General features: G+C 37.5%; 1 protein-coding gene and 2 long non-coding RNA genes across 6 annotated transcripts; 2 read left to right on the forward strand and 1 right to left on the reverse strand.

The window, feature by feature from the left end:
• The first annotated feature begins 17,353 nt into the window (after positions 1–17,353).
• Positions 17,354–29,653, forward strand: LOC131157971 (protein IRON-RELATED TRANSCRIPTION FACTOR 3-like). 3 transcript variants are annotated; one of them, XM_058112457.1, is made up of 5 exons: positions 17,354–17,560; positions 18,575–18,638; positions 27,474–27,592; positions 27,727–27,854; positions 28,892–29,653. In XM_058112457.1, exons 1-5 carry the CDS (start codon positions 17,464–17,466, stop codon positions 29,261–29,263), a joined length of 780 nt encoding a protein of 259 aa, XP_057968440.1. In that variant the 5' UTR covers positions 17,354–17,463; the 3' UTR covers positions 29,264–29,653. The 3 variants fall into 3 exon arrangements, with proteins under 3 accessions (XP_057968440.1, XP_057968449.1, XP_057968459.1); XM_058112466.1 differs by having other exon boundaries at positions 17,535–17,721; positions 18,513–18,638; XM_058112476.1 differs by having other exon boundaries at positions 17,545–17,716; positions 18,513–18,638.
• A 2,817-nt stretch (positions 29,654–32,470) lies between these two features.
• Positions 32,471–33,364, forward strand: LOC131158856 (uncharacterized). Its single transcript, XR_009137526.1, has 2 exons — positions 32,471–32,581; positions 32,734–33,364. It is a non-coding gene; the product is annotated as an uncharacterized LOC131158856 (long non-coding RNA).
• A 1,659-nt stretch (positions 33,365–35,023) lies between these two features.
• Positions 35,024–37,470, reverse strand: LOC131161998 (uncharacterized). 2 transcript variants are annotated; one of them, XR_009138665.1, is made up of 3 exons: positions 37,419–37,470; positions 35,382–35,444; positions 35,024–35,289 (listed from the first exon to the last, which is right to left on the reverse strand). It is a non-coding gene; the product is annotated as an uncharacterized LOC131161998 (long non-coding RNA). The 2 variants fall into 2 exon arrangements; XR_009138667.1 differs by lacking the exon at positions 37,419–37,470 and adding an exon at positions 35,538–35,625.
• Positions 37,471–72,089: the final 34,619 nt, after the last annotated feature.

Below are 72,089 nucleotides of genomic sequence, written 5' to 3' on the forward strand. Positions count from 1 at the left end.
TATAACTGTACAGTCACACACTAATGTAATATCTTCCTCCTTATTGAGAAGTGTCTCACCCCAATCTTACAACCTTTGTTTGAGGAGTTACAGGAAATCGGTCCTAGTCTTCTAGAAAGACTTTGGAGCATAGAGTCTGGTTAGCTGACATAAGTTTTGTATAAGTTCTAGGTTGTTTAGCCAGGATGGGTTTTTTTTTTTGGAATGTAACTCAATTTATGTTTTATGTATGGATGAATGCATGTAAGGAACAATTAGATACTCTGATATGTCTATTAGAATTCATATGAATGTTTATGTTTTCCGCAATAAATGTGAGTATAGATCATTTTGAAATACTTATATGTCCCTATTTAGGGTGGTTAGTTATGTATGTTTCAGGATTTGTACATGATATGTATGTATAGTTGCACTCTGGGACCGTATTAAGGGTTAGGACGTTATAGTTTGGTATCAGAGCCCATAGCCAGCCGGAAGTGTGATGTGAATTGCACTACCTGGTTATGGATATGCTCAGAGCTTTGGTTGCTAGGTTCTGTAGATTAGACTATACCAGAGTTTAGGATGTGAATATGATTTTCGAGCTTAACTTAGTATACCTAGGCACAGAAATCCATGGACAGACTTCGGTGTTTTTTTGGATCATTCGAAGGGTTCATAAAATCACGGCAATCTATTGGCGGTTTTGTTTCTGAGTGGAAGGGCGGAACTCGAGTTAGAATGAGAATGCGAGTCATTAGAGTACGTCGATACTAGGAATGTTATTATGGGAAATGCGTTTATAGTATTGCAGTATTAGTTGATTAAGCTTCTAATTGATTTCCTTAATTGCTTTTTCAAGATGGAATCTAAGGATATTACCACCAATGTTGGAGGCAGTAGTAGTGAAGGAGTTGGCCATGAGGTTGGCAGCGACTCCACAAGTGTTCTGCGGGACTTCGCTCAGAAGCTTATGGCTGAGGTTGTCCAAACGAATAAGTGTCAGGATCGTCCTCTTGTTGAGTTGGGATGCTCCATTGACCAGTTCACACGACTGAAACCTCCTGTCTTCGTGGGGAGTGCGGATCCGATACGGGATGAGAATTGGATCGGGGAGATTGAGAAGATTTTAGACGTCCTGAACTGCACTAAGAAGCAGAAGGTAGCCTTTGCGACGTTCAAGCTAATGGGTGAAGCAGATAAGTGGTGGAAGTTAGTTAAGATGCTTGAAGAGCATTGACCTACTCCTATAGTTCTGACATGGGCTCGGTTCAAAGATTTATTCTTTGAACAGTATTTTCTAGCCACGATTAGAAATGCCAAGATGGAGGAAATCATGAGTCTGGAACAGGGGCAACTATCAATTCAGCAGTATGCTGCCAGATTCCATGAGCTATCCCATTTTGCTCCATTCATGATTCCAGACGAGGCAAAGAAGGCTTGGAAGTTTCAGAGGGGCCTAAAGAAGGAGGTCAGGAAGCATACTCCGATCTGGAAAATGTAGGACTTTGCTACTTTGGTGGATAAAGCCATCGTAGCAAAGGAGAGTCTGCAGGAGGACCTTGAGGTTCAGGTTCCGAAGAAGAGACCTGCGCCTTCCAGTTCTTATGGAGCGGCAAAGCAGGGCAACTGAAAGAAGAACAGTGGTGGTGTTTACCAGAGTACCGCAACTACTCCAGCTTGTTCCAAGTGTGGGAGACCTCACTCGGAGAAGCGTTTGTTGGGTTCTAGAGCTTGTTTTCTTTGTGGTAGGATGGGACATCAAAAGAAAGATTGTCGCATCTCGATGAACAATAGAGCTCCACAATAGTCATATGGAGGAGGTGTTCAGGCACAATGGGGTGGTCAACCGGGGGGTTCAGCCCAGGCTAGGGTGTACTTCGTAACTCCTAGTGACGTAGAGAATGCAGGAGATGTTGTCACAAGTACCATTTACATGCTTTCCAATAAAGCTGTTATACTATTCGACTCAGGGGCAACGCATTCCTTTATCTCCTGAGGATTTGACTGTGTGGCGTTGAGACTTAACAATTAGATTATGAACTGGTGGTGGCTACGCCTTTAGGGTCGGCAGTCGTATGTAGTAGGGTAATCTGTGACTTTCCAATAGAAATTTAGGAGAGAGTACTACCAGTTAGTCTTATTGTGTTCGATATGCATGGCTTCGATATCATTCTGGGTATGGACTGGTTGTCTGCCAGTTATGCCAGTATCGATTGCCATAGGAGAGAAGTGGTGTTTAGACCTCAAGGGAAGCAGGAATTCAGATTCTTAGGGTCATGTGTTCGCTTGCACCACGGATCCTCTAAGCTTTGCAGGTTAGGAGATTACTTTTGGAGGGATTCCAAGGGTATTTGGAATTTGTGAAAGACACGCCGGCAGGGGAACGTGAACTAGAGGAGATTCCTATTGTGTGCGAGTTCTTATATGTGTTCTTAGAGGACTTGTCGGGATTACCTTCAGATCGTGAGGTGGAGTCTGGTATAGAGTTGGTTCTTGGTACGATGCCAATATCGAAAGCTGCATATTGTATGACTCCAGCAGAATTGAGGGAGTTGAAGGAACAGCTATAGGAGCTTCTTGAAAAGGGGTACATTCGACCGAGTGTTTTGCCCTGGGGAGCACCGGTGCTGTTTATAAAGAAGAAAGACGGGTCGATGAGGATGTGCATCGACTACAGAGAACTCAATAAGGTGATGATAAAGAACAAATACCCGTTACCCATGATCGATGATCTGTTCAACCAGCTTCAGGGCATGCAGATCTTTTCTAAGATCGATTTATGATGTGGGTATCACCAGCTAAAGGTGAAAACGGAGAATGTTCTGAAAACATCTTTCTGAACTCGGTATGGCCATTACGAATTCATGGTTATGCCATTAGGTTTGACAAATGCACCTGCAACATTTATGGATTTGATGAGCCGAGTTTTCCATGAATACTTAGATCAGTTCGTCGTGGTATTCATCGAAGACATCCTAGTATATTCTAGGAGTGCTGCAGAGCATGAAGTTCATCTGAGACTGGTATTGCAAGTGCTTAGGGAGAAGAGGTTATACGCTAAACTAAAGAAGTGCGAGTTCTGGCTAGAATAGATTGCATTGCTAGGGCACGTAGTGTCCAAAGAAGGAGTATCAGTGGATTTAAGTAAGATAGAGGCAGTAGTGGACTGGACGAGACCGAAGAATGTTTAGGAGGTCAGAAGTTTTATAAGTCTTGCGGGTTACTACTGTCATTTTGTAGAAGGGTTCTCTAGTTTAGCAGGTCCATTGACGCAACTCACGAGAAAGAACATGAGGTACGCTTGGACTGATGAGTGCGAGCTGAGTTTCCAGGAGTTGAAACGACGACTGGTTACTACTCCAGTTCTGACCATTCCATCTGGGGATGGTGGATTTGTTATCTACAGTGATGCCTTTAAGAAGGGTCTTGGCTGTGTTCTAATGCAGCAGGGTAAGGTGGTTGCTTATGCTTCTCGTCAACTCAAAGAGTACGAGAAGAACTACCCGACATATGATATGGAATTGGCAGTTGTAGTGTTTGCATTGAAAATCTGGAGGCACTACATGTATGGTAAAAGGTGCGAGATTTTTACTGATCACAAAATTCTTAAGTACATTTTCACCCAGAAAGAGCAGAACATGAGACAGCTTAGGTGGTTTGAGTTGATAAAGGACTATGATTGTACCATTAGCTATCGTTCAGGAAAAGTAAATGTGGTAGCTGATGCTTTGAGTCGGAAGTCAGTTGATGCGTTAGTATCAGCAGTGGGAGTTCAACATCAAATCTGTATGGACCTGGAAAGGTTGGTCTTGGAGGTAGTGGAAGGAAATCATCAGACTGTTCTTGCTAGTTTGGTGGTCCAGCCGATCTTACAGGAGAAGATTTGAACAACTCAGAAGGAAGATCCAGAGCTAGTTGAGGTTGTGGAAGGAGTCCATAGTGGGTTAAATCCGGATTTCAGTATCTCTGGTGATGGGATTTTGAGATTCCATAACAAGGTATGTGTACTAGACGATGTTAGGATTAAACGGGTCATTCTAGAGGAGGCACACCGTTCACTCTACACCGTACATCCTGTCAGTATGAAGATGTACTGGAATCTGAGGGAATCTTTCTGGTGGTCGAACATGAAAAGAGAGATCTTGCCCGATTCGTAGAGCAGTGCCTAACATGTCAATATGTCAAGTAGAGCACTAGAGATCAGTAGGACCACTTCAGCCACTTGACATCCCCAAGTGGAAGTGGGAGCACAGCTCGATGGATTTTGTGAAGGGGTTACTTGCAGCGGTGCACGTACAGAATGTCATATGGGTTGTAGTTGATCGGCTGACAAAGACTACACATTTTATTCCAATCAGAGTCAACTATTCTCTAAATCGGCTGGCAGAGTTGTATGTGCAGGAGATTGTATGACTTCATTGTATCCTTATTTTTGTTGTTTCAGATTAAGATCCACATTTTACGTCTCGTTTCTAGAAGAGTCTACAGGATGCCTTGGGATCACAACTGACATTCAGTACATATTTTCACCACAGATAGATAGACAGTCTGAGAGGAATATTCAAACACTAGAAGATATGCTGCGGGCATGTGTATTGGATTTCGATGACAGTTGGATACGGTATCTACTACTTGTCGAGTTCACGTATAACAACAGTTACCAGACTAGCATAGAGATGGCACCTTACGAGGCATTGTATGGTCGTCGGTGTCAATCTCCGTTGTACTGGGATCAGGTAGGTGAGCGGCAGATATTGGGTCTGGAACTGATTCAGCAGGCCTCTGCAAAGGTCGAGTTGATCATGGAGAGAATTAAAGCAACTTAGAGTCGGCAGAATAGTTATGCTGATACTCATCGATGAGAGCTGGAGTTTGAGGTAGGAAGTATGGTATTACTGAAGATCGCTCCGATGAAAGGGGTGACGAGGTTCAGGAAGAAGGGGAAGCTAAGTCCTGGATATATTGGGCCTTTCGAGATCCTGGAAAGGATAGGTTCGGTTGCTTATCGAGTGGCTTGACCCCTAGCACTATTCAGAGTTCATGATGTGTTCCACGTGTCAGTGCTGAGGAAGTATGTGTTAGATCCATCACACGTGTTGAATTACGAACCTCTAAAGATCAGTGATGCGTTATCATATAAGGAGGTCCCGATGCAGGTATTAGATCGGAAAGTTCAGCAGTTACGGACTAAGGAAATACCGCTAGTGAAGGTTTTGTGGCGAAACCATGCAATGGAGAAGTTTCATGGGAACTAGAGTTAGAAATACGCCAAAAGTACTCGCAGTTATTTTATGGTACGTAAGTATGTATAGTAGTATAAGTGGTTCAGATGAAATAGTATCGTCTTCGGGAGAGTTTTGTATGTGTATGTAATCTTTTGAAACACCATGTTGTAACCACGGTATTCCTCCACCATAAGTGAGGGTAGGTAATAAATTCGGGTCGGAGTTGCTTTATGGGTAGCTGCCGACTTTTCTGTAGGTCTCCAACGTAAGGTAGAGTATGCTTGGTATCGATTGGTGAATTTCGGGGACGAAATTCTTATAAGGAGGAGGGATTGTAGGGACCCGAATCCAGAAAAATAAATAAAGAAAAGAGGAAGCAAAGTAAAAAGGATAAAATAGAAAAGCTCGTCGACGAGGCTCTTTTTTTCGTTGAAGAAGTCTTTTCTGTTGCTCGGTGACGAGACGCATAGGCTCATCGACGAGAAGATACTGAGCGATTTTCAGAGATTCTAAAATCTCAGGCTTGTTGACGAGGTCACCTTCTCGGCCACGAGCGACCTTCTTCGGCTTGTCAATGAGAACTCCGACTCGTCGACAAGTCTGGCCAGGTCAACCTTATTTATAAAATCATTTAGTTTCTTAATGAGGAAGAAACTCAATTCTCTCTCTCTCTCTCTCTCTCTAAGATTTCGTGTTGTCTGTTGTCAGAATCAACAATCCGACATCACTACGTAGATTAGGAGGAGAATCTCTACAGTTATAGCGGATCAGATTTTCGATCTAAAGATTTTCGAGTTTTTCTCTAAAATCGAGGTAAGGATTTGATTTCATTTTTGGTTCGGTAGATATGAAGTAGTTAAGATTTTAGTGAAGTATTGTTCTTCAATTTTTAGGTTTCGAGGATCATGTGTCGTTGTTTTGGATCGATTCGCTCGTGTTTCAGTTTTCGAGATAAAGATAAAGGGATTTGTTTACATCAGTATTTTTAGAAAACGAAACCATAGGATATATGGCTTATGTTTATATGTGCTTGTTGATTGCTTATTTGCAAAGTTTTACCATGTATAAATGCCGATTCTTACAATTTTTACGATTTTACGGTTTTGCCAAAAATGGGGTTTTTGGCATATGATCTCCAACTTTCTCAAACTACTTTATTTGTACTAAAACTAAAGTAGGAGATGCTTGAAACTCTTAATAGTAGTAGAAATGATATTTTACCAACCAGGTTATATGAAATGTGTATTTGATCAAATAAGTGTGACGTATGATATGAATTGAATTTATACTGATTCGAGATGTATGTATATGAACTATGGGGACTAAGGTTCCAAGTGGTTATTAGAAAATTTAGAAAACATGTGCCGATTAGATATTGTGCCAAGTATGAGAAAAGGGTAAAATCGAGAGGTTACAAGCCGGTTTTTACCACAGTATGAATGAAAGTATGCATGAATGTGATTGTGAAAATACTGGAATTGCACAGGTTATTATGTTTTAATGTAAAATATATATATATGATATTGGGACTACAACTTGTCTCAATAGTATATGAAGCCTTAAAAAACTTATATTATGCAGGCTTGGTACTGTTGCCAAAACAGAAGTACAGTGCAAGCACACGCAGTTATTTTTCAATGTGGGTACCTAGTAGTAGAATTGGTAAGAAGGGCCATTGGTAAAAAGGGATCAGGGTGGTGATGGCCAAGTCGAACTGCAGTATGTTATGATGTCTGACAATGCCTGTACGAACAGGGCTCGATCAATGCTTTCTTTTTGCACAACCCTTGCCATGGGGAGTTACTGGTATAGTTATGATAGTTTCAAGTTGGATGGTGTTCTAAATATGCATATACATAATTTAAAAGCTTTAATGGGCAAAGTCATCGGTCTGAGTACCGGGCGGAGGGATTGTACAGTGTATGGGCCTGTACCCTACCCTAACCTCAGGAACTCTCACTTGTAATGATGTTGGGTTATACATTATCGGGAATTTATATATGTACTATATATATTATAGTATTGAGAATGTGCAATCTATGTAACCGTTTTCAAACAAGAATATAACTGTACAGTCACACACTGATGTAATATCTTCCTCCTTACTGAAAAGTGTCTCACCCCAATTTTACAACCTTTGTTTCAAGAGTCACAGGAAATCGGTCCTAATCTTCTAGAAAGACTTTAGAGCATAGAGTCTGGTTAGTTGACGTAAGTTTTGTATAAGTTATGGGTTGTTTAACCATGATGGGCTTCTTTTTGGGAATATAATACAATTTATGTTTTATGTACGGATGAACGTATGTAAGGAACAATTAGATACTGTGGTATGTCTATTAGAATCCATATGAATGTTTAAGTTTTCCGCAATATATGTGAGTACAGATCATTATGAAATACCTGTATGTCATTGTTTAGGGCGAGTAGTTATGTATGTTTTAGGATTTATACAGGATATGTATGTATAGTTGAACTCTGGTGCCGTATTAAGGGTCGGGGCGCTACACACACACACACACACACATATATATATATACTTACAAATAAGTATTATCTTATTATTATAATATTATTTATCTATTTTATTATTTTTCTATTTAATTAATTAATATTTTAATTTTAATTTTAATATATATTTTATTTTTTTATTTTTGTAAGATTATTCAACTAATCTTGTATATATATTTTTGGAGTCATTACATCTTAAGCCTTGTATATGTGTGTATGTGTGTGTATCCTTTCACCATATACTTTGTAGGAGTTTTTTTCTATTTTAATTTTATTATTTTATAAAATATTAAATAATGCTTTGTTTTGAAAAAGATTTCTCATTTTAAGGCTTACGATAGTCTTCCAGATGACCTGCGAGATTTAATCAAATCTTGTGGACCAACGAGATTTAAATGGTGGAAATTTTGTGCTGGTGGCAGTCAAATCTCGCAGGATGCAGTGAGGTTTGCATGGGACTTCCTCATGCTTTCTTCAGCCTCTGTTCTTCCCTCTGCCTCCATAAGCTCAAAAAATCCTCTAACCCCAACAGCATGTCCCCGTCGGAGTCTGCCGACCTCACCGCCGCCTCCGCCTTCTCCTCTGGCAGGTCGCCGCCCCACGCAGTGCCGCAGCTTTGCTGCCGATATCTTCCCGTCGTCGTTGCCGTTGGTGTAGCGGAACACGCTTTGCTTGAATTTGATTTGAGGCCAACAGATTACTTTGGGAATATTTGTGGAAACTTTTGGAGAAGTTTAAGAAGTTCAACAGAAGAAGAGCACGATATGGTAGCTATTAACCCAAGATAAAAACAAATTAAAGAAGATCAAAAGCTAACAAAACATTTGCATTAGAAACTCACCCTTCAGCTGATAGGAGAAGCAACCAAGGGAACTTGAGAAATGAAACATAATATAAGATTAACTAAAGAACCATATAAGAAAGAACATCCGAAAGAAAAACAAAGCAGAATAACTATAAACCCATAAGAAATTCCCCCTGAAAGCTGATAACCCCATTAAGCCAAAAAATAAAAAAAAGTTTCCTTTAAAGTTGGGAAAATTTCCAATGCTCTGTTATTTACTTCGCCCATCTCTTTGGAGAGCTCCTGCAAGAAGAACCCAGAAGAAGCCAAGTCTAAGATAGATAAGAGTTTCACTAGCCGAGCTAGAGGCGTATAAGGGAGAGTCTTGGAGGATCCAATGGCAGACATGTATCGGTAACTTTTGTTTAAAATAGTTTTTCTTTTTTTAAAAAAATCTACATTTCAGGAAAATTAGAAAGTCCAACTCCCGCTCACGTTGTCGCGGTCGAGCCATTACGTCGGAATCATGGATTCCATGGCGAAGCGGCACTTGGAGACGGACTCAAATCCTTCACCTTCTGGAACGTTGAAGCCATTGATCACCGGTGGAATCAGCACGGGACATCGTTGGGTGATTTGGGTCCCCATATTTTGTGCTGCCGCTAATGCTACTTCTTCTTCTTCTTCTTCTGGAATCTGTTCTCCGTCCTCTGCGTGCGGCTGTGCTTGTGTAGGGGAATCGTTCATTTGCCTTGTTCCGGATGGGGTTTTTTATTTTAACGAGGCGAAGATTCACGGTGGAGATGAATTTGCTACAGTGGCGACGGGGATTCGACGAGGACTTACGGTGGCGAGGGCTCACGACAGCGGCGACAACCGACGACAGAAAACACGTCGCCAGGGAAGTGTCGCATGCAAATCTAATTTTTCAAAAAAATTTCCCAAAATCTCAGGGAGCCAAATTTATTAAATCCCCAAGTTACAAGATTGGTTTAAATCTTACAGCCTTAACGAAAGCCTTAAAATGAAATTTTTTTTCCAATTAAAGTATTATTTGATATTTCATTAAATAATAAAATTAAAATGGAAAAACACTCTACTTTGTAGGGTGTAAAGAAAACTGTAAACCAACGTAAAATTTCTCTTAAACAACATAGCTCTACATAATTTTCTTCAAAATTTATACAAAAAAAAAAAAAGAACACCTCGTCAATAATTTTAATGGTAGCGAGTGTAAGGTTATGAAACTTAATCTAATTAGTATGAAACAAACTTCCTTTTATCCACATGTTTTTCAAAATTTTGTTGAAAATAATGCAGTAATTTCTGACCTTGTGCATCCGTTACCTACACAGAACAAAAAAAATTAGTAATTAAGAGTTTTTATTTATTTATTTATTTGGTTTTACGTTTTGAACAACATAGATGACTATTTTATATATAAATATAATTAGAAAGGCGATTCTCCTTTCTTGGTTTGATTTAAAATATGTCTAAAATGTCCTTATAACTGTCTAAAGAAAAAATTATAAAAAATCTCTATAACTATCTATGTATATCTTAAAAATATTCATACAACTATCCATAAATATTCAAAAAATTACCCCTAATCACTCATAACTTTTACAAAATAATATTTTTTAAAATATATTTATTTATTATTTTTCAAACAATAATTTAAATTATTCTTACATAAATTTTATAATTTAAATTTAAATTTTTTTATTAACTAAACTCATATAATATTATTATTTACTAATTAACCATGATCTTGTTATTAATGTATATTCATAACAAATGAATATACTATAATCATATTAACTTATGTTACAAATTGTATTAATAACTAAATTAAAGTTTTTAGTTTATTTGATGTTAATTTAAATTAATGTTTTAAAAGGCGAAAGCGTAAGGCGAGACATTTTACCCTCCATGAGGCGAGGTGAAAGCCTCAAGGCATTGAAGCATAAGCCTTTTGGGACTTTATTTTTTAAAATAATTAATAGATAAAATAAATTTATACATTGTATAAAAATGAGAAAAAAATTAGAATAATAGATAAAAAAAAATAAAAACATAATTCTTAAGTATCATATTGGCCAATTTTAGCTAACAAACTCAAAAGATGCCTGTTAAAAGATAAGCATGAGCCATAACATCACAAAATGGACACCATTTTAATGCTTTAAAATTTAAACTCTTAGATAAACATAACAAAAAGAAGAGAAAATGCAAAATTAAAGCATCACAACGTCTCATCATCCAAGATTTTAAGAATCTAAATCTAAATTAACAAAGTTCGAAGGGAACTATCAAGGTCTTCATCAAATTCCTCATCTTCATCAAACTCATCTATCGTAGGAGTTCTTTCACTTATAAATTCCACCTCCCCCACTTCAACATCATTGTCTTCCTCAATTGTGACCAATTTTGGCCTTTTGCCTTTGTCTTGAGTGCCTAGATATTCAATAAAATTATAGGTTAGGACTTATGAGAAATGGAGAATTATTAAATGATAATTTATTAGATTCAAAAATGATTATTGATATGTATGTACTGAAGTTCTCACAATAATCACTAGTCTTCCTTTTACTATGAATTATCAAATGCGAGCTACTACAAGCTTGTGTTGCTTGAGCATTATCTCCTTAAAAAAATAAAAATAAAAAAGCTACCATCAGCAAAGCTCTAATAGAATCAATTTCGAAGAGATTTTCATCATCAAACAAAAAAGTATCTTTTGGGAGGACGTGTTCTTCCTTCTCAGTGATCCACTCATCATCTAAAACAACTTCCTCCACTAATATTGGATCATAATTTTTTCTTCTTATTAGAACTCTCTCCCTCAGTTTGGTGTTGTACGTACTTCACATAAACTAGAGCATTCAATCTCTTGTGTACTAATCTATTCCTTTTTTTCGTATGAATCTATAATTGAGTTTAAGTCATTTAGATTTTTAGATATTAAAAGATATTTTCATATTTGAGTGAAATGAGAATAACATGGCATTTATATGAACTAAGAACCTGCTCAAATGTGCTCCAATTCTTCTCACATCCACTAGCACTGCAAGTCACACTAAGAATACAAATAGCAAAGTTTGTTAATTCTGAGGTTTTTGCCCCAAAAAGCTTCCACTAATCAGCTACAAAAGAAGAAACACATACTTCTAAGTTATAAAAAGAAACAAGTATAGAATACTTTTACTAATTAACTAATTTTTATTGAATTATCTTTACCCAGGCTTCTCAAAATGATAGAGTCAATAGCCACTCAAGTCCCAAATTCCCCACGTGCATTATCAAACAAATCCAATTGGATGTCAGCAGCTAACCTCTCATCATATCTTAACATTCTATCCCTGCATTTAGGTAATCCTTTCTTCACTTCTTCACAATTAGAGAAGTTCTCCTTATAATTGAGGATTTAGATAATATCTTGCAACATGCAAAGGGTGATGAAGCTGTGAAGTCCATCAATCATCTATTTTTCTCCAAATGGGTTTGTACTTCTTGGCATTTTTAGAAAAAAATTGTAACAATTTTTTCCTTCGTTGAATCCACCAACTTATAAATAAACCCCATGGTTGGCCTTTCCTCAGAATTAACTTCCTTTAGAACACACACAAGAGGGACAACACACTTGATAACATAAGCTATGCGAGGAAAAAAATGTTGGTCAAATAAAACAATAGAGCGCATTCTTATACCTTCATGGATTTTTGCATATGCAGAAGTGCACCATATCTACGAAGAGAACATAGATTGAATGCTTTGCTTTTGTTTGTAAAGGCTTTGAAGTGTCAAAAATGTAGTTGCAAAGCGCGTCACGACGAGGCGAATGAGTTTTTTGTTGTTGGTGAAATGTTTTCTCATCATTGAAAGTACACAGCAATGATTATAAATAAATTTTACAACTTGCTTAGCCTTTAGGATTGTGGTGCATGGATCTTCAATTTTGCAATATCCTCAAACATGAGATCCAAACAATATGCAGCACATGGATTCCAATACATCTTCTCCCTCTTTTCCACAAGCTTCTTTCCACCATTTATCATTTTCTTCACATTATCAATTATCATCTGCATAACATTCTCCTCACCAACTTCCTCAACCACCTCATCCATATACTTAAACATTAAATCACCATTTTTTATATAATCAAAAGCATCAATGGATTTTAAAAGCCATGCACTAGCAGGACTATTAATATGGAAATTAATCAAGGCCCTTAAACACCCATTAGTCCATGCATCAACCATGATAGAACATCCATATTCCTTCCAAGCTTTTTTGTGCTCTTTCAACATGCCATCTTTGTCTTTCACTTCGTCTTTAAGAATCCTTGTCCTCATATCTTGCATAGAAAGAGGCTTGAAACTTGGCCCGTAATTAGCAATACCATCCACCATAACATGCCAATATACGTCACCCATCAAACTAAATGGCAGAGCATTATTGAACACACAACAACCAACTTTCCTACACACTTCATTTCTCTCTTCTTCTCCCACTTTGAGTTTAGAGCGACTTGTTCGACTAGTGAAGATGAGAACTTATCCATTAGACCTCTAGCCCTAGGATTAAGACCACCCCACTATTTTGTTGTTGAAGATCTCCAACTGATGGAATAAGAAGCACTCTTAATCCCTCCTCCTGGGCCCACTCCAATCTCTTCAAGAAGATTATTTATTTTACACTTCTCTTCTTGGAATTTTTCAAGAGTGATCTTATACTCATCTCTCACATTTTGAGGAGCTTTTGGGCAAAGTTTGGTTCATTCCTTGTACCAGCCAAATAATGTTTAAATCTTGTCATAGTCCCACTGTAAGTTTGATCACAAAATTTGCTTCTAAAATATTTTTCTCCATCAACTTCTTTCATGTATTTCCAAACAAAATATTTGTTCTGCCCCTTTGATTCACCTTTAAACATGTTTTTGTTTGTTGAGCAGGAACAATTAGCAGTTGCAGTAAGATACTAAATTTTTTTTTTTTCAAAATTGAGAGCTCTTTATAGGAAATGGGGAAGAGAGCAGCAAAGAAACAACAACTCTTCAATATTTCATTGTGGACAATTTAAGAAAAAGTAAAAAAAATAAAATAAACAGCAAGAAAAATTGGGAGATAACTAATGAAAATTGAAAAGTGAAAAATTGAAACAAGCTCAAATAGTAGTAATTGAAAATTGAAATGTGAAAATTGTAAATTGAAAATTGGAATAGCAGCTCTTAAATCAACAAGTGCAACTCACCTTGACTTTTAGAGTTCAATTGAGACTTTAGAATGAGATAGATTTGAGACACTAACAAAGAATCTCTTGAGACGCATGAGACTGGAGAGAGAGAGAGAGAGAGAGAGAGAGAGAGAGAGAGAGAGAGAGAGAGAGAGAGAGTCGAATCAGTTGGAGAAGAGACCTCAAAGCAAAAAGCGACACTCTGTGATTTCAAATGAGAGATTTCTATCACACCCAAGGTATTATACACCGAAGGAGTTGTGTGGAAACACCCCAACAAAATGGGAGAGTAGAGAGAAAACATCAACATATCATGAATGTGGCTCATGCCTTAAGATTTCAATCAAATCTACTCCTTAAATTTTGGATTGATTGTGTTCCAACAACAGTTTACCTCATTAATAGAACCCCACCCACCTCCTTCATAATAAACCAGAAGCAGCACAACTTCTGGTTCTCCCATGGAGCTTGTGTCCAAGGGGATAGTCGTGGAGTTTGTAACATTTCTCAACATTGTGGCTAGTCACGTGACAATGTGTACACATAGGAGGTTCATCATTACCAATCTTAAAACAATTATCAAGAGAATGCCCTGGAATTTTACAATGCAAGCAATATGGTCGAGTACTGTTTTTCTAGTTAGTAAAATTGGTGAACTTGGCAAGATTTTTGGTGGGATTGTGGGTTGGACTAGCCATCATAGCCATAAGATCCGAAGGGCCAAGGGTGGAGATCATTTGATGTTGACATTCTTGTTGTTGAACCATAGAGAAAACTTGGTTAAGGGGTGGTAAAGGATCAAAGAGCATAATATGGTCTCTTATGTTTGAGTAAGAGTCTAACAATCCCATGAGGAATTGAATGACACAATCTCGATCGTAACAATCATGAAGAACCTTCAATTTGCCATAGTCACAATCGAGAAGAGGATCATACAGAGCAAGCTCATCCTACAATCCTTTGAGATGAGCAAAGTAAATAGCTACAAAATCTCGATTCTGTGATGAACTAGCTAAGTCACGTTTAAGTTGAAAATTATGAGGACCATTTTGTTGAGTGAAACAATCCTGAAGTTCCATCCACAAAATTATGGAATCATCAACTAAATCAAGGCTTGATTTCACAGAAGTACTTACAGAGTTATGTAGCCAAGAGACAACTAAATCATTGCACCTCTCCCAAGCTTCAAGTAAGGGATCTAAGAGATCAGTAGGCTTAAGAAGTGCGCCATTGATGAATCCGAGTTTGTTCTTCGCACAAAGAGCTCGGCTAATAGCACGTGGCCAGCTAACCTATTTATCAACAGTTAAGAGTTTAGAGAACAATGCAGCAGCAGGGTTATCACCATTCTCAATTTGGAATGGATTAAAAGGGACGGAGAAATTTAGATATCGGTCAGAAGCAGCTGTGTCCTGCTCTGATAGAATTTTGGAGGAAGATAGAAAAATGTATTCTTTGTACTGTGTATTGAGCAAAATACAAGCCTATGTTTATATATCAAAAAAAAAAAAAAAGCTAAAAAATATTGTAACTACCTATTTTATATGGAAAGACATTATTACCCTTTACAAATAACTAACAGAATCAAAGGAAAGAATTTTGAAAATAGAAATGGTTAGATTTTATTCTTCAGCATCTTGTGCTGTGTTGTGTTGGTTATTCTCTCCTGTGCTGCTCTGGAGTTGCAGCAATGTGCTATGCTGCTTCTAGTTTATTCTCCGCTATGCTGCTTCTAGTTTATTCTCCAATATGTGAGATAGACACACTAGAGGAGGTTGCCAAAGAGAGAGATGAGGTCACAAGAAGCTGTAGGGGGTCGTGGATAGAGATGAGAGGCTATAGGGGGTTGGCGAAAAGAGATGAGAGGCTGTAGGGGCTTGTCGGAGAGAGACGAGAGGTCGGAAGAGAGAGAAATAGGTCAGAAGGGGTCGTCAAAGAGAAATCAGAGTTTGGATGGAGTCGTTGAAGACAGATGAAAACTTGGAAGAGAGAAGACCTCTGCGCAAGAACTTCAGTCATCGAGGGGGCGGGGGTTCAATGCTTGTCAAGCCCTAACAGATCTTCTTATTTGTTTTCTATTTTCAAATATTATAAATATTATTATGTCTACTCTCAAAAGGCGTACGCATTTCCATTTTAGGCGTATAAATCGTGCCTTTTGGCCTAAGGTACGCCTCAGCCCCTAAGGCGAACGCATTTTAATTAGGAGTCTCACCCTTTAACTTACGCCTTAGGGCGTTTTATGCCCAACGCTCTTCAAGGCATGCCTTAGGAATGACTTTTAAAACGCTAATTTAAATTTATAGATGTCTCTTTTTATTCATTCCAGAATTTAATTATATTTTATTAATAACTAATATGTTATAATGCATAATAAAATAATGCATGATTAATTTTTAATTAATTAATAATTATGGTAACTGTTATTTTTAATTAATATTTAAATACTTTTATTAAATAAAAATAATATAATATTGTTGTTTGATTAACAATAATCTTGTTCTTAATTTATATATGCAACATACAATTATCATATTAAAATTAGTATTTTTAACTTTTAATATTAATTTAAATTAATTAATCATTCATCTTCTTCATTTCAGAATTGGTATATGTTTCATTGATAATTAATATATTATAATACATAATACAATAATATATGATTATCTTCTAATGTATTTTTAAATTATAAAATAGTCACTAAATTTTCTTATATTTACAAAATTGACTTGCCTATGAATAGTGTCACTTATAAGTGACCAAAAAGTTATCTTAATTACTTCTCAAAATTCACTTAAACCGTTTTAAAAAAAAAATGATTATAGAAAAGCACTTTTTTCAATGTGTGTTTATTGTAGTAAAAATCAAACGTTATCGATTTTTTTCAATTTTTACCAAATTATGCACTCCCCTAACTATAAGCACTTTTCCCAAATGGGGGCTAAGGCCCAAACTCAAGCTTGCTAAAGATACAATAAAATGACACCTGGTCTAATGCAAAGAATGATTTACTATTTTAGTGAAGACAATTCTTCTATATGAGAGAAATTTGTTGAAACTATGGGCCTCCATGTTTGATAATTTGTCAAGAACATATGAAGACCACATGTCTTGTAAGAACCATTGCATAGAACTATGCAAAAATCACTTCGCCAACGGAAGGTCACTTGCTCTTGGCAATGTTAATGACTACCATTGAATACTAAAAATTTTAATGCTTCACAAACCCTTTTAAGACTATCTATTTTAAAATTTTCTTATAATCATATCCCATCTAGGTTTTAAAATCTTTAAAGTTGTTAAACATTACCATTCGTCTCCACAACTTATAAGAAATATTGTAACACTATGTTTAAACAAATTTTTTTATTTGAATTTGTATTGAATTGGATAAAATATAATATAAAATTATTTTAAAAACTATTCCACCTCATCTAAATTCTAAGTATAATTCAAAATGTAAAATTCATAGTCGGCGGGATAGTTTCATCTTAATTTTATCCTAGGCAATGCCCATCTATGCGCTACGTCAGATCGTTAGAGGGTCACGTGTGAGGAATGCCACGTCGGCTGTGGTTGCAATGTGAAATTACGGGTTGTTTTGGAGGTTATTACCATCATTTCATCTGTAGAAAAAATAGCATTGCCACGAGCCCAGCACGACACGAGGGTCCATTGGACTGGCTTTCGCTCGCGAAGGCGGGTGCCGAGCACACGCTCGGACGTGCCATGGAAGCACAGACACCATTTTTGTATCCTCGGACCTCGACTATGTATTTACATGCTCCGTTTGGCTCTCCGCTTCGTTCTCCAACAAGATTTCTAGGTGTTCGCCCCTTTCTTGTTCACTCTGTTTTAACATGCTGTCTCTATTTTGTGTTAATTTGAACTTTTGAGTAAGGATTTCGTGTCAATTGGGTGTTGTTTTGTCAGGAAGTCTATTTCTCGTTTTGGTTTGCACTTGTGATTTCCTCTCAGATGAGTTAGGTTTGTTCATTTTGTCCGTTTATAAATTGCTGCTTAATCGCCAATTTTCTTAGGCGGTATTCAGTGATTGTTTGTGACTCGAGGTGTTACGAAATCAATTTCACAAAAATCTGTTTGTTTCTGTTATTCCGGGATAAATCGATCCTCTTTGTTTATGGATTTTATAAATTTTATCTCTCTCTCTCTCTCCCTCTCACACACACACACACACACACACACACACACACACACACACACATGATGTTGAAATTTGAGCTTGTTCAAAGTTTTATTGCCAAAATTGGTTTAAAAGTAAATTTTCTAAGCCCGCTTTAGGTTTTAGGAAAAGCTTGATTTCCAAATGTTCCTGGGAACTTTAGGCATCCATTCACTGTACTGTGTTAAATTTACAAGTAGATTGATCTATTACTGCAAAATTCTTCTTAGCCGTCCAGTATGAGCTGATGTGCTTCTTTGTTTTTATTGGGTGGCTGCTTTCTTTTATCCGCTTCATAGTATCTGGGTCTATGTGTATATGTATGTAAGAATTATAGAGCGTATTAATACCAGAAGTTTTATTATTGGATCACTATGTAATTTAAATGGGTCATGTAGGATGTAGCAAGACTGATGCTTCTCATAGAGGGGTATTGAATGCGGATAACAAATTTTTTTTTTCTTTTTTACCTCAAATTATATGTTTTTTTAGCCTTAGTAATGTTCTTTTGCCTTTTAATTTAGTAAATGAACAAGCTTGCTTATTTGGTGTGATCAAAGATCTTTATTTAGTCTCTTATCTTGTTTTTTCTTAGGGGATTTCCTTCTTGGCATATACTGTTATTGAATCTGTTGAGCTGGGCGAATATGTCCACAGATTTGGAGGCTGCTGTTCCATCTGATGATGATGTCAGCGTGGCGACTGAGAAACGAGTAAGCAGGTGAGTATTTTTAATAACGTTTTGTGCATTGAAGCATTGGTTTTAATTTTCTTGTTTCCAACTAATTGAGAAAGAAAAATTGATTGTTACCCTTCGCCTTGAAGGGTCTTAATATAAACATGAGCTATAAAACTAACTCATGGAAGCTTTAAAGTAGATGATGGTCAGTTCATGTGGGGTAAACCTACTGAACCTATTTACTAAATGCCACTTGGATGGAGTTAATTTACCCTTAAAATTTGTGGATTCTTTTGTGAAGGTTGAGGCATGATTTTCTCGCCAACTTTTTGAAGGAGATGATTACTTATTCATTTGATTGGGGAATAAAATTCAGGGATGTGTACATGGTGGAGTTTGGATTAATGGTCTAACATCTAAAGTTTATTCTATGTCATTGGAATGCTCCGGTATTGGGTTACTTAGCCATACACTTGCATTTTCTAAAGATGGTCTTCCCCTGCTTTGGAGGATTGGTGATGGGAGTTGAAGCTTTTAGTGGTGGGGAGGGACTTATCTCGCAACAAACGGCGACTAAAGCAAGTGCTGGATTCAAAGCTGGTGTTAAAGATTACAAATGGACATATTATACCCCTGTCTATGAAACCTTTTTGGGTTTACAAGTTTGGAGTTATGAACCATGGATACTTGAAAATTACCACTTAACTATAGTACAAGTATCATATGCAGATACACCTGCCGCCCATGTATAAAATTCCTTGAGAAACAAAATCAAAATGTGCAAGCTATTAATCAAATCTGCAAGGGAACTAAGCCATATATCTTTTTGAAGAGTAAGAGATGCATATTTTCCTTTGAAGAGGCATCTGTTTCTCTCCCTCCACCAATTGTGGGCTGAGCTCTTTTCCTCTCAGCACCTGTACAGATATCACTCCATGCCTAGATTTCCTTTTCCACAGATTCATCTCTAGCCCATTTGGGGTTGATCAATGCAATAATAGCCTCGAAAATGTTGTCCTTCCTCTAAAGTTGGTCCAGGTGAAGTCCCCTCTAAGCGGTAAATCAGTTAAGGCCTCCGAATGAATAAAATATTCAAACTTCTTAGTTACTCTAAGACCCCATCACTGATTCTTTCCCTTGAATGGAGCACCAGAATGAACCATGGATGGGTCCATTTCTCTCTTGCTGTGATCAGTTCGTGCCATAGAAAATGTCTTTTTGCAGATCCTTCTCCGTTACATTAAATTCCATTGTAGACCCATTTTTTCCAGTGGTTAAAAATCTCAATTTACAAGAGACTCGGCACCTGCCACTAAATGTGTCCAGTAAGAATTTATCCTACTGGATCAGGATTCCCCCAGCTGCTCAATTTGCTCCAGTACCACACCAATATCTGTTAGTCTGTTTGCAAACCTAAATAGATCTAATGGTTCTTCTCTCATAAGGATCCAGTGATCTCCTGTAAACAAAGTAAATTTGGCTTCAAGTACTCATGCAGTTAGGCCTTCTGTTACACTTTATCATTCAAATCCTTCATTTTCCAAGTTATGATGTTCAACTTCATGGCTTCTTTAATTATAGTATTTTCTTGGCGCACTGAGGCTGTTTTCCCCCTCTCTTATTCACTCTTCACTCCCTGGTCATAAATAATGGAGCATTCAAAGCGACTTGGGTCCTCCCCCCTTTTTTGTTTTTCCCTGATTCATTATCGTCTTTTGGATGTTCTTCACTTCTTTTTGTGTCTTGTTTTTTTTTGGGAGAGTCTAAAAATCTCTTTTCCAAATCCTTTGAAACAAACCCCTCTGTTTACAAACTTCTGCCCTCAGTTGGAATTATTATCCCGATCTGGCTGCACTCCATCACGTCCTCTTCTGATAGCTGCCCATCTGTGCTGTTGCTCTCATTTGGAATTGTAGCCAGGGCAAATGGAGATGCATGCTCTCATGATCAGTTTCAATGAGTTCATATGATCTCTGATCTATGCTGTTCTCTACCAAGTATTTTCAGCTAAAAGATTCCCCTTTCTTCTCTTTTTGTAATTCGAGGCCCCCTGCTCCGAAAGAAAGGGTACTTGGAAGACATGAGGCCCAGCTCGTTCCTCAAAGGTTGTGCTGGTTTTTGGAGAATGATGGGCATGGGAAGTTGGCCCAGCCTGTCTCTACAACTTCCTTCCTTTTATCTCTTGACAGTCCATTCTTGTCTGTATAATTACCCCTTTGTTCCAGCCCACTCCATTCAAGTTCAAATTTGAATTTTGAAATTTGACTGAGTTCTGACTTCTGATATTATGTGTCCTTTGAACTGATTTTTTCCTGCCCAACTTCCTCTTCCATATTATCTCTGTGACAATTGAGCATCATTGCCTTGTCTTCGATCTTCAACCTACTGCCATTGACATGGAGAAAAGGTGCTGATTCTGGCCCAACAGGGACCTTGTGATTCCATCCTTTTCATTGCACAATGATAATATTTGCTGGCATTTGGTAATTCTTTAACTTCACTTTCAGTCTATCGTGTCAAAAGTTAGTTCTATATTTAGTTTTTTTTTTTGTCTATTTTGAAAAATCCTTCGCAGAGGGCACCAATCTCAATATCTTCTAATGTAGGATAGATGGCTGCCATATGGTTAGACTGTTTGATCCTTTTTGGAGGCCTACTCCTAATAAAGGAGTAGAAATACAATTAACTAATTTAAATTTATTTTATTAATGGGGTCTAATGATGGAATCTTAGGGGTTTTAATATAAGGGCTTTGGTTGTAATTTTCTTAATTTTGGTTTTTATGGATTGTTATGATGATTTCTAGGCTTTGGATTATTGAATTGAATTTGATTGTTTTTCCCTTCAAACCTCCCTTTTCTCTCTTCTTCTTCTTTCTTGGCTGGCGTTCCATCAACTGGTATCAGAGCCAAATGATCCTTCAATTTTCTTCCTTCCTGTCTCTGGCTTCTTCTTTTCCTTACTCTCATCTTCTCAATCTTATTGATAACCCCTACTGCAGAGAGAAATTTGACAGCACCTGTTTCTTTTTCTCCGCCTATCCATGCTTCACAGCCCCTTAGTAAAATCAGAAAAAAAAATATATGCTCCACAGAGAACATGAACCAGCATCACGAGCAGAGAATTCAAGATCTAGCTATTTTCAACCCCCCCCCCCCCCCCCCCCCCAAAAAATTCCAAAATAAGAGTATGTTTCTGTTTCATCATCCTATCTCTGCATCAGCACTATTTGTCTTAAATCACTGCTCATTTGCACCAACTGTTTTTCACTGTCAAGCTATTGCCATCCTAGTCTTCCTTCTGTTGAAGCCATAAAATAACTCCTAGTCTTTCATTGTTCATGTCTGCAGTTGATAACCATCAAACTCTTTTCCTCACAAGAAATAATTATGCTAAGATGTTATAGAATAGTACAGACATGGGATGAGACAAAGCAAGCAATGCATGAACAATTTCTGCCTCCTAATTAACAACTTGTTAAATCTCCAACTCTTTAGCATGAAATAAAAAAGATGAGATGACAGTAGCAGAGAACGTCAATAATTTTTATTACCTGGCCACAGGGGCTGATTTGGAGTGAAAGAAGAATGCCATGATTGCTCTTTATAGGCGAGGTCAAAGCCTGTGATTGCAACGAAGGTTGCTGCTTTCTGGCCCTGCCATCTTATTACAGGATTTTGGTTGAGGTTGCAACTCAGGTTGAGGAAGGCATGGAATGTCATCCTCTTAAAGTTCCTCCTTGGTTTAAGAAGACTATTGTGTGAGATAGAACAGTCGCCTAGTTGGGTAAAGATATAATATACTCACTTGAACTCACTAAATATCTGGTAAAAGGCCTAAGTTCCAGACAAGAGTGTGTATTTTAAGTGCCAAGGCTTCGGTTATCACATGGTTATTAGAGTTGGAATCCAGATTGTAGGATTGTGTGATCCTATGATCCTCCTTTTCCAAAATGATCCGATCTTATTTTTTTGATAAAAAAAAAAAAATTGTATTAGAAGAGAGAAGAATGTACATCAAAAAATTAGAAAGAGAAAGGAAAAGAAGAAAGAAAATACAGGGAGAATTAGATATCCTCCCTTTACATCAATAAAAACTAGTTACAGAGACTGCAGTAAACTCAATGTAACAGGGCCAACCAATCCTTCTGCAAATCTTCCAGAGAAACATGACCAAAAAAAAAAAAAACCATTTGCCGACACCCAAAAGATGCAAGATATGCCACTCTACTCCAAAGAAAATTGTTAGCAATATCCACACGTCTGAATATTCTAGTGTTTGTTTCCAACCAAATACACCAAATAATAGCCATAACGGTGCAATGCCATAGAGCTTTCCTATCCTTTGCCAAAACCCCTAAACATTATTGTATAAAAGGCCTTCAAATTGTATGGACACATCCAATTTTCACCAAATATGCTAAACAATTTATTCCAAATAGCCAATGTGATGATGAAGAAAGAGATGTGCACTAGTCTCTTCACTCCTCATGCAAAGGACACAAATGTTGGGGGACAATGTCTTATTAGGTCTTCTTTTCTGAAGCAAATCATTGGTATTAATTCTTTCAAGTATTTCAGTCCAAATGAAAGCTTTTATTTTTGTGGGAGCTTTATCTTTTCAAATCAAAGGATACAAAGCAAAAGGATCCGCAATAGAATCACAAGTCAAGTAAGCGAAAAAGATTTACAAGAGAACTCCTTAGAAGGATCTAAACTCCAATCCTTATTATCACTCCCCAAATGAACATGCAAAGAATCAAGCATCCCGGTCAAGATTACCATCTCATTAATCTTTCTCTCATTTAGATTTCTCCCAAAATGGAAGTTGTGAGGAATGGTGTATTCCCAAGAGGAGGGGTGAATTGGGTATTTTAAAAGTTCTAGGTCAATTTAGCCCTAATTTTAAAAGACAATCAGTATACCTCAATCCTAGGGTTTTAGAGGCAATCTCAATTCCCACGAATATTAATGTATGTAGATATTTAAAACAAATATAACATTCACAACAAATTAAACACAAGCATACAAATGCGGAAAATAAGTAATGTAGGGAAAGAGAGAGGCAAACATAGATTTTTACAAGGTTCGGCAAACCCTGCCGACATCTTTGCCTCAAGCCAACCCACTTGAGGATTCCGCTATCTTGCTCACTTAACCGGGCGGAGCAGAAGCCATTTACAAATCTCCTTACAGGGTGGAGTCCCCACTCTTCAGGCGATACCCCACGCCTAACACACTCCTTACAAGATGGAACCCTCATCTTTAGGCGATACCCCACGCTTGGAACATGGTTCACTACCTGAACCGCAGGGATATAAAGATATGAAAATAAATTTTTCGTACAAGATAATGCTTCTTAAATAAGCAGAGATTTATAGATTAAATCCTATATGCACTCTCACAATATATGAAATAAAACTCAGTAGAGTATGTGTATTTTTTTCAATAATATTTTTGCAATCTTTGAATAAGATGTATATGATATATACTTCAAAGATTTAACCCCAATAAAATTTCTCCAAAAAATTATTTTCAATATGAATGTAGGAGAACCTAGGGTTTTGCCCTCAAAATAATTTTCTCAAAATAAATGTAGATGATCTTTGATGTAAAAATAAATGCACTATAAATGCTTCAAAGATCTAAGGCCAACAAATGATTTCTCCAAACAAATATTTTCAAAAGAAAGTGTAGGAGAAACTAGATATTCTCTCTCAAGAGGATTTTGTAAAAATGAAGAGAGTGGAAGCGAAAATATGTTCTTTGATTTTTGAAAGGATGAGTGAAAATCAATACAATAAATGCTCCTTCAAAATTCTAAGATCAAGAAATGTTTTCTCCAAAAATGATCTTCAAAAGAAAGGAGTAGGAGAAACAATGAAATTTGCCTTAAAAGATTTTTGCAATAGAAAGAATGTGAGAGTAGATATGAAAATGAAAGCACCAAGAGCTATAAAATGTTCTCCAAATATGATATTCAAAAATAAGAGTGTAGGAGAACCAAAATAATTACTCTAAAAAAAAATCTGTGAGAGAGGAGAGTAGGAGAGAATATTTGTTCTTTGATTTTTGAAAGAATGATGAAAAATATGCCCAAGAATGAGTAAAATATAAATCAATACGCTCAACAACCATTTTAAAAGCATTGGGCAAGGTATTCATAATGATTCTCAAAATATAACTGTTTTCTGACAGTTGGGGATTAAAATAATATTTTAATTTCAAATTTTCCATCCGTTGGGAGCTCAATTTGGTATGAACCAGAGAGGTCCGGTCGACTGGGGCTTGCTCTGGTCGACTGGCCTTGGGCGATTTCCAAATCCCCAAGGTTCGGTCGACTTGGGCTCAAAATCCGGTCTGCCGGATCATCAGGCCAGTCGACTGGGCCTTTCAAGTTCATTTAGGGGCCGGTCGACTGGGCTATATAAAACGAGCCTAAAAAACTAGCCAGTCGACTGGGGCTAATAAGGCCTTCAATGGCCTGTCGATTGGGGTTGTGTAAACTTGGCCAATTTTGAATGGCTGGTTGACTGGGCTAATAATGCTTGCAAGGGGCCGGTCGACTGGGGCTTTACTTAAGCTAGCCAAATGGTATGGCCGGTCGATTGGGGCTGCAAGGCCGGTTGACTGGGCCTTTTAAAAATTTTAATTTTAGCCCTCTTTTTGTCTTTAAAAGCAATTTAAACCTTTGTTTGATTTTAGCTTTTTATGCAAAAGGTTTTTCATGAAAAATTTGTTCCCCTAAGGTCAGTCTATGGTTCATTTGAGCTTTAAACATATCATGTAAGACATGCAATATTACAATTAAATCTAAATGCATTTAAAATTGAAAAAGAACGTCTTCACTTCTTTTGCTCTTCACTTTTTCATGAAATACGCCAAGTTGTATGTGCTTTAAGTTTGTATATGCTTTAAATCCCTTCTTGGCTTCCATTTCTCCTATACCTTATGTGTGCTGAATTGAAAACCTGTTCAAGTGCTCAATGCACAGGTAAGATACTTGTGATTTTTCATTATCAAAACGGAATCGGACTCATAAAGTCAACAGAAGTTCCAAGAATGCCCATCTTCTTGCAAAAGAAGAAAAGTAGAAATCAGGGTGTCATGAAGATTTGATAAACGAAAAAGAGAGGGGAAGTACTAGCCAAAGGATTGGTACAAGCGCAGTACGATTGTAGTATGATCGATAGCATCAGTAGCACTTTTTTTTTTTTCTTTTCTTTAAAAATTTAAAAATAAAAAAATAAAAAAATCTGCACCTGGTTCACTTTTCAGTTTCGTGCTTTGATTTGTATGTGTTAGATGGACTATCTTTGTTCATTGTTTTTTGGATTGTATGGCCCAAAATCCATATAATTTCTTTTGCTGGCTGCATATCCATTGATTAGTTGTACTGACCTTTTTTTTGCTTTTATTAACCAAGTATACCAAGTTAGTTAATGTTTTTCTCTTTTAACTTTAATATTTGTTTCTCTAACTGTTGCCTTTTGCTTTCTTTCTTTCAATGTTCTTGCTTTTTGGGATGCCATGTAATGATGGTGGATGATTTGGTGTTTGGTTCCTGGAATGCCTATTCCTAGAAAATATAGTTACAATAGGTTCGTGATTGTTATATAAAAATTTTTTGCTGTTACTATAAAGCAAATAACAATGTAAAACTTTTTATGAATCCATTCAAGGGATAAATAAGGAATAACTATTCCCAAATTTCACCATGGGAATGATTTATTGCTTTCTTATTTCACTTTGAATGAAATAATGAGGAATATACAAGGAATAACTATCATCTCTATTACTAAATCTCTCATTGTATTCCATCTTGTTCCAAGGAATAACTATTTCACAAACCAAACATAACCTTATTGTCTTATGATAGTTACAGGTGTGGCTTTTATGGTTAATTGTTAATTTGTTATTTGGACTATGCTTATGAGCTTTTGGTATTTAAAGGATTTAGTGGGTTTTTGAATTAGAATTTATGAAAAGTTTATGCGAAATGCAATGATAGTTGAATGCAGCTTTTGAATGGACCGTATTTGGATAAAAATGTTTTAATTTTTGTGTCCTTGCTGTGCCTGTGTTGATTTTGTAAGACTTGGCATTCAATGTGTCAAAACCGTTATCGTGTTTAACACCTGTGTCTCTGCCCATGTCATCTTATCAGTGTTGTTGGCAATTTTCATGATGCTTCTTTAAATCCAAAATCCAGAAACAGCTGTTCACTGTTCTAAAAATGGCACTAATGACATAAGCTTTTGTAGATTCACTTTGTTGGTGCCAAAATCATCTTTTGTCAGGAAGCATAAATAACTTCACTGTGAGATGGCTCACTGCTCACCTGCTCTAAAATTGTCAATATATATGGTTTTTTATTGTATGATATGTTATTGGGTATACATTTATGTTATACCAACATTTGATATTTGATAATGTTAATGCATGTGAATCAGCATGTCCATTCCAGCATTTGTCTTTGTAGGACCCCAGACTTTGTAGTTACTGAAAAAAAATCCAAGCGGCTGGGAAAAAGAGTGTAATTTAATCTCAAGGGTTCCTGGTTTGCTTTTTTATCAACTTATTTTCATGAGAAATCTTCAGAAGGTTTGATATGGAGGCACATGTGCCCAAAGATTCTCTTGATTGAGGCTAATTACTTGTATAGGAATGTTCCATGGTGCAAGTTTTGATGGGTTATAAATCAATGATATTCTCAATTGCTATAGGTTGTTAATTTGCTTATTGTTCTTAATTAATATTTTATATGAATAATATGTATATATATATTTCTGAATTGGTGATCATTATATGTAATGCTTTTTCTAAATATTTCTACCATTTAGTTTTCTGTGAGAGTTTGAAAGCTTCCATGCTGCAGATCTGTCTGTAGCCCAAAAACTCCCAGGAAAGTTCCTAAGAAAATTCGTAAATCTGAGAGAGAGAAGCTGAAGCGTGATCATCTGAATGTGCTATTTCTTGAGCTGGGCCAAACTCTTGGTAGTTTTTACCGCAGTTCAGTCCAAATTTTATACTTTAGTTAGTGCTTAATTGAACTGATGAGCAGAGCTTGGTTACATTCAATTTCAGAAAGTGGTGGGGTCATAATGTATTCCGCTGTTTCTTGTACGCAGAACAAGCTCATCATAACAATGGAAAGGCCTGTATATTGACTGATGCAACTCGACTCCTCCGAGAACTGCTTGCTCAGATTGACAATCTAAAAAATGAGAATGCAGCTCTGCTGAGTGAATATCATTGTGTAAGACTCCTAATGCACAATCTGCTCTCTCCTTTCAGTTTGTTTTCATATATTTTTCCCCCTTCTCTCTTTTTGATCACGTGTGCACGCTTTTTTGTTTTTTTTGAAAAAAACTAGAGGACCTTGTTACAGGAAAAATACTAGATGACTAAATTCATGAACTATGATACACTTCAAGGAAAATTTAATTTTAACCATAGTAACCTGACTTCCATTTCTTCTGCCGTTGTATTTTGAATTTCGTGAGAGTTCTTGATATCAAATAGATCCAAGTTTGACTCTCATATCCCTACTTTCCTTTATGTCAACTTAATACTGTTTTGTATCAAGTAGATTCTGACTTCTTTCTATGATTTTGCAAGAGTTACGCAGGAAGAAAAATGAGAGGATTGTGGCCTGTTCATTTTTGGCAAGCTGTTTTGTTTTCCATTTCTAGCTTTCCAACAACTTGCAAAAATGCCTTTTTTTTTTATCAGTTTTTCAAGATGTGTATTAAATAATGTAGAAAATAAATGATTTGTTTTGTTGGAAAACAATTTTCATTTTACATTTCTAGATTCCTACAATCTAAATACTTACAAACATGTCACTTTGTTTTTCAATTTTTCAAAATTTACATCAGAAGTCAGAAATATAGAAAACAATAAAAAGATGCTTTTCAACTTTCTTGTACACATTTAGAAAATTGGAAAATAAGGTGTTTTTTTTTGTAAATATTTAAAAAATTGGAAATAGAAAATAAAACTATTTTCCAGTGAACAGTGCTGAAACTTTTTAAGTTCTTATTGTTTTGTGAATTTTTTTTTTTTTTGTTTTTTTACAAATGTTGGAAAACTGAAAATAAGTTTGCTTTTTTTTGTAATTTTTTGAAGAAATAAAAATAGAAAATGAAAATTATTTTCTACAACTAAACAGGCTTGGCTTTGCTGAATGAAAATTTTAACTCTTTCGTGTTTGCCCTCATGCATAGGGTCCTGGATACTAGCCGGTATATCCACCATAGTTCTAACATTTGTGTTTGTACAATTGATTGACAGGTGACTGTTGAGACAGATGAAGTGAGGGAGGAGAATTCTACCTTCAAAGCTGAAATCAAGAAGCTGGAAAGTGAACTTGAAGAAAGAAGTCGATCCAAATCAGCATGGAACATAGATCTCTCCAAGTCTCGAGACAATTCGAAACCACAGCTGCTGACTGACCATCTGATGCCTGTCACGGAGCCAGCGACCGCTATCGCTCCTGTCTTTGTTGTGCCCTTGCATCATGAACACCAAGATTACCCCAACTCTGATACAGCAGGCACCACCAACCTTCTTTCGAGTGTCGCCAGACCGCGTGCACGTTATGCATCCCAGATGGATTCTTGGCCTTCAGAAATTCTTTCTGAACCGCAGAACACAACTCAATAATCCTCAGTTTTGTTTCGGATCATGCTAATGCTCTATGTTAGCCCTTGGGCTAGTACCAACAGCAAAGTTGAGCATGGCTTTGACCTTGTACAAGCTTGCCATGCTCTAGTTCATTTAGCTGGAATTCAACTTATTGGATAAAAGGGCTATACTCAATTGTGTTGTAAAGCTAATTGTAAATGCCCGTCAATTGCAGCCTTCTGTCCTCCATTTATTGTAAATATGGGGATGGCCAGTTTGCAACATAAATAATTTAGTTCAGTAGTCAATTGAGTTGTCGGCATTGGACAATTGCTAGGGGATTTGTTTTGCTTGCTCATCGGAAGTATTCCAGATGGCATTTGCACACTTGATTGGTCTTATATAAGCTATTCATAGTCGTTGCTTGCATAATGGGGGCTGAGGATTATCCCTAGCGGTAAGTGCAGAGGAATGTCTCAACAATAGTTGAGATGTTATATATATATATATATTATCAAAAGCCATGTGGCAGTCACATGTGATGGGCATGGATCTTTTTGTGTGTAGAGATGTTCCTATTCACCCATTGTCAAAGGTAAGGAGAGAACCTTAACTTCAAAGAAGTAGAAGTAGAAGTAGAAGTAGATGTAGAAGCAGAATGGAGGATAAGTTATGCTATAGGCTCCTAAATTTTTTTATACTAAATTGTATTTTTCTTGTTGAGATTTAAAATGTAACAATTTCATCCTTTAGTTTCAATTTTAATTTTGATGAGATTCTTGATCAAGAATTTCAAGTAACCTAAATATGAAATTTCAACACTCAAAAAGAGTAAACCACAACACGCAATTGTCCTTCTATTATCAACAATCATTTTAATGACAAATTTGAGGGTATTATATATCATGGCATCATGAGACATGCCAATTTGGGATTTGTCCTAAGCGAAGAAAATAAATTTTCTTTACAAAGAGCTATAAAAAAGGTACTTACATTTTCTTTTTCTTTTTTTTTGAAGAAAGTGAAAAACAATTAAAAAATTATTTTTTTTTAGGTTGTTATCGTGATTATTATTACTATTGTTTTTAATATTATGATTACTATATTTACTAATAATTATTATTTTTGTTGTTGTTATTGATTGTTATTATTATCTACACAAAAGTAATTGTCCTTTACTAACCTCATTAAACATTTAGTTTACAAAATTATTCATATCCTCTTCAACTTACAATCCAATAGCTAATACAATAATAAAAAATTGATTGTTTTGTCTTCTTTTTCTTTTAGAGATTTTTGGACACCTACCTAATGACATATAACAAAGACTAGAGAACCCCCAGGGTGTGGTTCAGGTGGTAGTGTGGGCTGCGGGAGTGCCTCTCATGAGGTCAGGTGTTCAAACCCTCTTGGACTCATTTCCACCCCTGAACTCTTGAATTTACCCTCTCTTTGGAGTTGTGGGGTCAATTTCAAGGAGCGCAGGATTAGTCACGTGGACCGTAAAACGGACATGTGGATACCCGGTGCGTAATCCAAAAAAAAAAAAAAGACTAGAGATCATTCTTTCATTGTTTGTATTTTTTTTTTTTTCGAGGAGGTTGTACTTCAGTGAGGAAGATCCCCCCCTACCTTTTTCTTTTTAATGTCTCTTCATCTGTCAGGGACAAAACTATGATAGAATAGTCAAATAGGTGATGGAAAATTGACAATGGCTTACAATGGTCTCATGAATGAATTATTAAGAAAAAAATCATAAAATTTTTAAAACCTATAAAATTTTAAATATCTTTTCACCAAAATAGAGAAGAAAAGTATCTTTGTCCATTTTTTCTTTTATGTTATTATGATTATAATTATTGTTACAAAAAGTCTCATTGAAATCATTATTTCTTGCTAATAATAGTATTATTATTGTATTATTTACCATTTTGATTATTATTATTTATTACTAATAATGGTGCTTGCTAATTGCTATTATTTTTTATTATTTATTCTGATTTTATTCTCATGATTATTACCACAAAATATTATTGCAAAAATATTTTTTAAATCTATTTTTTTAACCATAAACTTTTGTTAGTTATTATATATGCATGTAAATGTACAAAATACTTATTGTTGCCTGAAAATCGAACGACCTTCAGAGACGCTCCTTGATCAAGACCACTTGAAAGGAATAAAATAAGAATGACTTAAAAGACCTAGAGTGTTCTCCGAGGGATCACTCTGATACTTAAGTGAGAGACTAATGAGAGACTTTAAATTGTAACAGTAGAAAGAGTGAATATAAGTGAGATGCTTACCTCTTATCCAAGTTCCTTTTTATAGTGGTGGAGGTTGACCCTCCATCAATCCGTCATTAATGGGCATTATTGTGCTTGTGGGAGTTACATAAGTTTTATGAGCATTTATGTGGAGGTTTTGAATGTGATTTTGTAATCATTTATCTCATCAATGTGTATAATTAAATTTACCTGTCGGTTACGTAAGGAGGTTTAATAGTGGAACTAAAGTCGTCCCACCTTTTAAATGATGATATTTTGAGGTATATTAGTTGCCCCCCTTCTGGGTTATAATTTTTGAAACTTGTTTCCAAAGTTTGAAGACCTTAAACACTGCTAGGCCCTTTTTTTTTTCCCCCCGCTAATGTCAGCTTGTCCAAGCCATTTCGGTTCCTACCAAGCCGTAATACATACCGTGTTTAGCTAATCCGAGTCGTCACTAAATACTAGTAGATTTTTGTCGAATTATGTGATCGACTTGTTCCTACCAATATCAGCTCATTCGAGCCGAATGAACTTCTGCCAAGTTGTTTCGGTGGTTGTTTAGCTGGTTCATTGGTGCAATCTAACTAGTTGTTTGGTTCTTCCTTTTTTCAAATGAGACGAGCAACTATTTTGTTCTTTCAAGCATTCAAGCAGCTTTTCCTTCAAACATCATTAGTTGTGTCTGTTGGGCCAATTCTTCGAGCCTAATGAGCTTTGCTCATCAATTGGGCCAATTCTTTAGGCCTCATGAATTGTGCTCATCAGTTGGGTTAGTTCTTCAAGTCTCATGAGTTGTGCTCATTAATTGGATAAATTTTTCAGGTCTCGTGAGTTGTGCTCATTAGTTGGGCAAATTCTTTAGGTCTCATGAACCATGCTCATCAGCTGGATCGATTCTTATGAATTCACACCTCTCTGGGATTCATACCTCTTTGGGATTCGCACCTTTTTGGGATTCACACTTCTTTGGGATTTGCGCCATTATAGGATTCGCACCACGGTTTCATTTTCGCGCAAACTTTGTTCTATAAAAAGCCTTCCCCCATTCGTTCTTTCCTTTTCTCTGATGGAAGTCTTTGGGACTCCGGTACGCCCTTTTTTCCCTTGTTTTATCTTCTTTTTTTTTTGTGTGGTTTGGTCTAGTTTACTTTAGGAAATGAGAAAACCCATCGTGGTCTTAGGGTTTATGCTACCCTCCTCCTTCTCATTTCCTGTATCTTCGTCTCTGTTCATTATCAGTATAGTTTCAATGATGCTTCTGTAATGCTCACTCTCAAGAAAAGTTTAAACGCGCTGAGTAAGCTCAGGTGGACGAACTCAGACCAATGTCAATGAGACAACGTTGGGTGCTTGCCCGATAAGTAGGTCACTTGGATTCAGATCGGACGGTAAGGACTGACGGGGACTCTATCGGCGAACATCGGCAACCTTACTGCATTGCAACGATTTGAGATCATGTTCAACGAACTCAGTGGGGATCTACCGAGTATGGCCGGGTTGGATCAATTACAGATTCTCTTTCTTAGAAACAATAATTTTTTGTTGATTCCCTCAGATTTCTTCTTTGGGATGTCGCCGTTGTAAGCCGTAAGTCTCAACTACAATCCCTTCTTGTCGTGGGTGATTCTGGATAGCCTTAAAAGTGCTGTGGTGGTTCAAAATTTCTCGACGAATTCGGTGAACATAATTAGCAGAATCCTAGAATTTTTTGGGAGTGACACTTTCATGGGTATGATTAATTTTTATTTAGATTTTAATAGTCTCGAAGGTGAATTGCCTGGAAACTTTTTGACTTCATTAATTATGTCCCTATGGTTGAATGGGAGGAAGAGTATATCTAAACTCAATGGCATGATTCAATTGTTACAAGGCATGACAATGTTGAAAGAGGTTTGGTTACATTTGAATAGCTTTTCAGGTCCTTTGACCACTTTTTCAAGATTAACTAGGTTGCGGAGTCTGAGTTTGAGGTAGGGGTGAGCAAACGGTCGGTTCGGCCAAATTCTAGTAATTAACCGAATTAATCGAAAAATTCGGTTAAACGAAAGTGTTAACCGAACCGACCGAATTGGTCGTCCAAACCGAACCTTAACCGAACGGGTAATTCGGTTAACCGATTTTATTTAAAATTGATAATTATACAAAAAAATAAAAAAACCAAATCCAGCTTAATTAAATACTTTATTTATTAATTTTATTAATAAAAATGATATTTTACCATAGAACAAAGAACCCAAAACAAGAAAAACAACAATAAAATAATAATAATAATAATAATAATAATAATAATAATAATAAATTAATAATGACGAGTATAATTTGGGAGAAAATAGTGATTAAGGATTTAATATTTCAAAAGAAATGGTCCATGATCGCAAAAATTTGCAGAAAATGATTTATATATATATATATATATATATATATATATATATATATATATATATATATATTTATATATATTTCAAGAGGCTAACAGTTGCAAATGAAGCCTTAGAAATTTCTTTCAAGAGGCTGGCAATTTTTTGGTTTGATTATATAGAGTTCAAAAGATACTCTAAAAACTATATCTACCAATTAATTGTAGAGAGAAAAGGGTATAGAATATAATGTCACTTTTTAGAGGATGATCTAATTCCTGGTCTGTAAAACTTGCATGTTAGCAGAGCTTTATTGTGGACTACTCCTAGGATTGTCCATTTGACCAGATCAAGACAATCTTATGCACTTTTCTTTTGATAAAAAATTATTAACTGTTTGACTAGTGGGGTATGATGCCAAATCTCACTCTCCCAGTGGAAGCCCTGGCACATAACCTCTTCACTCCTTCAAGACATCTCTGGCACTTACTACTACTACTACTTCTACTGCTACTATTATTATTGATACTAACTTTTATCATCTACCCATGTATTGAAACTTGGATTTTTCACCATTTGTGCAAATTCCTCTTTGTACCATAATTGTTTGGTTTACTGGTAAAATCTCTTCTTTTGCAGCTCCTACATCTCTACCTTTTTAAATGACCAAAGGTGATAACCAGGTATGGCCAGATGAAGCTTCAAAGGACCTGGGAAAGTAAAAATACGCTCTTCACGGAACTAGTGAAATAGTGATATGAATAATGGAAACAAATAATTTGTATTTTGCACAAGTTTAAACTAAAGGCAAATTAAGCAAGACAATCCCAAAATTCAATAGAAAAAAAAAAAAAAAAAAAGTGGGGTGGAGTGAATTGGGGGTAGCCGGGTAGGGTTACCCACCGTCATCTGAATTAAGAAACTCTTAATTTTGAAGAAAAAAAAAATCTATAATGACACCATCAGTGGCTCACAACTAGTCAACTAGGTGTCTTATCCCTGTTTAGATAAAATATAATCAATGTAAAAATAGAAGTATAGAACCGTGTTTACATAAAATCTAATAAATGTAAAAATAAAATCATCTGCATACCAAAACAATCTAGAAAATCTTCATAAAAAAATATAATCACAAACCAAACATGAAATTTAAAGGTCTATAGTATCTACTTGGATTTGAGTTCAAGAGTACAAAGTTCGTAATATTATATTACAGACCAATGTAAATAGTTTGTGCAAAATAAAAATAAAAAACAAACATAAAATATAAATTGTTTCTAAAAAATTAAAATAAAAAACTAGGACTTCAATGCTTCATACATCAGCTGACAAGTGACAGCTACAATTTCATGGCTTCTTGTATTAGAAACTCCCACTTTTCAGCTTCTTACATTGCAAAATACAAAGCACAATTTCTCTGCTTATTTCACCTGTAAGTCTGCAACAAACCAAAATAATGATAATTGATAGCATGTAATTTATATGACAAAACACTAAAGCATAATCTCAATATGAAAGTATGAAACCAACCCTTTGTCTTTCTTTGTTTGTCTTATTCACCAATTGTGGACTCCAATGCAACCTTTGACAACTCTAAAAAATTGTATAGAAGCACTTGTAAGTTGTAATAATTAATCATTCAATGAACAACTGAAAATTTTTGACAATATATAAATATAATATTACCTTTTTCTAGATTTTCAAGGTCATCTATGTCTTCTTCAACCTTAATTGGAGTATGTGAACCCCGAATCCAATCTTGTGTACAGATAAGGGCTTGAACAATTTTAGGAGTCAAAGAACTCCTAAAGGCATCGAGAACACGCCCCCCTGTGCTAAAAGCAGACTCTGAAGCAACTGTAGAGATGGGAACTGCTAAAACATCACGAACCATATGTGAAAGGACGGGAAACCTTTGACTATTTAACCTCCACCACTCCAAAATATCAAAATCCTCCACGTCCTCTTCACAATCCTCCCCCAAATACCTATCCAACTCTGATTTATTATCTCCACCTTCAATTTGAGTCTTGTACTTTTGATACAAAACTTTGAACTTTCGTTCTACTGCTTCACCTTGACTAGTGGAGGCTGTGGAGCAAGTCGAGCTTGAAGTTTCACTTCTGTTTGATTCTTCATTTTTAGATTGTGACAACTTTTTATACTCAGCAAACAATTCCATTATTGTATCCTGTACCTTTTTCCCCACTAATAAACCTTTGTCGCCTTCATACATAGTAGAAAGAGCATATTGCACAAATCCCAACTTACGTCTAGGGTCAAGAACAGATGCAACAAAAATCAACATATTCATTTTGTCAATGTTTCCCCAGTACTTGTTGTATTTATCCTTCATTTTCATGCTCATTAAACTCAACTCCAGGTCATCACTATTTTCCCACTCTTTTAGAAGACAATCAATCCCACTTATTTCATCAAAAAAGGTATTACTTGTAACATACGAAGAACCTGAAACTCGTATAGTGAGTTCATAGAAGTGTTCCAAAAACATTACAAATTTTCTAACTTGTTCCCAATCAAAACTACTTGGTATGCCATTCCTAGTCTCAAGCTCAATTCTAAATGAAGGATCTTCATCCCTAAACCTTTCAAAAGCCATTTCATATCTTTGAGCTGTGTCTAGCATCAAATAAGTAGAATTCCATCGAGTGCTAACATCTAGGCATAACATCTTTTTGCATTCTACTTTTTCTACTTCTGCGCAACGCTTGAAATTTTTCAACCTAGCAGGTGAATGCCTAACATATCTGACTGCGTCTCTAACACGAGCAACTGAATCCCCCATTTCTTTCAAACCATCTTGCACAACTAGGTTAATTATATGTGCAATGCACCTCATGTGCAAGAATTTGCCTCCACAAATGTCTTTTCTCCAATTTGAAACTTTTCTTTTTATGTAGGCAATTGCAACGTCATTTGAACTTGCATCATCTACAGTCATTGTAAACACATTATCAACTCCCCAGTCAAGCAAACACCTCTCAATGGCCATACCTATCTCTTCACCTTTATGACTATAAATTGGACAAAAGTTAAGGATCTTTTTGTTCAATTTCCAATCATTATCTATAAAGTGTGTAGTCAAACACATATAATTGACCTTTTGCAAAGAAGTCCATGTATCAGTTGTGAAACTAACCCTTTGAGAGGAGGTTTTCAAAAACTTTTTCAACTTTAACCTCTCTTCCATGTAAAGGTCATAACAATCCCTAGAAATTGTCCATCTTGATGGAATTCGAAAACGAGGGCATGCAACTTTCATAAGATGTTTGAATCCCATATTCTCTACAAATTTAAAAGGCAATTCATCAACAGTAAGCATGTAAGATAATGCCTTTCGAATTGCCTCTTGGTCAAATTTCCAATTTGTAAGAGTTGCCTCTGAGCCCTCTGCATTTTTTAAGGCTGGTTGATAATTTAATTGTGTCTGTTTTGTTTCTTCAACATGTGGATTTTGTGCACATCTAACCATATGATATCTAAGTGTGCCCGTACCATTCTTTTTAGGATCAGCACAGTAATCAATATGACAATAATGACACTTACCCTTAATTTCACCAGACTCCGTCACAAATTTAGTGAAGTGATCCCACACTTCAGATCTTAGTCTCATTCTCTTCCTAACTTTTTCATTTGATTGAGTAGGAGGATTAGTAGCACTCTCACTTGTCATACTGGGATTTGAAGGCTGATGTTGGGAATTAGCTTGCGTCATTATTGCATCTTCCAAGTTTGGCACCTCCACCTCTATAGGCAAGTCATTGCTCATTTTCCCTTTAATATCTGAAAAAAAAAAAAAAAAGAATGGTAAAGTCCATCATAGAAGAGTACTAATCCAATTTTTTTTTAAAAAATAAAAATACTCTAATCACAACATAAAGCTTTCTTACCTTAGAAAATTTTACATATTACAATATGCTTACCAATTGCATTCATATTCATAACTTAGCAAGTGGCAATTATATGCAAAAAACTCAAAAAATGTGGTTCTGGGTTTAAATTATTAAAAATGCATGCAATGAGCATGCGTTGATCATCCCACTGAAATTTAATCGATGCATTTGTTGTGAATAACATTTTAATGAATTTGCATCATTTATTTCTGGCTAAAAGATAATAAAATTACAATACAACGTCTTTCCACAAAATAAAATGGAAGCAGACACTTGATAATGTTTCAATGAAATATGTTCTCATTGAACTTTTAAGATTTAAAATTTTCAAGCACTAAATAATGCATTCTAATAAAACTAACCAAGAACTAGGATAAATTTTCTTCAGATTTTACCTAATTTTCACGGCTCTAAGGTGGTGTTTGGGAGCATCCATTAAATATTTTGAAGCTGAATTCGTTAATAAACATAAAACCAAATTTCTTGAATAATCTAAAGGTCCTAACTATTTACACTAAAACTGAAATACTCATCCTAAATGCAAAATCAACTTCAAAGACAAATCATATTTTCCATTCTAAACCTTCTAATAATTTCTACTAGAAATTAAAAATGAAGCAGCAAATATGTTGATAAATGCAAACCCAAAAAACGCACATAAATATAATAATAACAGTGGAAGAAGAAGAAGAAGAGGAGGAGGAGGAGGAGGAGGAGAGGAAGAGTTACTGACTTACTGCCACTGGGGTCCGGCTTTGCACGGCGAGGTGATGGGCCGGTGGGCGGTGGCTGAGACTAAGAGTCCGAGACGCTGTCACGCTGAGGAGTGACTTTGAGGACCGAGACGGGAGGCTTCAAACGTGGTTCGATGACTCCGATGGAGACTTGGAGAGGCAGCTAGGCAGGAGAGGAGAGCTGCGGCTTGCGGGGCAGATCAGCACTCGGCAGTCGGCACTCGGCAGAGTCGGCTAGACCATAGAGAAACTGAGGAATAGAGCTTCGCGATGATAAACCCTAACTCTAATCCCCAAATCCCCGATTCCCCACTGTGAGTGTGAGTCTGTGAGAGTATGAGTGACGTGAGTCTGTGTGTGTATCTGTGGAGTGTGGAAAGTGATTGAGATTCTGTGAGTGTGGTGGACTGTGGAGTGTGGATGGATCACGGAGTGAAATGAGCGAAGGCTGGAGGCCTGGAAGGCGCCGCACGGCCCGCACGGAGCCTTTTTTTCCCACCAGGCCCAAGCCCCAAACCCCAAGCGGGCCAAGCCCGAGTCGCCTGCCCACCCCGCCGGCCCGCCCCACCTTATTATTAATATATAATAAAGTATATTAAAATTTCGGTTAATCGGTTAACCGATATTTTTTAACCGTTAACCGAACCGAACCCGATTAACCGAGATTTCATAAAATTTTAACCGAACTGACTTTTTTACCCGAACCGAACCGGTTAATTTCGGCCGGTTAATTCGGTTAATTCGGTTTTCACCGAATTATGCTCACCCCTAGTTTGAGGGATAACCAGTTCACGGGGATTGTGCCGCCATCTTTGATCAATTTCCAAGTCTTAATATAGTTAACTTGACAAATAATTTGCTTCAAGGACAAATGCCCAAGTTTGATAAATTAGTGGTGGTGGATATCAATTGGACAAATTGTAACGACCCGAAAAATAAAGATATTTAAATAATAAAGAGGAAGGAAAATTCGCCTTCGTCGACGACATTGCATTTTGGAGATGATAATTCCAAGAAAATTTTCCAGGCCTCGTCGACAAACACAGAGGTTTTGTCGACGAGGGTTTTTCAGGATCTTGTCGACGAGGTCCCGTCTCGTCAACGAGAAGATACCGAGAAGGATTTTTGGTAGTTTGAAATTCATGGACAATGGTGCAAGTTCGTCGACGAACTTTCTATAGGACTCGTTGATGAGGTGACGTGGCTCGTCAATGAATCCAGTAGTATAAATAGTGCTTAAACTCAGTTTTTACGCAGAATTTCAGCGAAGACCCTCTTTTCTCTCTCCTCTACGGCCCTTCCTTTTTATCTCTTTGATTTCGGCCCCATCAATCATCGAATCGTCGATCTAAGGCTACCACGATGCTCTTGGCGGAGTTCTCTTCAAGTTTGTTGGGGCGGATCGTCGGTGGGATCAAGTTGAATTTCTTCCCAGAATCAGGGTAATACCTTTTAGTTAAATTTTGGCATTCTGTAAGTTGTAGGAAATGATGTAGGCAAAGAAATATTGATATTCTGTTCTGACGAATGTTGTTTTCAGGGTGTTAAGTGGAGAGCCCTGCGGGGGTAGGACTGGTATACGATAAGGGCTTTTAATAGTCAGGTAAGAGAAATATGTTATGCTAGGTTATTTGAGTATGATTTCAGTATAAAATTATAAATGGTCTACTAGATTATTATTCATAGTAGATATTTATACAGTTTATCAAGTATGATTAATATGTTTAAAAATAACTGTGTGACTTGAGAATATAGATATAGTACAGAAATATGTTTTACAGTATTTTCTTGAATTATGTTTTATAGAATATACAGACAGTGGATATGTTTTATAATAATTACAGAATACTATGATTAAATAATTGATACAGATACAGTTTACAGTACCATGACATATAGTTTTACGGTTTATTTTACAAAATACAGTTGGTATAGATACAATTTATCGCAACGTCATGGTTTATACAGTTATTACAGAATCATGGTAAAACAGATAGTTATATACAGAAATGTATTATATAGCATCAGACCTTGTTAGACCGTTACAGTTTACAGAGCACGGTACCGTAGCTATATACAGTATATAGAGTGCAACCACCTATTTAGATAATATGTGGTATAAAGGTTGATCGTATAGAGCCCATGAGTGGACAGGCTCCCCATCAGATATGGGTTGAGGAGGGCTGATCAGACCTTTGGAGTATAATGATTTATCTTAGACGGCTAGCCAGTATAGATCTCGCCTACGGGCCACACAACTCTGTCATGAGGGGTTAAATCATGACACACAGTTATCCACAGGGAAGTTTTCAATTATTATTATGTATATACAAACTTACAAAGATAGAAAATATACTTATATGTATTAGAAGTATTTTGAGTAGAAACTTAAAGTACAGATATGTTAAGTAACAGAGAAAAGGTGATGGCTTATATTACTGATATTGTATTTACAGATTCGATGATACATGGTTATATAGTAATATATTTTCATAGTATTGTAACTCATTTTCCACACACTAGCAATAACATATTTCGTTTTACTGAGTGTTGGGTCATCCCATTACTTTAACATTTTTCAAGTGATCTAGGTAGGCGAGCAGACCAGGCTCACAAATAGAGGGCCCTCAGTATTGCCCTGACAGTGGGGTGAGTATTTTGGGAGTATTTTTGTATAGCCCCAGCCAGTTGAGGTTATTTTGGGAAACAGTCATATATGTATATTTTGAGAAATCTTTTAGCACTCTGGTATTGTATTTAATTATATATAGTTATGTTATTTGATTTCTGCTTCTCGCTGCCTAGGTTGATGGTTGGGTTTAATTCAGTTTGGTATCAGAGTATTACAAATGTTATAGTATTAAAAAAAAAACCCCAGTTAAATAGCAGGTCATTACAATTTGGTATCAGAGCCTACGTTGCTAGGTTTTGTAGACTTTAGAGTGCAGTAGAAGCAATACCAGAGTATAGGAAAATGATTTAAGGTTTGTTCTGTCTAGGTATAGGATTACCGTGGTGGTTTCTGTGTTTTTCCTAGGATGATGATTTTAAGAAAACCATAGTAAACTATTGTCGGGTTGTGTGTTTAGGTGACAGAACTTGATATTGAGTTAAGGTCAGGGAAGACAATTAATTTTGAATTAGTATAGGATAAGTCAGTGTAAGAGATGAGGTACTTAAGTGTGTTTCTTGTTTTCAGAATGGACCTAGGAAGCAGTGGCACGAATGCTAAGGAGGATAGGCCAAGACCTTCCAGCATAGGTGGAGGAGATACAGATACTGTACTGCGCAGTGTCACTCAGCAGGGGATGACTGAGATGACTAGGAGCTCTGGGGAGCGTGGCTATTCGATCGAGCAGTTTACACGGATGAAGCCCCCATCCTTTGCTAGAGGAGATGACCTGATCGTAGCTAAAAATTGGGTCCAGAATATCGAAGAGACACTGGTTGTGCTTCATTGTACGGATGAACAGAAGGTGACATTTGCGGCATTTAAATTGATAGGAGAGGCGAAGCACTAGTGGAGATCAGCGCGACTGATAGAGTAGCAGAGGCTTGTTCCAGTACCAGTGACGTGGGACCGATTCAAGGAGCTGTTCTTTGAGCGGTATTTCCCTACTATCGTTTGGAGCGTGAAGGCAGCAAAGTTTATACATCTAGTACAAGGACAGATGACTGTATCCCAGTACGCGGCTCGGTTTATTGAGTTGTCGTATTTTGCTCCGCATCTAGCACCTAATGAAGAGAAAAAGGTAAGGAAGTTTAAAGAAGGACTGAGGTAGAACTTGTTTGAGTAGGTGATTGACTTTAGAGTTCAGACATTTACGAAGGTTGTAGATAGAGCTGTAGTAATTGAGAGTGGTATACAGAGGGGTGTAGCTGCTCAAAGTCAGAGGAAGAGGCCTGCGCCTTAGGGTTTTCAGGCTAGCTCCAGCAGGGGTCCATGGAAAGGAGGTTGCGATAGGGGAGATCAGAGGCAGATGACAGGACCTCGTGGGAATCAGGGTATGCCAATGGTTTCGTTATGTCAGACGTACGGGAGACGTCATCCGGGGGAGTGCCGGGTAGGGAGAGATGTATGCTATCGCTGTGGGAGACCTAGCCACATGGCACGTGCATGCCCAGGTCTGCCAGACCAGGTCCCAGCTCCTAGGCCCTATCGCGGAGGATATTAGGCGCCTCGTAGAGGACAGAAAAGGAATGTGGCCCCGACGAGGGTTTACGCATTGACGCCGAGTGATGCTGAGGCTGGCGCGTATGTGGTGATAGGTACTTTTACTGTTTTATCACATTTCGTTATTGTTTTGTTTGATTCAGGTGCTACTCATTCCTTTGTCTTTACATCATACGTTAAATTATCTAGAAGTGAGACTCAGATATTAGATAGAGAACTGTCAGTAGCTACACCGTCAGGGTCAGTGTTGAGGTATAAAAGGGTGCTAAGAAGTTATCCTATAGAAATTCAGGGGAGAGTGCTACCAGCGGATCTGATTGTGTTTGAAATGTGCAGGTTTGATATAATATTGGGTATGGATTGGTTGACAGTTAATCATGCCAATATTGATTGTCATCAGAAAGAAATAGTTTTCAGACCCCCTGGTGAGTAGGAATTTAGATTTGTTGGTTCACGTGTACGTGCGCCGTCGCAGTTGGTATCCGCTATGTAGGCAAGTCGATTACTCTGGGACGGAGGTCAGGGGTTTGTGGATTCTGTAAAGGAAGCGTCAGAAAATGAATCGAAGCTTGACAGTACCCCGGTCGTACGAGAATTTCCAGATATTTTTCCAGAGGAGCTACTAGGGTTGCTTCTCCAACGCGAGGTGGATTTTCCTATAGATTTGCCTCCAGGGACAACCCTGATCTCTAAGGTTCCTTACCGTATGGCTCCAACTGAATTAGGAGAATTAAAGAATCAGTTACAATACTTATTGAATAGGGGATTTTTACGACTCAGTGTATCGCCATGAGGAGCTCCAGTGTTGTTCGTAAAGAAGAAATACGGATCTTTGAGGATGTGTATTGATTATAGAGAAATCAATAAGGTTACTATTAAGAATAAATATCAACTACCCCATATTGACGATTTGTTCGATTAGCTCCAGGGTACACGAGTATATTCTAAGATCGACATCAGATTAGGTTATCATTAGGTGAGGGTAAAAGCAGAGGATGTTGCAAAGACAACTTTCAGGACTAGGTATGGGCACTACGAATTCCTCGTTATGCCGTTTGGTTTGACGAATGTCCCAATTGTGTTTATGGATTTAATGAATAGAGTCTTTCACCAGTACCTGAACCAGTTTGTGGTGGTTTTTATTGATGATATATTGGTCTACTCAAGGAGTTTTGAGGATTATGAGATGCATTTGAGACAGGTACTGTAGACTCTCAAGTTTAACAAGTGTGAGTTATGGCTTGAGAAGGTTGCATTTTTAGGCCACGTAATCTCAGGAGACGGTATATCAGTGGATTCCAGCAAGATCGATATGGTAGTGAATTGGGCCAGGCCGAAAAACGTGTAGGAAGTCAGAAGTTTCTTGAGACTGACAGGTTATTACCATCGATTTGTTAAGGAGTTTTCGGCTTTATCAGAACCACTCACGCGGTTGATCAGGAAAAATGCCAAATTTGTGTGAGATTAAGAATGCGAGTAGAGTTTCCAAGAATTAAAGCAACGGCTTGTCACTGCACCAGCACTGACGATTCCATCAGGAGGTGATGGGTATATGATTTACAATGACGCGTCTTTGAAAAAGTTTGGTTGTGTACTGATGCAGCATGATAAGGTGTTGGCGTATGCGTACAGGCAGTTGAAAGAGTATGAAAAGAACTACCTTACTCATGATCTGGAATTGGCTGCAGTGGTGCATGCACTAAAGATCTGGAGACATTACTTATATGGTGAGAGATGTGAAATATTCTCTAACTATAAGAGCCTAAAGTATTTCTTTACACAGAAAGAGTTGAATATGCGCCAGAGGAGATGGTTGGAACTCATCAAGGATTACGACTGCACTATCAATTACCACCTAGGTAAAGCAAATGTGGTAACTGATGCACTGAGTTGTAAATCAGAAGACATAGCACAGCTAGCCGCAGTTATTCAGCGCCCAATTCAGATGGACTTGGAAAGACTCAGCGTGGAGTCAGTGGAAGATGATCCTCAGGCGCTTATTGCCAGTTTGGTTGTACAACCTACTCTTTATGAGAGAATTAAAGCTGCTCAGAGGGATGATTTGGAATTGGTAGAAGTGATAGCCAAAATACAGGATGGTTAAGGGGAAGAATTCAGCATTTCTGACGATGGGACTCTGAGATTTCGCACCAGATTGTGTGTGCCTATAAATGATAGTATTAAGAGGACGATTCTAGAAAAGGCACACAAATCTCTATACATTGTCCATCCTGGCAGCACGAAAATATATAGGGATCTACGGGAGTATTTCTGGTGGAGTGACATGAAAAAGGAGATAGCAGAGTTTGTGTAGCAGTGTTTGACGTGTCAGCAGGTTAAAGTTAAGCACTAGAGGCCGGCAGGGCAGTTGCAGCCACTTTTCATTCCTGAATGGAAGTGGGACCACGTATCTATGGATTTTTTTACAAGGTTACTGCCGGCGCTGCATGGTCAGAATGCCATCTGGGTAATAGTTGATAGGTTGACGAAGACAGCGCACTTTCTGCCTATTAAGGTTAGCTACCCTATGAATAGGTTAGCAGAGATTTACATACAAGAGATTGTTCGACCCCATGGAGTGCCGGTATTCGTAGTCTCGGACCGTGATCCACGTTTTACATTGCAGTTCTGGAGGAGCTTATAGGAAGCATTGGGGACTCAGCTAGCATTCAGCACCGCTTTCCATCCTCAGACAGACGGTCAGACAGAGAGAACCATTCAGGTACTCGAGAATATGTTGCGAGCGTGTGTTTTGGATTTTGGGAGTAGCTAGACTCAGTATATGTCATTGGTGGAATTTGCTTACAGTAACAGCTATTAGACTAGCATAGGTATGACTCCTTATGAGGCACTTTACGGTAGGAAGTGTCATTCCTCTTTGTACTGGAGTGAGCTGGGTGAAAGGCAAATTTTGGGACTAGAGATAGTTCAGCAGGCGTACGATAAAGTTCGGCTCATTTGAGATCGAATCAGTGCAGCATAGAGTTGGCAGAAAAGTTACGCAGATACTCGCCGTCAGGAACTGAAATTTGGAGTAAGTGATCATGTATTTCTGAATATAGCACTGCTGAAGGGAATCATGTGGTTTGGGAAAAAGGGTAAGTTGAGCCCTAGTTTCATTGACCCATTTGAGATACTCGAGAAGATTGGGTCAGTTGCCTATCGGCTGGCCTTACCGCCATCTCTATTCAAAATTCACGACGTATTTCATGTATCTATGTTAAGGAAATACGTCCCAGATCCTTCCCATATTATCAACTATGCGGAATTGAGACTCGGTGGTGATCTAACATATGAGGAAGCTCCAGTACAGATCCTAGATAGAAAAGAACAGGAATTGCGCAATAAGAAGATACAGTTGGTAAAAGTCCCGTGGAGGAATCACGCAATAGAAAAAGCTTTATGGGAGCTTGAAAGCAAGATTAGACATAAATACCCCCACCTGTTTAGTGGGTTATAGTAGTGATGTATAATTAAAGTAATAGTAATTTTATTTTGTTTAACATAGTGGAATTGTAATGTAGTGTATAGGATAGGTAATATTTTGGTTTTGGGGGAATTTTCTTTTATACTTGTAATCTCTCAGAACTACCCATGTAACCATGGTATTCCTCCGCCATAAGTGAGGGCAGGTAATAAAATAAGTACACCATTTGCCTTTATGGGATGATAGAAGGAAATACAGATAGTAAATTTCGAGAACGAAATTTTATAAGGAGGGGAGAGTGTAACTACCCGAAGAATAATGATATTTAAATAATAAAGAGGAAGGAAAATGAAAATAGTAATAAAAGAAGGCAGCCGATTTCGTCGACAACATTGCATTTTGGAGGTGATAATTCCAAGAAAATTTTCCAAGCCTCGTCGACGAACACAGAGGTTTTGTAGACGAGGGTTCTTCAGGATCTTGTCGACGAGGTCCCGTATCGTCGACGAGAAGATACCGAGAAGGATTTTTGGAAGTCTGAAATTCGTCGACGAGGGTGCAGGTTCGTCGACCAACTTTTTACAGGACTCGTCTACGAATCCCGCAGTATAAAAAGTTTTTAAACTCAGTTTTTAACTAGAATTTCAGTGAAGACCCTCTTCTCTCTCTCCTCTATGGTCCTTCCCTTTTCTTTCTTAGATTTCGGCCCCATCAGTCGTCGAATCGTCTATCTGAGGCCACCATGACGCTCTTGGCGGAGTTCTTTTCAAGTCTGCTGGGGCGGATCGTCAGTGGGATCAAGTTGAATTTCTTCCCAGAATCAGGGTAAGGTCTTTTAGTCAATTTTTGGCCTTCTATCAGTTGTAGGAAATGATGTAGCCAAAGAAATATTGATATTCTGTTCTAACGAATGTTATTTTCAGGGTGTTGAGTGGAGAGCCCTGCGGGGGTAGGACTCGTATACGATAAGGGCTTTTAATAATCAAGTAAGGGAAATATGTTATGTTAGGTTATTTGAGTATTATTTCAGTATAAAATTATAAATGTTCTACCAGATTATTATTCACAGTAGATATTTATACAGTTTATCAAGTATGATTAATATATTTTAAAATTACTGTGTGACTTGAGAATATAGATATAATACAAAAATATGTTTTACAGTATTTTCCTGAGTTATGTTTTACAGAATATATAGACAGTGGATATGTTTTATAGTAATTACAAAATACCATGATTATATAATTGATACAGATACAGTTTACAGTACCATGACATATAGTTTTACGATTTATTTCAGAAAATACAGTTGATACAGATACAGTTTATCACTGCGTCATGGTTTATACAGTTATTACAAAATCATGGTAAAACAGATAGTTATATACAGAAATGTATTATATAGTATCAGACCTTGTTGGACTGTTACAGTTTACAGAGAACGGTACCGTAGCTACATATAGTATATAGAGTGTAACCACTTATTCAGATAATATGTGGTATAAAGGTTGATCGTATAGAGCCTATGAGTGGACAAGCTCCCCATCAGATATGGGTTGAGGAGGGCTGATCAGACCTATGAAGTATAGTGATTTATCCTAGATAGCCAGCCAGGATAGATCCCACCTACGGGCTGCACAACCCTATCATGAGGGGTTAAATCATGACACACAGTTATTCACAAGGAAGTTTTCGGTTATTATTATGTATATACAGACTTACAGAGACAGAAAATATACTTATATGTATTAGAAGTATTTAGAGTAGAAACTTGAAGTACAGATATGTTAAGCAATAAAGAAAAGGTGATGGTTTATATTACTGGTATTGTATTTACAGATTCGGTGATACATGATTATATAGTAATAGATTTTCATAATATTGTAATTCATTTGCCACACACTAGCAATAACATATTTCGTCTTACTGAGTGTTGGCTCATCTTATTACTTTAACATTTTTCAGGTGATCTAGGTAGGCGAGCAGACCAGACTCGTAGATAGAGGGGCCTCAGTATTGCCCTGACAGTGGAGTGAGTATTTTGGGAGTATTTTTGTATAGCCTTAACCAGTTGAGGGTATTTTGGGAAACAATCATATATGTATATTTTAGGAAACCTTTTAGCACTCTGGTATTGTATTTAATTATATATGGTTATGTTATTTGATTTCTGCTTCTCGCTACCCAGGTTGATGGTTGGGTTTAATTCAGTTTGGTATTAGAGCATTATAAATGTTATAGTATAAAAAAAAAAAAAACCCTAGTTAAATAGCAGGTCGTTACACTAATAGTGTTTATTCTTTTTCTATTGGTGAATCTTGCAATCCGCAGGTAAGCATTTTGATTCACATAGTTGGGGTGGTGGGCTATCCCACTGTATTCGCTGAGAATTGGAAAGGGAATGATCTTGGCACGCCAGGGTTGGGAATCACATGTGCCAATGGGAACGTGACTGTTGTTAATTGTCAATCAATGGGTCTTACAGGTACGATTTCACCAGACTTTTCATCACTTGCATCGCTACAAAGATTGATTCTTGCTAATAATAATTTTACTCGTACCATGCTTTATGGTAAAGTATCGTCATGTTGGGGATGTGTCTCATATTTGAATGGAACGTGTGCACTGGGAAAGTTTCGTGAATTGAGGAACAACAAAGAAGGCTTCAGGATGAGGGATAACCTTCGATGGTTTACACTATAACCATCGATGATTTCAGGCAGAATGCAGGGTACTCTTTTCGACTTCAAGCCATCAACGGTTTGGTTTGAACAGTCGACAGTTTTGATCGGCACATGTCACGTAATTCAAATCGGGAAGCCAATAGATTGGGTAAATAAGAGGTTTTTCCTCCACGGATTGTTACAGGGATGGTTTAGATAGGATCTAAGGTTCCTATACGCTTAGGGTTCATATATAATCAATGTTTTGTAACCCTAATGTGAGCATGACATAATCGATAATGAGAATCAGAGTTGTTGCTCCTGTGGATGTAGGCAAATTATCGAACCACGTAAATCTTGTGTCTTTGATTATTGGTTTCGTTTTTCTCATTGCTGAGTGATTATTTCTTTACTATTGTTCATAATTGAGTAATTGCATTACTTGTTTTATATTAATTCCTGAGTGTGTGAAAGGCTTCGACTATGTGTATCCACGAATAACAATTGGTATCAAAGCTATTGGTTCACTATGGCTGAGGTCTCTTCGATAAATTTTGATGTTAACAAGTTTGATGGAATCGGAAATTTCGGACTTTGGCAAAGGAGGGTGAAGGACTTGCTAGTGTAGCAAATGATGGTGACGACTCTATATAGGAATAAGTTGGACAATATGAATGACACAAGTTGGAAGGAGTTAGAAGCAAAGGCTGTGTCCACTATCCAGCATTGTTTGGTTGATGACGTGATGTATCACATCATGGATGAGGAATCACTGACAATGGTTTGGCTGAAACTTAAAATCCAATACATGTCTAAGTCACTTACGAACAAGTTATATTTTAAACAAAAGCTTTATTGGCTTAAGATGGCAAAGGATTCAAACCTGACTTAGCACATCAACACTTTCAATCAAATCATTAGTGATTTGAAGTGATTTGAAGTGAAGTTCAAAGAAAAGGATAAAGCATTGATGTTGCTGAATTCCCAACCGACGTCTCCTACATATAAGAACCTGGTTACAATGCTGACTTGGGAAAAAGAAATCTCAGAGTTGGAGGACATAACGAGTGCCTTGCTGGGGTTCCACCAAAGGAAAAAGGCCAGCGATGAGGGTTCACATTATGAAGGGCTCGTAGCAAAGGGGAATTAGGATCGTGGGATGAGCAACTTCTGGGGTGGATTGAGCTGCCATAGGGCACAGTCCAAATCCAGGAAAAGGAAGGACGTATGGTGTTTTAAGTGTGGGAAAAAAGGGGCACATAAAACCTGAGTGTCTGTAAAGGAAGAAGGGGGTTGCTGAAACCAAAGAAGGTTCGTCAAACATGGCTAATGTAGTAGAAGAAGGAGACTTTGGGAGCGATGACGATGATGTGCTCTCGATTTTATCAAGATCAGATAAGTTAGCAGATTCTTGGATCTTGGACTCAGCGTGTTCTTATCATATGACAGCTAACAAAAACTGGTTCACTACGTACATATTGGTTAGTTTTGGTTCCGTTCTAATAGGGAACAATGTTGTGTGCAAAGTGATCGGGATGGTGTTGACTTTTTGAGTCCTATCTTGTTTTAATTATGACAAATACAAAGTATCTTACCCGTGCACTGAGTTGTTTGAACAGGATTATCCTTTGCATGCACTAAGGGAAGGAAGACAACGAAGCCATGCGGACCATAAAGTTCAAGTTTTATATGGCTCTTGAAGAAGAAGCAAAAGTTATGAATACCCTTTTTATTATTGTAATAGCATTCAATTCATTAGGGTTTGTAATATAATATGGTCTATAATAACTGCATCACATGCATGATAGGACTAAATGCTCAAGACCATAGATTGATTTTAGGGATCACCTTCAGTCTACCGAAGCCAGATTTTTTAGGTTAACTCAAATGACCATAGAACGACCTTAGGTCCCTAAACATCACTTGAAATATCCCCTTTATCTCACAAGTCATATCTATGTAAATAGGGGTGAATTTTAGTCTTAAATAGGACCTATTTTTACTTTTGAAAGGGCTTCGACCGATTAAACTTAGCAAGTTAAAAACGCCTCGGTCGACTGAATAGATAAAAATTCAATAAGTTGACTTGGCTCGGATGATCGGTCCAAAATGAACATACTGTTCACGGTTGATCGAACCTTGAATGTTGATACTTTTTATCTACCTCAGCCGCGCAAACTTTAAGTTCAAAATCACCTTGGGCGACCGAATTATGAAGTTTGGCAGAGCAAACCGTTCATCGGGCAATCGAACCTCAATCGTTTGGAAAATTGCCTTGGCTTCAGTCAACCAGACTCACCCTCGGGCACCCGAACCCAAAAGTTCACCTTTTCTCTATGTATCTGTTCGGGCGGCCAACCCTAAGGACCAGGCAACTAAAACTCTCGGGTTGCCACAATTTTATTGCGGTAATTAAGGTTAAAACTTGATTAAATATTTTCAAAATACCAAACAAGTACCAAACGACTATAATTTGTGGAGTACCTATAAATATTCATTCATTTTCTTTGATTAGCAAATAGTTCTCTCAAATTTTTACACTCCTATTTGCTCATACTCCATAAATTTTGAAGAAAATATTGTTCATAATCTCTCAAACTCTTATTTGCAAAAACCATCTTTGATAAGAGAGTGTTTATTGCATTCTCTTCATTTGCATTATTGTTGCAACTTGAAGAGTGAATGTATTTGTGTGCTTCATACATTATCTTAAAGTTAGTATACTCTCTCATTCATTATTGTTAAAATTATTTTTAGAGAGCTAACTTGAGTTGATCCCAGGTTATTTCATTGATAAATATTATCTTGGGATAACTCTTTTCAGCTTGAGGATCTTTGCATCTTTGTTGTAAGATTCAAAGGCCAGATTTTGTGTTTATTGCAAAATATTTTTGAGAAGCTAATCTTGACTGTCTCCTGATTTTATTACTGAAAATATTTTGTAGAGATAAAGTTATTAGAAGTATAGACCTTTGAAATACCATTACTGTCTTATACTTATTTGATTCAAAGATCAATCTTAACATCATCTCTTATATTAATTGATTGACCAAATCTCACTTGAGCATTAATTCCTCATCATACTTGAGTGCTTTGATCATACTGTGTTTTTGGGAAATGTTCCATTTACAGACGAGATGTTGCTGAATTTTTGTTAGACATTTCCCCGATGACATTAGAGCATATTCTAAAATAATACTGGAAGTGCATGCAAACCTTGTCTATATTTTTTAAATTGTTTTGAGTCTTGGCAGGTTCTTTATGGGATAAAACATAATTTTTAAACAAAATACTGCTAAAAAATTCTTTTGATAAAATAAGTATGCTGATAATTATGATGAAATAAAGGTTAAAACGTTTTTGAAAGGATGAGTGAAAACTCAAATGGGTAATTTAATCTCATCTATGCATGATCATTAGAAAATTGAAAAGTTGAGTGCCTCCTCTATAGAAAGAACTTAAAGAACGCATATGCATCACCTTACCTTTTGGATATTATGACTCTTATGAAATCCCTAAACATTATATCATGCGTTTGAAATTCTATAATTTGATATGGAATGTTCTTGGGTCACACTGTATTGCACGTCTTGATGTATATTTTTTTTATGCATCTATGGTCTTTGGGGACATCTATTAGTATCGTTGTTTTTAACTATTTCAAATTGATAACTATACTACTAGACATGATGAAATATTTATATATGTGGTGTAAGCAGTTCATTTCATCTAAACTATAATCCAAATTGATAGGGGGAGCATCTAAAATTAAATACCCATTCTGTCATGCTCCCTAATATGTTTTGCTTAAATCTTGAATGCACTTATTGTGGCATGTGCTGAAACGTAATGACTTCATTGAAAATCTTGTATTGAGATCTGTTACTTTGCCACTTTCATTTGTTGTGCCATTTGGTCTTGCATCCACTTGTTAACATCTATATGGTGGTCATAATTTGGTTATCTCTTTGTATGCGCTTCATTGTCAAAACCAGATAAGTGGAGCATGTTTGCTTTTAAAGTTTCTTTTTCAGCAAACAATCTCCAACACCTTTTGCAAAATATCAAAGGGGATATATACATATGATTTTTAAAATTGCATAACTGGTATCGTGCTCTCATGTGAAAATACATGCGAACTAGTTAGACCATGCTTGTATTCAAACCAAATATTTGCTATCATATGTCTTGTGTTTTAAACTCATGCCTATCACGGGTCTTATGGTATGTTTTGAATTGGAATGGTTTGTGCATCCTTTTGGTCTAACTCTATCATCATGTTATTTAAAACTTTAAATAACTGGTTATTGTGTTTGTGTGCCTAATTGATCTTTACCATATGAGTTTCCCGTTTTGATCCATACTGAACTGTTTGAGTTAATCATTATAGATGATTGAATACTTGAACTCACTCAAGTCATTTTTATACATATTGGTTTGGAAACTGCTCGCTATTCAAACGACATGATGCCAAAATTTCTAAAAACTCTTTCCAAATCATATCATGTATTTAAATGCTTAATGTTGCATGACATGCCTATTTGTTCAAAATCCTATCTTGACCCTTTTTGTTGTTGCCAAAAGGGGGATAACTTAAGCAAAACAGGGTAAAACTAGGTATTGGGAAAATGGAAAATGGCTTGCAATTTTTTTACGTCTCTATATTTCCCTTATGCATAGGTTTAGGGGGAGTCTTTCATGACTATACCCACTTTTGAATGCATGTTGTACTTGAAATGTCTTCCTTTCTAGATATGTTTGATATGCATTAAAATTTTGAAATTATGCATATTTTTAGGGGGAGCCTTCTGTTGACCCTATAGATCATATCCCATTTTGATCATGACAAATACCTTGGTATTTAATGATTAATAAGTTTGTATGCAGGATCAAGTGGATATATGATGCACATAGACTTGAAGAATGAAGACTCGAGCATTCTTATCTACTGTATTTTTTATTATTAGTTTGTAATAGTAAATAGGATCTGCGTTGTAATAATCCTATGCATCACTTGTATGATATGATAGATAAGCTCAAATGAAAAAGACCTAGAATGACCCTAGGACACTCATACATGCACAAATATATATGCTTATATGGATAGGGTAATTGCATAAGGAAATAGAGCTGAAATGCATTATAATGCATATTTGGTTGAGCGTACTTTACAAGTATAAATCTATCGATCGACCGAATCGGTCAAACAGTCAACATTTTGACCCTAGCTTGGTCGACCGTACTGTACCAAGTTTATATGACTTGGTCAACCGAACTTCCACTGAGTCAACCTTTGACTCTTCGGTCGACCGACCAAATTTAAATGGGCAACACCCTGGTCGATTGAACCCCCACGTGGGAGAAACCAACGGCCTGGTCGGCCAAACTACTTAGTTCAAAATCACTCGGTCGACTGAAACACGCATAAATTGAAAAATCACCTTGGAACCCTATTGTCCGGTCAACCGAACTTCTAGTTCAAATTTTACCCGATCAACCGAACTTGGACACTTGGTCAACCGAACCTCACCTTTGGTCGACCGGTGCTCTTGGGTTGCCATATTATTTTTACCGCTGTTAAAATATTTAAACAAGGTTAATTGGATTAAAATGGTTTAAAATAATATTAATAATACCCTACATGTCCTAACGACTATAATTTTTCCAACTTCTATATATAGGCCATCATTTGCAAAGATTAACAAGGGATTAGGATTCATGATTAAGAAAAATCCTTAGAAAATATTTTTGGCCAAAAATCCATCATATTCCTATAATCCTTCAAATCTATTGCTAAAGTTTTGCCTTTTGTGTTCATCTATCTACTTAACTTGATAGGTAGTATTTCTTATATCTCTTATATAGGTTATTCTCTCCTTTGTTTCAAATTGTTTCATGTATTGACTTTTAGAGAGATACCTAAGGTTTTTTCCATTATATTTCACTCATAAATATTTGATTGGGAAAAACCCCTGAGTAGCTGGGAACCTTACATCCTCATTGCAAGTGTTCATAAGCTTGATTTGTACTTTGATGAAAATCTTTTAAGCAAGCGTAAAAACCCTATTATCCACCGTGCTTATTACTTGAGAAATATTACTTGAGATATGTGTTAGGGTTATTAAGAGCTTTTGATTAATCACATCACAAGCATATTGGCTTGACATCAAAAGCCTCACTCTCACATACACACATTGATATACATTGGATTGAGAGTTAATACTTGAGTTAACAAAATCTCACTAGAGCTTAATATCCTATCATTTGTGAGTGCATTATTTAGTTGAGCATATTGGTACATATTTGCTTAGTGTAAGAAACACTTTATTTGTACACAAATTTCTATATCATTTGTTGTATTCCAGGCGTGGGCTTGAAGAGGAAGACTAGCCCTGTGGAATAGTCCCGGACTGGCTTAAACCTGGTTAGGAAAGTTAGGTGCGCCATCCTGATAAGGCGTGTTGGTTGAGGTCAGCCCCTTGAATTGACTTGGTTGTAACTAGTGCCGTTCCACCCGTTAAGTGATCATTAGTGGAATCCTTGGGCTTGTGAGCCAAAGGTGGGGACGTAGGCAGTATTGGTCGAACCCGAATATATCGTGTGTGTACTGTTTATATTTCTGTAATTTATATTTTTTGCACATGTATGTTTTATTGTGAATGATTGGATTTATTATTGCATAGACAGACCCTAGGTTGTGTAATACTACTGATTTAGTTTAACCTATGAATTAATTTTTAAATACCCAATACACCAATTCTAACACCTTCTTTGGCTTTACCCACTTTTGCATTTGTATTTGTCATCATCAAAAAGGGGGAGATTGTTGATTTTTTGAGTCCAATCTCGTTTTGATTATGACAAATACAAAGTATTTTACCTGTGCACTGAGTTATTTGAACAAGATCATCCTTTGCATGCACTAAGGGTAGGAACACAAGGAGGCCATACGAACCATAAAGTTCAAGCTTTATATGGCTCTTGAAGTAGTAAAAGGAATGAAGACCCTTTTTATTGTTATAATAACATTCAATTCATTTGGGTTTGTAATATAATATGGTCTGTAATAACTGTATCACATGCATGATAGGACTAAATGCTCAAAACCATAGATTGACCTTAGGGATCACCTTCGGTTGAACAAAGTTAGATTTTTTGGGTTAGCTCAAATGACCATAGAACGACCTTAGGTCCCTAAACATCACTTGACAAATCCCTTTTATCTCACAAGTCATATCTAAGAAAAAGGGGTGAATTTTAATCTTAAATAGGACCTACTTTTTCTTTTGAAAGGGCTTCGGTTGACCAAACTTAGCGCGTTAAAAATGCTTTGGTCGAATGAATAGATAAAAAGTCAATAAGTTGTCTTGGCTTGGACGACCGGTCCAAAATGAACATACTATTCACGGTCGACCGAACCTTGAACTCTAATTTCAAAAATCACCCTGGGCCACTGAATTATGAAGTTCAGTAGACTGAACTATTCACTGGGTGACCGAACTTTGATCATTTGGAAAATTGCTTTGGCTTCAGCCAACTAGACTCACCCTTGGGCACCCGAACCCAAAAGCTCACCTTTTCTCTATGTGTTTGTTCGAGCAACCGGCCTTAATGACCGGGAGACCGAAACTCTCGGGTTGCCACATTTTTACTGCGGTAATTGAGGTTAAAACTTGATTAAATATTTTTAAAATACCAAACAAGTCCCCAATGACTATAATTTTTGGAGTAACTATAAATATTCATTCATTTGCTTTGATTAGAAATAAGATTAGCAAATAGATTAGCAAAAAGTTCTCTCAATTTTTTACACTCTTATTTGCCCATACTCCATAATTTTTCAAGCAAATAATGTTCATAGCCTCTCAAACTATTATTATCAAAAAAATATCTTTGATAAGAGAGTGTTTATTGCATTCTCTTCATTTGCTATTGTTGCAACTTGAAGAGTGAATATATTTGTGTGCTTCATACATTATCTTAAAGCTAGTATACTCTCTCATTCGTTATTATTGAAATTATCTTTAGAGAGTTAGCTTGAGTTGATCCCAGATTATTTCATTGATAAATATTATCTTAGGATAACTCTTTTCAGCTTGAGGATCTTTGCATTTTTGTTGTAAGATTCAAAGGCTAGATTTTGTGCTTATTGCAAAATATTTTTGAGAAGCTAATCTTGACTATCTCCTGATTTTATTGCTGAAAATATTTTGTAGAGATAAAGTTATTAGAAGTATAGATCTTTGAAATACCATTATTGTCTTACACCTATTTGATTTAAAGATCAATCTTAACATCATCTCTTATATTAATTGATTGACCAAATCTCACTTGAGCATTAATTCCTTATCATACTTGAGTGCTTTGATCATACTGTGCTTATTGCTGGTACATATTTGCTTAGTTGAAAAACATTTGATTTGTACGTAAACTTTATTTTCAAAGTTTTATTCAAGGCGTGGCCTGAGGTGGGTATTCTCCACCCTGTAAGGAGAGTTTGTAAAAGTTGAGGTCAGCCTTAGTAATTTGACCTGGTGTTGTAAACGGTGTCGCTCCACCCGGCAAGCAAGCATTAGTGGAATCCTCGGGCTTGCGAGTTAAGGTAGGGACGTAGGCAAGTTTGGTTGAACCCCTATAACATTTCTTGTGTCGAATTTAATTTTCGCACTTAAATTTACGCACTTGAATGTTGTTATTTTAATTACTGTGAATGTTTTAGAAATACTGAGATTACTTCAATTGCTTTACATTTTTGCTCAGTTTGATTTCTGCTAAATTGGTTAATGCTTAGAAAGACCCTAGGTTGGGAAATACTGATTGTGATTTGAATTTGACCTAGGAAAGTTTTAAATTTCCAATTTACCCCCCTTTCTTGGGAACATACCAATTCCAACAAATGGGGAATGTCAGAATCAAGACGTACGATGGTGTGGTGAGGAGATTGTGTGATGTGAGGCACATATCAGAGTTGAGGAAGAATCTGGTTTCATTAGGGACCTTGGATTGTAATGGGTTCAATTAAAAAAATGAAGGTGTGGTAATAAAGGTGAACAAGGGCGTTCTGACCGTGATGAAGGGGAAGAGAGTATCGGAAAATACATACACACTTATGGGTACCACAGTTGTAGGTGGAGCTGCAGCCATAGAGTCTGAGTCTGACAGTACTATGTTATGGCATATTTGTTTTGGGCATATGGGTGAGCGTGGAATGAAGAAACGTCACAATAGAGATCTTTTGAAGGGGTTCAAATCATGCAAGCTGGAGTTCTGCAAGTACTATGTGCTTGGAAAGTAGAATAGGGTTCAGTTCATAACAACCATGCATACGACAGAGGGAGTACTAGAATACATTCATTCGGACGTTTAGGGACTGATGAGAGTGACATCATGAAGGGGACATGTGTATTTCGTGAGCTTCATCGATGATTACTCATGAAAGGTTAGAATTTACTTTATGGGGCACAAGTCAAAAATGTTTTCCAAGTTCAAACTATGGAAAGGTGAAATGAAAAACCAGACCGAGAGAGAAATTAAGTTCCTCAAGATAGACAATGGAACTGAGTACACAAACTCGGGTTTTAGAGAGTTTTTCGAGCAGCATGGCATAAGGAGGCATTTCACGGTATGTCGGACACTGCAACAAAATGGTGTGGCAAAAAGGATGAACCAAACCCTAGCCAAAAGGGCTCGGTACCTTAGGTTGCATGCTGGCCTCGCCATGAATTTCTAAGCCGAGGCGGTTAGTATAACTTGTTTCTTGGTAAACAAATTGCCAAGGGCATCACAGTATAGGAAAGTTGCTGAGGTGGTGTGGACAAGTAACGGGGTAGAATACTATAAATTGAGAGTAATTGGGTGTGTAACCTATGTGCACATTCTGGGGAGGAGAGATCTAAGCTTAAGGCGAAGTCTAGACAATGCATCTTCCTGAGATATAAAAAAGGTGTGAAAGAGTTCAAGCTATGGGATCTAGTGGAAAACAAGGTGGTGATTAGTAAGGACGTGGATTTTGATGAGAAAACTATGTTGCGGCATACTTAGAAGGAAAGAGAGAAACAGGTGCTATAAAATCGCAGCAGCAATGGGCATGTGATTCAGGTGGAGTTGGAGACTTAGAGTAGACATGTAGATAGTCCTAGCCTGAGGGTTCAGCTGGCGGTGCAAGTGGAGTCAGAAACTTAGGGTGTAGATGAAGATGTTCAGAACACACGAAGTTCTAACTCAGATGACTAGCAACCGTGTCATAGCATAGCTATAGACATCCCTAGACGCTTCATTAGGCCATCCCCCAGGTATGATTTTTACGATTTGGTGTCTTATGCACTTATCACAAGCAGCGGAGATCCTATTACCTTTCAAGAGGCCGTGCACAGTTAGGAAGGGAGTAGATTATGATGAAATCTTCTCCCCTGTAGTCAAACACACTTCCATTAGGATAGTATTGCGACTAGTTGCACAACATGATATGCATATGGAGCAGATAGACGTAAAGACAACATTCCTTTATGGTGATTTAGAGTAGCTGATTTACATGACCCAGCCAAAAGGGTTTAGCCAACCTGGACAGGAGCACTTAGTCTACAAACTAAAGAAGTCACTATACGAGCTAAAATAATCTCCGAGGTAGTGGTATAAGAGGTTTGACACCTATAAGACCCGTATTGGCTACATGAGGTGTGATTACGATTGTTGCGTCTATATGAGGAGTCTTGAGGATGGAACTTGACTGAGGTGAATTGGTTGAAGACTTTGCTGGGAAAAGAGTTCGACATGAAAGACTTGGGAACAGCTAAGAGGATACTTGGCATGGAGATTCATAAGGATAAAGTTATAGGGAGACTATGGTTATCTCAAGGCGGCTATGTGGAGAAGGTACAGGAGAAGTTTAGCATGGCTAATGCTAAGCTGGTGAGCACACCTTTGGAAAGTCATTTCAGGTTATCTAACGCCCAATGTCCAAGGACGGCTAATGAGGTTCGTGATATGTCCCCTATCCTAGTGTAGTGGGGTGTCTAATGTATGCCATGATGTGTACAAGGCTGAACCTAACACATGCTGTCAACATGGTGAGCAAGTTCTTCTCGAATCTGGGTCGACAGCATTAGAATGCAGTCAAGTAGATTCTCAGGTATTTTAGGGGTACGACCGATATGACATCATGTTTAGTACACAACAGAGTGATGTGTCAGTGGTAGGATACATGGATGCTAACTACATAGGAGATTTGGATGATAAGAGGTCTACCACAGGGTACGTTTTTACCCTTATGGGAGGACCTATTTGTTGGAGGTTTATGGTATAGTCGCTCGTAGCTTTATCTACTACTGAGTCGGAGTACATGGTGGTAGCTGAGGCTGCCAAGTGATGAGTCCTTAAAATATATGATTTTAGACCCTCATTTATTTGTGCTTATCCTCATTTTATTATATATTTACCCAGAGTTATCATTGTTTAAAGCTATGCAGGGTTTGTTTGTCTTTTCAGAAAAAAAAAGGTTAAAACCATGGAGTTAGGCATTACAAGAAGTCAAGGAGAATTTGGAGGATTCAAAGCTCGAATTCAGACATTCAGGCAAGCTCCAAAGGATTTAGAGCATAAATGGACAAGAAGATGATGCTCGACCATGTAGTGCGACCAGCAAACTACAGAGGCGACTTAGTCTTCTATTGCAAACTCCAAGGTTCAGACTGCGATTAGAATGCTTCAAGGTTCAACCAAGTGCTTGATCAAGTGACCCGCTGGGTCAATCAAGTCGAGATTCTAAAACAAAACTAAAATTTAGAAGTACTGAGAGTCTCGACGAAGTATTCGACTAAGAGACCTTCAGGGGCGACTATGTCGAGATACCAAGATTTTTTGAAGATCGAGATACTGCAAGTCTCGACCATCAACTTGACCATCAAGACCCTGAGGCACGACGAAGTCGAAGACATTGAAGATTCGAATCCCTGGCTTCCCGTGAGTCTCGAATAGAGCGCACACAAGAATGACAGAGGAGCGACTTGGTCAACAGTGATGATCTTCTACGCAAGATTTGTTGCAAACCTTCCTAAATTGTAAAACAAATCTTGTAAACCCTAGAGCCTATAGGTATTCGCTATTAACACAAGCTCTGGCTTCCTCTTTGGTCTCTCTTAGATTAGTGACAGACTTAAGATGTCATTGAGAGCCAAGTTAGATTAGGAGTAGCATAGTTTTCAATTCTTGTTTCAGTGTGTGCATGAAGTGTTCGACGGCCTGTGACAACTGGCGGTATTCGTGTGCTATCCGTGTATATTACATGATCACTCTCTTGTACCTTCTGGCGTTAGTGACAAACGTTTTGAATACAAAAAGGGATGATCTATTTACCCGCTTTCTCCTCTACTGCTTTTGATTTACTGCTTTCCATTTACTTGTTGTGTGTTTGATGAAGGATTGCAAATAAGGATAAGCACTACTGCTTTCCATTTACTCGTTCCTGCTTTTTGATTTTCCCTCCAACCTTGTCACTTGCATCAACTCCCATTCACCAAAATGTCTTCTCCATCACCTCCAGGACAAGATTCATCGCCACACTCTTCTCCTGATTAGTTCTAGGATCGGCCACAAACACCCCCAGGAGCCTTGATATGGGAGGAAATAGACCTTCTATACCAGGAATTTGAGTTTCTCCGATCATCAATACTCGATTCCTACACAGAGCTAAAGGAGTAAATGGAGCAGAGATTTCAAACAATTCTCATGCTTTTTCATCATATTGACGTGAACTCAGGATGGTAGAACCCCTCTAGAATAGTTCTACCAACTCTATCTGTACCTACTAGGGTACCACGCGCGTCACTCATCTCGCCTCCTGCTCCTAACTGAGGGCCAGAGAGTGGTTTGACTACCCACCCTGATGGGGCCAGCTAGCCTCATTCCAACATTGTAGCGGGCCAAGTATCTACGACATTCAGGGAATTAGGGGGCAGGGACTAAAATGGGTAGCTCTGAAAACAATTGAAGCGAGCAGGATAGGGTCGAACATTGTGGGTCGAGCATTTTGTGGGTATTGTGTTTTGTATTGTGCTGCTGTGGCACACCTTACCTTGTTACTCTTTTCTTTTCTTTCTTTACTCTATGTTTCAAATTACCAATCCAACTGCTGGCAATGCTGCTAATTGTTTACACTACCTATTGATATTAATAAAACTTTCATGGTGCTCTTGGTTGATATCTGTCTTTTGTGCTACAGTGTATTCTTGCTTGCATGTTCTTTTGGTTATTATATTTTGCAGGGCACTGTTTGTTCTTACTAGCACCATGCACAGTCCTATCCCTTACCCGAGTTCTATTTTCTTTCTACACTTCAGTGAGCACACTGAAGTTCTAAGTTGGGGGTAGAGGGTAGTACCCTACATGACATTATTTCATGCACAAAAATGACACAATTTTAAACAAAAATTTGCAAACAAATTCCAGGGAACCATGCTAACATATTTTATACCTTATACATACACCCATATAACCTAAGGTTGCATGCATAAACTTTTTAATTATATGATTTCACTATGCTCATCAACAATGTAGTAAATCAGTTGTATAAAATTTGCATAACATGGCCAACAACTTGACATTACTCTAGGTAGTTGACTAAGTAGTTTGTTTGGGTTAATATTGTAATGTAAACTCATGTACTTACATGATACTTTATGGGGCTAAGAACACACTCACACATGATTTGTAACACTAAAGGCCTTTTAAGAGTACTGAGAGAATAACCGTGGTGACTATGACACCTTGTGAGGTACTTGAGCCATCCGTTCATTTCTTGAGTTTTTGACATCAATCTCGGAGTTAAAAAAACTCACCTACCTTTACTGGATTTCCTTTGTCAACTAGTCTTTGTTCTTGTATTTGTTAGCCTAGAGGTGACATCAAGTGGGGAGATATAAATCTAGGTCTTGTAGCTTACTCAAGACATAAAAGGTTAAGCCAACCCTAGAGACTAACTTTTTCCATAGACTCAGTCAGAGCTACATTCCCATTGAAAAGCATGAAGACGGTATAAAGAAGTCACGATTGTTTCAGCTGACCATGCAAGAAAGAAAATGAAAAAGAGAAACTTGAGCAGAGAAAAAGGAAAACAACAAAAATATACAACTACTCTGAGAAAAGATAAAAAGGTCAAGCTGAGAACACACACTACAAGTCTGCATGTATGAAGAATCTTTTGACCAATGCATCTGCTAAAATTCACACAAGTCTAGGAATAAGTTCCTCTAGGGTGGTCTTGATTAAATGTGGCGAGCGAGTGAGAAGATGTTTGGGTGAAGGGCCCGACACCTCAACAAAGACTAGATTCGTTTCTTATAAGACTAGTCATTCCACACTTCTAGCGTCAATTCTTCAATTATGTGGGACGTTTGATCTTGACACTTTTCCTTACAAATGAGAGTGAACCTATTTTCTTGAGTGAATTTTGAGGGAATAAACCAGTGAGGCTGAGTCAAGACGACTGTTCTGTAGGTGCCTCCGAGCATTATGAGTGAGACAAATCATACACTTTACACATGCCCTATAACACCCTGAACCCTAAAACCCGGTCCGGTGTGTTATACCTGAATAAACCATGCTTCGTGGCGCCTTGAACCCGCCCGGTAGGACTCGAGTGTCACGTAATCCATTTTCCTGTACCTGTTATTCCATTAACAATTACACAGCGAAAAACATAACTACAATCCTCGATCAGTATAATATCAGAGTTTTCTACATCCATCTACATTCCAAAATAAACCATCCATCCACTCGTATCCACACACACACACACACACACACACACACACACACACATATATATCTCCAAGAACATAATCTATAACTTCCAGTATTCACAACTTAGAAGACTTAAAACATAAAACATAAAACATAAAACTTATACATCCTAAAATTATCATAAAAGATTATACCATTCTTCTTTCTATATCCAAAAATGTTATAAAAACCCTGAGCTCTCTAAGCTCGACCACGCGGAGGTCCTGAAAAGATAAATTTGTATTTGGGTGAGACACATCTCTATAAGGGAAGAAACAATATATTAAATTAGCGTGTGACTAACATGAGGTTTGTAAATAACATATGTATATTTATTCATCATTTTCAAATCATTATCATAATTTGTAAAATCCTTTCCTGAGCCTGATCAAACACATGTAAGGTATTTTACCCACGAGAATACCTAAGGATTGGGGTGATTACCTGCCCATACAAGTGCATATAACGACCCAAAGAATAATGGTATTTAAATAATAAAGAGGGAGAGAAATGGAAACAGTAACAGAAGGAGGCAGTCGACTTCGTCGATGAATACAGGGGATTCGTTGACGAGGGCGAGCTTTGTCGACGAGACAATACTAAGAGAAGAATTTAGGCTACTCTGAATTTCGTCGACGAAGGGTAAGGTTCGTCGACGAAATTACTTAAGGACTCGTCGACGAGATGACATGGCTCGTCAATGAAATCCGCAATATAAATAGCCCTAAACTCATTTTAATCACTGAAAATCAGCACCGCTCTTTTCTCTCTCTCTCTCCTACGGCCTCTCCCTCTTCTCTCTTCGATTATGGCCCCGTCAATCGCCGGATCGACGATCTGAGGCCACTATGATGTTCCTGGTAGAGTTCTTTTCAAGTTTGCTAGGGCGGATTTTCAGTGGGATCGAGTCGAATTTCTTCCTAGAATCAGGATAAGACCTTTTAGTCAAATTTTGACCTTCTGTCAGTTGTAAGAAATGATGTAGGCAAAAGAAATATTGATATTCTGTTATGATGAATGTTGTTTTCAGGGTATTGAGTGGAGAACCCTGCGGGTGTAGGACCTACTATAGTAGGGGAATTTTAGCAGAAATCAGGTAAAGGACATATGCTATGCTAGGTTATTTAAGTATGATTTCAATATAAAGTTATAAATGTTCTACCAGAGTAATACTCACAGTGGAGATTTGTACAATTTATTCAAGTATGATTAATATGTTTTAAAATTACTGTGCGGCTTGAGAATATAGCTATAGTATAGAAATATATTTTACAGTATTTTACTGTGTTATGTTTTACTGAATATATATGGACAATGGCTATGGTTTATAGTAATTATAGAATTCCATGATTATACAGTTGATACGGATATAGTTTATAATACCATGACATACAGTTTTACAGTTCTTTTCAAAAATATAGTTAATACAGATACAGTTCATCACAGTGTCATGGTTTATACAATTATTACAAAATCATGGTAAAACAGATAGTTATATATATATAGATGTATTATATAGTATCAGACCCTGTTGGAGCACGGTACCGTACCTACGTACAATTTATAGAGTGCAACCACCTATTCAGATAATACGTGCTATAAAGGTCGATCGCTAAGAGCCCACGAGTGGATAGGCCCCCCATTAGATATGGGTAGAACAGGGCTGATCAGACCTATGGAGTATAGTAATCTATTCCTGGTTGGCCAGCCAGGGTAGATCCTGCCTACAGGTCGCACAACCCTGTCATGGGGGGTGAAAACATGACACACAATTATCCATAGGGAACCTAAAGTACAGAAATGTTAAGCAATAGGAGAAAATGATGGTTATATTACTAGTATTGTATTTTACAGTTTCAATAATTTATGATTATATAGTAATATATTTTCATAGTATTGTAACTTATTTGCCACACACTAGCAATAACATATTTCGTCTTACTGGGCATTGACTCATCCCACTTACTTTAATATTTTTCAGGTGATCCAGGTAAGCGAGCAGATCAGGCTCGCAGATAGAGGGACCTCAGTATTGCCCTGATATTAGAGTGAGTATTTTTGGGAATATTTTTATATAGTCCTAGCCAGTTGAGGATATTTCTAGGGAACAGTCATATATGTATATTTTGGGAAACAATTTAGCACTCTAGTATTGTATATAATTATATATGGTTATGTTTATTTTATTTCCGCTTCTCGCTGCTTAGGTTGATGATTGGGTTTAATCCAGTATGGTATCAGAGCATATTAAATGTCATAGTATATAAAAAAAACCTAAGTTAAATAGCAGGTCGTTACAATTTGGTATCAGAGCCTAGGCTGCTAAGTTCTGTAGACTTTAGAGTGTAGCGAAAGCAATACGAGAGTATAGGAAAGGATTTGTGATTGGTTCTATTGTCTGGGTGCAGGATTTACCGTGGTGGTTTTTGTGTTTTTCCTAGGGTGTTGATTTTAGGAAAATCATAGTAAACTATTGTCGGGTCATGTGTCTAGGTGACAGAACTGGTTATTGAATTAAGATCAGGGAAGATAGCTAATTCTGAATGGCTATAGGGTAGGTCTATGTAGGAGATAAAGTTTTTAAGTGTGTTTCTTGCTTTCAGGATGGATCTAGGAAGCTGCGACATGAATTATGGGGGAGATAGGCCAGGACCTTCCAGTATGGGAGGTGCCAATACAAATTCCATTCTGCGCAGCATCACCTAGCAGGTGATGGCTGAAACGGCCAAAAGCTTTGGGGAGCATGACTGTTTGATCGAACAGTTTATGCGGATGAAGCCCCCATCCTTTGCTGGAGGAAATGACCCGATTGTAACTGAGAATTGGGTCTAAGATATCGAAGAGACGCTGGCTGTGCTTACTTGTACAAATGAACAGAAAGTGGTATTTGCAACATTTAAATTGATAGGGGAGGCGAAGCGTTAGTGGAGATCAACGCGTCTGATAGAGGAGCAGAGGTCGGTTCTAGTTCCAGTGACATGGGACCGTTTCAAGGAGCTGTTCTTTAAGCGGTATTTCCCTGCTATCGTTCGGAGTGCGAAAGCAGAAGAGTTTATGCATCTGGTATAGGGGTAGATGACCGTATCCTAGTACGCGGCTCGATTTATCGAGTTTCGCATTTTGCTCTGCATCTGGCACCTGATGAAGAGAAAAGGCAAGGAAGTTTGAGAAGGGACTGAGACAAAATTTGTTTGAGTAAGTGATTGGCTTCAGAGCTCAGACATTTACGAAGGTTGTAGATAGAGCTGCAGTCATTGAGAGTGGAATAAAGAGGGGTGTAGCAACTCAGAGTCAGAGGAAGAGACTTGCACCTCAGGGTTTTCAAGATGGCTCCAGTAGGGGTCCATTGAGAGGAGGTAGCGATAGGGGAGATCAGAGGCAGATGGCAGGACCTCGGTGGAATCAGGGTGTGTCGATCGTCCCGATATGTTAGACGTGCGGGAGACGTCATTCGGGGGAGTGCCGGGTAGGGAGCGATGTATGCTATCGTTGTGGGAGACCCAGCTACATGACATGTGCATGCCCAGGTCCACCAGACCAGGTCCCAGCTCCCAGGCCCTATTGGGGAGGATATCAGGCACCTTATGGAGGACAGCAAAGGAATGTGGCTTTAGGGAGGGTTTACGCGTTGACGCTGGGTGATGCTAAGGTTGCCGCGAATGTGGTAACAGGTACTTTTACTGTTTTATCACATTCCGTTATTTTCTTATTTGATTCAGGTGCCACTCATTCTTTTGTCTCTGCATCCTATGTTAAATTATCTGAAAGTGAGACCCAATCATTAGATATAGAATTATCGGTAGCTACACCGTTAGGGTCACTGTTAGGATGTAAAAAGGTGCTCAGGGACTATCCTATAGAAATTCAGGGGAGAGTACTACCAACAGATCTAATTGGGTTTGATATAATATTGGGTATGGATTGGTCTACTGCCAATCATGTCAGCATCGATTGTCATCATAAAGAAGTAATTTTTAGACCCCCTGAAGAGCAGGAATTCAGATTTGTTGGTTCGCGGGTGCATGCTCCATTGCAGCTGTCAGCCGTGCAGACGAGTGGATTACTCTTGGACAGAGGTCAGGGTTTTATAGCATTTGTGAAAGAAGTATTTGAAAATGAATTGAAGATTGACAACACCCCTATAGTACGAGAATTTCCATATGTTTTTCCAGATGAGTTACCTGGATTGCATCCTTTGCGCAAGGTGGATTTTTCTATAGAATTACCTTCAGGGACTGCGCCAATCTCTAAGGTTCCCTATTCTATGATTCCAACTGAATTGGGAGAATTAAAGGAGCAATTACAGGATTTGTTGAATAAGGGGTTTATACGACCTAGTGTATCGCTATGGGGAGCTCCAATGTTATTCGTAAAGAAGAAAGACGGGTCCATGAGGATGTGTATTGATTACAGGGAGATAAATAAGGTTACTACTAAGAATAAATATCCTCTACCCCGTATCGACGATCTTTTTTATCAGCTCCAGGGTACACGGGTGTATTCCAAGATTGACCTCAGATCAGGGTATCATCAAGTAAGACTGAAAGCAAAGGATGTCGTGAAGACAGCCTTCAGGACCAGGTACGGGCACTATGAATTCCTCGTTATGCCATTTGGTCTGATGAACGCCCCAACTGTGTTCATGGTTTTGATGAATAAAGTTTTTCACCAGTATTTAGATCAGTTTGTAATAATTTTTATTGACGATATACTGGTGTACTCAAGGAGTTTTGAGGATCATAAGATGCATTTGAGGTAGGTTCTGTAGACACTTAGGGAGGAGAAACTCTTTGCCAAGTTTAGTAAGGTGAGTTTTGGCTTGAGAAGGTTGCATTTTAGGCTATGTGATATCAGGAGACGGTATAGCAGTGGATCCCAGTAAGATTGTCGCGGTGGTAAATTGGGTCAGGCCGAGGAATGTACAGGAAGTCAGGAGTTTCTTGGGACTGGCAGGTTATTACTGACGATTTGTTGAAGAGTTTTCAGCTTTATCAGGACCTCTCACACGTTTGACAAGGAAAAATGCCAGATTTGTGTCGGATGAAGAGTTCGAGCAGAGCTTCCAGGAATTAAAGTAGCGGCTCGTCATGCACCAGTATTGACGATTCCATCGGGAGGTGATGGTTATATTATCTACAATGACGCGTCTTTGAAAGGACTCGGTTGTGTACTGATGCAACATGGTAGTGTGATAGCATATGGTCCAGGCAGTTGAAAGAATGTGAAAAGAACTACCCTACTCACGATTTAGAATTGACTGCGGTTGTACACGCACTAAAGATATGGAAACATTATTTATATGGTGAGAGGCGTGAGACATTTTCTGATCACAAGAGTCTAAAGTATTTCTTTACACAAAAAGAGTTGAACATGCGGTAGAGGAGGTGGTTGGAACTTATCAAGGATTACGACTGTACCATCAGTTACCACCCAGGTAAAGCAAATGTGGTAGCTGATGCTTTGAGCCGTAAATTAGGAGACACAGCACAGCTAGCAGTAGGAGTTCAGTATCCAATTCAAATGAACTTGGAGAGACTTGGTGTGGAGTTAGTGGAAGATGATCCTGCTTATTACCAGTTTGGTTGTATAACCTACACTTTATGAGAGAATTAAAGCTGCTCAGAGGGATGATCCGGAATTAGCAAAAGTGATAGCCAAAATACAAGATGGTCAGGGGGAAGAATTCCATATGTCTGACAATGGGGTTCTGAGATTTCACAACAGATTATGTGTGCCTGCAGATGACAGTATCAGGAGGTCGATTCTAGAAGAGGCACACAGATCTCTATACATTGTCCATCCTGGCAGCACGAAAATGTATAGGGATCTGCGGGAGTATTTCTAGTGGAGTGGTATGAAGAGGGAGATAGTAGAGTTTGTGCAGCAATGTTTGACATGTCAGTAGGTTAAAGCTGAGCACCAGAGACCGACAGGACAACTGTAGCCGCTTTTCATTCCTGAATGGAAGTGGGACCACGTATGTATGGATTTTGTTACGGGACTACCACCGACGCTGCATAATCAGAATGTCATCTGGGTAATAGTTGATAGGTTGACGAAGACAATGCACTTTCTACCTATTAATGTTAGCTACCCTATGAACAGGTTAGTAGAGATTTACATACAGGAAATTGTTTGACCTCATGGAGTGTCAGTATCCATAGTCTATGATCGTGATCCACATTTCACATCACGGTTCTAAAGGAGTTTATAGGAGGGTACTAGGGACTCAGCAAGCATTCAACATCGCTTTCCATCCTCAGACGGATGGTCAGACAAAGAGGACCATTCAGGTACTCAAGGATATGTTGCGAACATGTGTTTTAGATTTTAGGGGTAGCTGGTCAGTATATGCCATTGGTGGAATTTACTTACAACAACAGCTATCAGGCTAACATAGGCATGATACCCTATAAGGCATTATATGGTAGAAGATGCCGATCTCCTCTTTTCTGGGATGAAGTAGGTGAAAAGCGAGTTTTGAGACCAGAGATAATTCAGCAAGCATGCGATAAAGTTCGACTCATTCGAGATCGAATAAGTACAGCACAAAGTCGGTAGAAAAGCTATGCAGATACTCGCCATCGGGAACTAAAGTTTGGAGTAGGTGATCATGTATTTTTGAAGACCATTAAAGGGAATCATGAGGTTTGGGAAGAAGGGTAAGTTGAGCCCTAGGTTTGTTGGTCTGTTTGAGATACTCGAGAAGATTGGGTCAGTGGCCTATCGGCTGGCTTTACCACCATCTCTATCCAGGATTCATGACATGTTTCATGTTTCTATGTTAAGGAAATACGTCTCAAATCCTTCCCATATCATCAGTTATGCAGAATTGGAACTCAGTGGTGATCTGGCATATGAGGAAGCTCCAGTACAAATTCTAGATAAAAAAGAACAGGAATTGCACAATAAGAAGATACAATTGGTAAAAGTCCTATGGAGGAATCACACAATAGAAGAAGCTTCGTGGGAGCTTGAAAGCGAGATTAGACAGAAATACCCCCACCTGTTTAGTGGGTTATAGCAGTGACATATAATTAAAGTAATAGTAATTTTATTTTGTTTAGCATAGTGGGATTGTAATGTAGTGTATAGGATAGGTAGTATTTTGATTTTGGGGGAATTTTCTCTTATACTTGTAATCTCCCAAAACTACCTATGTAACCACGGTATTCCTCCGTCATAAGTGAGAGCTGGTAATATAATAAGTAGACCATTTACCTTTATGAGATGATAGAAGGAAATACAGATAATAAATTTTGAGAACGAAATTTTATAAGGAGGGGAGAATGTATCGACCCAAAGAATAATGGTATATAAATAATAAAGAGGGAGAGAAATGGAAACAGTAACAGAAGTAGGTAGAGCGTTCGTCGACGACATTGCACTTTGGGAAAATACCCCAATAAATTTATTAGGGCCTCATCGACGAATACAAGGGATTCGTGTGGCTTGAGAATATAGATATAGTACAGAAATATGTTTTACAGTATTTTCCTGTGTTATGTTTTACAGAATATATATAGACAGTGGCTATGCTTTATTGTAATTACAAAATACCATGATTATACAGTTGATACAAATATAGTTTACAGTACCATGACATATAGTTTTACAGTTCTTTTTAGAAATACAGTTAATACAGATACAGTTCATCACAACATCATGGTTTATACAGTTATTATAGAATCAAGGTAAAATAGATAGTTGTATATATAGAGATGTATTATATAGTATCAAACCCTGTTGGACCATATAGTTTATAGAGCACGGTACCGTAACTACATACAGTTTATAGAGTGTAACCACCTATTCAGATAATACGTGGTATAAAGGTCGATTGCATAGAGCCCACAAGTGGATAGGCTTCCCATCAGATATGGGTAGAGGAGGGCTGATCAGACCTATGGAGTATAGTGATCTATTCCTGGTTGGCCAGCCAAGATAGATCCTGCCTACGGGCCGCACAACCTTGTCATGAGGGGTTAATTCATGACACACAGTTATCCACAGGGAAGTTTTCAGTTATTACTATGTTTATACAGATTTACAGAGATAGAAAATATATATATATATATATATATGTGTGTGTGTGTGTGTGTGTGTGTGTATTAGAAGTACTTTGAGTAGGAACCTAAAGTACAGAAATGTTAAGCAACATGAGAAAATGATGGTTATATTACTGGTATTGTATTTTATAGTTTTAGTAATTCATGATTATATAGTAATAGATTTTCATAGTATTGTAACTAATTTGTCACACACTAGCAATAGCATAATTCGTCTTACTGAGCGTTGGCTCATCCCAATTACTTTAACATTTTTCAAATGATCCAGGTAAGCGAACAGATCAGGCTCGCAGATAGAGGGGCCTCAGTATTGCCCTGATATTAGAGCGAGTATTTTTTGAAATATTTTTGTATAGCCATAGCCAATTGAGGATATTTCTAGGGAATAGTCATATATGTATATTTTGGGAAACAATTTAGCACTCTGGTATTGTATATAATTATATATGGTTATGTTTATTTGATTTCCGCTTCTCGCTGCT

The sequence above is a fragment of the Malania oleifera genome, chromosome 1, assembly GCF_029873635.1.
Source record: "Malania oleifera isolate guangnan ecotype guangnan chromosome 1, ASM2987363v1, whole genome shotgun sequence".
In the NCBI taxonomy this organism is placed as follows: Eukaryota; Viridiplantae; Streptophyta; class Magnoliopsida; order Santalales; family Ximeniaceae; genus Malania; species Malania oleifera.

Excerpts from the sequence above, each read along its gene's own strand:
- LOC131157971 (XM_058112457.1), top strand. The coding sequence starts at position 17,464 with ATGGAAGCACAGACACCATTTTTGTATCCTCGGACCTCGACTATGTAT. Across the intron at positions 18,639-27,473 it reads ACTGAGAAACGAGTAAGCAG|ATCTGTCTGTAGCCCAAAAA; the intron begins GTGAGTATTTTT and ends TCCATGCTGCAG. Across the intron at positions 27,593-27,726 it reads TGAGCTGGGCCAAACTCTTG|AACAAGCTCATCATAACAAT; the intron begins GTAGTTTTTACC and ends TCTTGTACGCAG.